This window comes from Bidens hawaiensis, unplaced genomic scaffold (assembly GCF_021521415.1).
Source record: "Bidens hawaiensis isolate Kalapana, Puna unplaced genomic scaffold, B.hawaiensis_p1.1 tig00006387_1, whole genome shotgun sequence".
Taxonomy (NCBI): Eukaryota; Viridiplantae; Streptophyta; class Magnoliopsida; order Asterales; family Asteraceae; genus Bidens; species Bidens hawaiensis.
In genome coordinates, this window is record NW_027491429.1 from 312,682 (window position 1) to 373,629 (window position 60,948).

The 60,948-nt window shown below is 36.7% G+C and overlaps 5 protein-coding genes across 5 annotated transcripts; 2 read left to right on the forward strand and 3 right to left on the reverse strand.

The window, feature by feature from the left end:
* The first annotated feature begins 37,346 nt into the window (after positions 1-37,346).
* On the forward strand, positions 37,347-40,838 carry LOC143632260 (cytochrome P450 734A1-like). The gene is made up of 5 exons (XM_077100823.1): positions 37,347-37,896; positions 38,803-39,026; positions 39,099-39,340; positions 39,428-39,809; positions 39,883-40,838. The coding sequence occupies exons 1-5, from the start codon at positions 37,629-37,631 to the stop codon at positions 40,354-40,356; spliced, it is 1,590 nt and encodes a 529-aa protein (XP_076956938.1). The 5' UTR covers positions 37,347-37,628; the 3' UTR covers positions 40,357-40,838.
* A 3,234-nt stretch (positions 40,839-44,072) lies between these two features.
* LOC143632261 (nuclear/nucleolar GTPase 2-like) lies at positions 44,073-45,681 on the reverse strand. Its single transcript, XM_077100824.1, has 7 exons — positions 45,572-45,681; positions 45,385-45,489; positions 45,164-45,292; positions 44,941-45,081; positions 44,756-44,856; positions 44,600-44,657; positions 44,073-44,498 (listed from the first exon to the last, which is right to left on the reverse strand). The coding sequence occupies exons 1-7, from the start codon at positions 45,590-45,592 to the stop codon at positions 44,226-44,228; spliced, it is 828 nt and encodes a 275-aa protein (XP_076956939.1). The 5' UTR covers positions 45,593-45,681; the 3' UTR covers positions 44,073-44,225.
* A 3,647-nt stretch (positions 45,682-49,328) lies between these two features.
* Positions 49,329-52,743, reverse strand: LOC143632262 (protein arginine N-methyltransferase PRMT10-like). Its single transcript, XM_077100825.1, has 7 exons — positions 52,483-52,743; positions 50,714-50,906; positions 50,522-50,627; positions 50,204-50,393; positions 49,929-50,114; positions 49,766-49,849; positions 49,329-49,683 (listed from the first exon to the last, which is right to left on the reverse strand). Exons 1-7 carry the CDS (start codon positions 52,678-52,680, stop codon positions 49,507-49,509), a joined length of 1,134 nt encoding a protein of 377 aa, XP_076956940.1. The 5' UTR covers positions 52,681-52,743; the 3' UTR covers positions 49,329-49,506.
* Positions 52,744-53,814: 1,071 nt separating this feature from the next.
* LOC143632355 (deSI-like protein At4g17486) lies at positions 53,815-55,983 on the forward strand. The gene is made up of 4 exons (XM_077100897.1): positions 53,815-54,099; positions 55,092-55,379; positions 55,665-55,742; positions 55,862-55,983. Exons 1-4 carry the CDS (start codon positions 53,931-53,933, stop codon positions 55,981-55,983), a joined length of 657 nt encoding a protein of 218 aa, XP_076957012.1. The 5' UTR covers positions 53,815-53,930.
* A 4-nt stretch (positions 55,984-55,987) lies between these two features.
* On the reverse strand, positions 55,988-59,957 carry LOC143632356 (uncharacterized). The gene is made up of 9 exons (XM_077100898.1): positions 59,765-59,957; positions 59,167-59,281; positions 59,057-59,093; positions 58,852-58,921; positions 57,965-58,069; positions 57,663-57,813; positions 56,957-57,018; positions 56,754-56,847; positions 55,988-56,678 (listed from the first exon to the last, which is right to left on the reverse strand). Exons 1-9 carry the CDS (start codon positions 59,874-59,876, stop codon positions 56,594-56,596), a joined length of 831 nt encoding a protein of 276 aa, XP_076957013.1. The 5' UTR covers positions 59,877-59,957; the 3' UTR covers positions 55,988-56,593.
* Positions 59,958-60,948: the final 991 nt, after the last annotated feature.

The following is a 60,948-nucleotide window of genomic DNA, read 5'->3' on the forward strand; positions in this document are numbered from 1 at the left end:
AAGTGTGGGGATGTTTGATGTGTAGTGAAACACACTTACTTTCCTTATGATTTTATCATGGTTTTTATGTTTATTTGTTTATTTTATGAAAGTATTGGGAGCTAAGTGCAATAATTTACAAAGTTTAAATGCTAATTGTAGGTTTGTGAAAGATGGTGAAAAAAGAGTCAATTTGGAAGGTTCTAGAGGACTTGTTGGTCAAGTTTTAAAGCTATAACTCAAGGCCCAACCCAAGCCCACAAGATAGAAGCCTTGTATAATATTATATTAAGATAATTAATTAAGTATTCAGCCATTATCTAAGCAAGAAACCCGAAATACAAAAAACCCTAACCTTGGCAGCCCCTTGCGATCGGAACAGCAGGAAAAGAAAAAAAAAGAAAAAAAAGGAGGCTGTTGGCGGCTGTGACGGCTGGAGATCAAGGAGGATCTTGGTACAGTAGCTAGGCATCAATAACATCCCTAATCTCAGCCAAAAACCCTAAGTAATCATCTTTAATCTTTGGTTATTGTTCAAGAACCCTAACTTTGTTGAATTGATCTTTTGCTTTGGATTGTTTTGCAAGTGATTGATAGTTTGACTTATGATTGATTGTGTTTGAATCTTGAATGAGTTTGATTATGTTTAAGTTGATGTTTGTGATGTTTTTCTTAAGTATACATGGCTGTCCAAAATCAATGTTAGGCTAAACTTGCTTGTTCTGCCTAGGATAGATGATTGTTGAGTAGTTTAGACTTGTTTAATGGATTGTTAATGTTCAAGACTTGAATTATTGATGTAAAGTTTAACTAAACCATAAATTAGATTGTGTGTGATGGCTGTGTTTTATGTTTTATTACTTATAATCCTCTTGCATTAGTTAATTGAATTAGTTTTGATTAATTGATTGCTTGTTAGACTCTTGACTTGGTGTTTAGGGTTTATTTGCGGGGTGTACAACTGTAGGGATAAGTGGGTAATATAAATCATCTAAAATCAGTTAGGATACACCTTCTTTGAGACCGAGAGGTGATAAGAAGTAATATTGTCTCGTTGCTTTTACTTGTTAGAATTAAGACCGCGCGAGAGCGGGTTTTTGTCTTGTCAAGTTTGAGTGTTTATGTGCAATTAGTTGGTTTAATTTGGGTTAAGTTAAATTGTTCCTCTATCCTTGGTGACATAGTATTTGTCTCCATTAGGATAGTGTGTCGATGAGACCGAGAGGAGAGTCGTCATTTGAACACGTTAATAAATGTTTTTCCGTTTTATTCTTTAAAATCAACTAAGATAAGTTAGAGATTGTTAGAGAGACTGAGAGGTAATTTGACTTTCTTAAACAAGTTTTAGTTGTGTCATCTTTTATAACCGGTGTCATGAATATTTCCAATCCGTTATCTTGTTATTTCTGTCAACATGATTCATTCCTAGGTAGACGTCTTTATACATTGAATTTAAACCAAAGTTTTCAAAGTTTTGTCAAAAGTTTTCATTCAGTTAAGTTAAGTAGTTAAAATAAATTCTAAAATAAATTAATTAAATATTTTGGTGAGTCTTGGTTAGAGTTTCGTAATTATAAACGTTTTCACGTGTCTTCGAGTTCGATATCCGGACTTTCCTCATCTGTGCTATACGCGACAGGTACACTTGCCGTTTGTGTGAACTAGGATAGATTGTTTGGTTTTTAAAGCTTAGTTGCGACTTGTGTTTTATTTATATATATATTTTCGCACATCATCCGCATCCATCTTCCACAACTCAACCTCTTAGAATAGTGAAACCCAAACATGTCGTCGTTAAATCTCTGAAGAAGGGAGTTGCTGCCTCTGTGAAACTCCTGGTCTTAAGATCGAGCCTTATAACCGAATACTCATCTGCCTTGTCTTCTTTTAGGAAATAGAGTTTTTCGATCATCGACACATTATGATGAGAAAATCAGCCGGATAGACGATGGATGTCCTCGTTCCACTCAGTCTTTCTCCACAAGTCCATTTTCAAAGGGTATATATACACATTGCAAGAGTTTGTTTCGCGAAGAAGCTTGTAGTCATCTTCGGTAGAGATGTAATACAGCGCGGATGCTCTCGTATGGGTCTCGTAGCATTCTTTACAATCATTGGTTTTAGACAACGTCTTATAGTCACCGGTCAGTGGATTCCATGAGATTAAACGAGTGTATTCATTCTTGATACATTTATCTTTTACGGCAATGCACACGAGCCCATCGATGGATGTTATAACGGATACGATTTGATTAGGGATGTCTAGTTTGAATGGGAAAGGTATAGGGGTGGTTAAACCATGTTCAGGTGCTTCACTATTAGCGGTGGAGAAGATTGTGTTGGATTTAGAGAGTAGTTTGTATTGGTTTTGATGGTGGAAGAGGTGCATGCGGGTAAGCATACGGGTGGTAATGAATGAGTATCATGCTTTGGAAACACACATAAAACGGGTGGCAGATTCGTTGGAACCCTTGGTAGTATGTTGAACAACACTACTTCTTGTGAAAGCTTTGCTGTCATGACTTCGATCTGAGTTTTTGGGGCTCTAATAGGCCACGGTTAGGGTTTCTTTTAACATCTCTTATGGATTTTTCGGGTACGAGTTATTCGGGTTTAGGTTTTTTGAGTTTGGGTTAATCGGGTTTCGGGTATCTAAGAAAACAAAAGGAATAAAATAAAATAAAATAAAAAATTTCTTTTAAAAAAAAGCTACAACGCTAAAAGTAAATCAACATATTTTTCTTTATCCGTTATGTGAATTACCAAATAACAAAGTAACCTAACTAGGTATGTTCAAAGTCGGATATCCGATAGTGGATGTCCCTATCTGAATCCGAAATTTGGGATATCCGAAAATCTGGAAAAAAATTATAAAAAAAAATTTAGGGGCTTCTTTTAAAATTATTCCGGATATCCGATATAACCGAAATATGAGAAAACTATTCGTTGTATCAAAAAACTATCCAAAATATCAAAAAAAAATTATTGGCACGACTGGTATCGGTACCGAACCGATACCGAAATATGTACCGAGTTGGTACCGTCGGTACCAAAGTTTCTGGTTTTCAATACTGGTACCGGTACGGTACCGGGATTTCTTCTGAATTTTACCTTATTACCGGTACCGGGATCCGTCCCGGTACCGAACCAAACATTTTGGTTCTGGTATCGGTAACAAATTTTTGTGATTTTTGGGATCGGGATGTTTGGTACAGGTACCGATCTCATCCCTAGTTAACCGTCAGTTAACCGTCTTATTTTCCATCCAAAGCAAGGGGAATATCGACTTTTCACAAGCACCTCCATCTCCGGCCACCCTTGCATTTCCGATGATGTCTCTCATCGTCGATTCGAGCACCGTTCAAGATAATTATTATACCATTATGCTTGTTTCTATTGTCTAAATCAAAGCCCAAAGGTGTAGGTCCTATGGACGGATCAAACAACACAGCAACTAGTCTACTTGGATCAATCTCAACACTAGCTAGCGGAAATCACTAGTGAGGAACTGAGATCTCGGATCTTGTTTGGTTTGTTATTGGCCGAAGGTAAGAGGAGAGAAAGGAGAATAAGAGAGTTTGTATATGGATAAGGTTAAGACAATTAGCAAAAGGTTCATATGTGCATGAGAGACACACTATCTATAGTGTGTGTTCTCATGCACCATTCTTGTATTATTACGGCCCAATGGGCTTCATATTATATGGTCTCAGACCCAAACATACAAAGAAAAACAATCGGACTAGCTAACTTATATAATCGTTAAAGCACAAATAAATACAAAAGACTAATAACAAAATGGGCTTTACATAAGGTTTTGTTTGAAATATATGTTTGTCAAAATGGAGTTCAATCGTAGCTGGGGTTCCTTGTCGGATTCGCCATCACCGGATTCTGTTTCTTGAAAACCCAAGAGACAAATTGAGAAATGAGAACCAGTGAAATGCCTATATGTAGATAAGATTATGAATTTCAGATGATGAAATCCTAATCATTAACAAAATATACATTGAATTAAAAAAAAGAACAAGAAAATGCATATGTTGTAAAACACAATGGACAACGTAGCATACTAAAACACATCATGAAAAAATGCAATGGACAGCTAACTAAAATACAATTGACCACGACAAATAACATAATTAGAAAACCTAGTTGAGAAACAATGATTAGAACCTATAAATCTATCACACAATGAATAGAAAACTTAGTTGAAAAACACAATATTTAGAACTTTTAACCCAATTTATAAAAATTCCAGTTAAAAAACACAATTAACAAAACCTATAACACAGTGTATTAATTATCCAATAATTTTTATTTTTATTGTTTTGTAGCAATGCCATGCTCTTATTGAAGATATAAAAACGATAGTTATTATGGTGGAATTTTTTTTCTAAAATGTCGTAAAAAAAACTTTATGGGTGTTTTAAAAAATAGGAAAATTGACATGTAACTTTTACGTGGAGAGAAAAAATCAATAAATGTATGTTAATTCTTTTTAAGTTATTTCCCCCCTCATTTCATTCGTTGATTTTCCCCAAACTAATCTCAATCCTCCAAACTCAATATCAATGGACTACAATTCTTCATCTAACTTCTAACTATACTAATAAAAGAAAATAATGAAGATGATGTGGCAATCTCACATTCATTCTTGGTATAATCTCTCTTATCCATGGGTTATGAAGCAAAATCATATTGACAAATGGGTTATAAATTTATAATTTCCTTTTTAGTTCTCTAATCTATCATTTAATTCTACCTAACAATCCATGAATCCATGGTCATAGGTCAAGATAATTTTGGCAAATGGTTATAATTTCATTTCTAATTATCTAATTTCTCATCTTATTTATTCTAACAATCCCTAGGTCATGGGACAAAACAATTTTGAGAAATGGGTTATAATTTTCATTCTAATTTTCTAATTTTCCTTCTCATTCATCATAGTTATCCACGGGTAACTGGTCAAAACAATTTATGCAAATATTGTATATAAAAAATCGAATTTGTAAATTTGAGATTTAGACTTCTTATTGTTTGAACTATATATTTTATTTTTACCTTTAATTTTGTTCATTTCTTTCAAATAATGGATCTTTTTATTTTTATTATTTGACAAATCACGTGTAATACACAGATTCAAAAGCTAGTATATTTATACAAAAATCATACCAAAATCATAAAACGGTTAAAAATGTACGAAATTTCATATAAAAGTTGTTGAGATATATGGAAATCTTTAGTATAGAGTAAATCATTCGTATATAAATTCTAGAATTCTCACAAAAAGTAATGTAAATATAGGTGGCTTAAGAGTCCTTTAAAGCTAACATGAAAACGATTCATGAAAAGAGTTATCTTTTCTTTTTGTTCAGCGTAAAAAAACTACTTTCTCCTTTTTTTTTCCAAAGTCAGAAATGTACATTTCATGTAAAAGTTGTTGAAATGTAAATTTCATGTAAAAGTTGTTGAAGTGTACACTTCATGTAAAAGTTGTTGTCTTGTTGAGATATATGGAAATCTGTATAGAGTAAATAATTGTTCAGACAAAAAGTAACATAAATAAAGGTAGTCTCAAAGTCCTTTAAAGCTAACATGAAAACGAATGTTGGAAAGAGTTATCTTTTCTTTTCTTCACGTAAACTTTTCTTGTTTTCTCCTAATAGCTTATGAAAACGATTCGGGCCAAAAACAGTTTATATCAAAAGGAAGAGGCTTTTTTAACCACTCATCACGAGCAAACTTATATATCTTATTTATGTTAGAATACCAAGTGAAAGAAAAATAATTTATTGAATCAAAAATTTCTCCACTTCAAATATGTTCAGACTGATAAAGAAGCATATTTATGAATCTCCATATAACCCACCGTGTCACGAAACAAACACAATCAATAGTTTTTTTCTACTTAGTCGAGAATGACGAGAAGTCTACTAAATCCATCATAATTTTGGTCGAACTCTAATAAGAACTCCACTTCAAGCCAACCAGGTCTCCAAAACTTTGAGGCAACAAAGCAATCTCAAAACAGGTGATCCATGGTTTTCAGGTTTGAATGACAAATCGGGTAATCAATGGACTCGATATCAATGCCTAATTAACACAAGTTCCATCTAGTTGAGATTCGATCTAGCAGAACACGCCACACACAATTTTTAACCTTTTTTGGGATCAGATTATTACATCTAGTTTGAAGTTGAATACTCGGTAACGTATACCAGTCAATGTGTTTTCGTAAAATCGTGATATATGGATCGCCACATCAAAGGACCAAACCCATCTATCTGGATCGAACAAAAACTAAAATTAATAGTCTTATCCATCAATTCGTGTAGCTGTTGAAGCTCAATGCCACCTCTCAAAGGTCTTCACCAAGCCCAATTCCGACCCTACCCTGACCGTGTTACCGGTCTATGATTAAACAGTTTCTGATAGTTTCAAGACGAAATAGGCGATTAAGTCAAGACTCAAGCATTTTTGTCCACCTCCACACATCCTTCCATAACCGTGTTGAGTCCCCCGCCCCAATTGACTAACAGGATCATATTTTTTGAGTGCAAATCTCCCACTTCTTTTTGAATCTTGATCCATGTCCCCTCATCTTAATCATATAAGGAATGTCGAACGATGATTATGAAGCTCTTTAATAACTTTAACCTGTAAAGACTCCGGACTAGAGTGACGTCTCCACCACCATTTATATAAGAGAGATTTATTCAAAAGCACCAACTCCCACTTATCCACGCCATTTTTCTCGACTTATTATCGAATCAAAAAAAATTTCGACTCCCACTTAGTATGTTGGTGCAGTTTCTCCGAAACACATCAGTTAATTGCTTTTCACATGTCATCGACCTATAACGAGTCAACCATACATCACATGTATGTGTTAGAATCGTCCTTAGAATGGCGATATTCATTTGGCCCTTTTCATTTAGGATGTTCAGATAGTCTTGATCCATCTCGTGAGTTATACTTGAAAGTGGTGCCTCTAGGATTTCTGGATTTGTTTCTTATGTGTTCGACAATGAAACCATATATACATTTAATAGTGATGGGGAGCAGGCCTCACTTCTTATTTTGCCTTGTCTAGCAATTCTCAGGGTCTTTATGTTTAATGGCATGCACATGGGAACACAACAAGAAGAAGGATGCATTATAAATTCCTTAGCTAATGGTAAGAGGATGGTTGTGTGATCAGATTCCATACTGCACCCGTATCAAACACAATACATAAGTGATGAAGGTTTAATTTTACAAAGCAACTTGAATATAAAATGAAACAAGTCTAATTTGTATCATCAAATATTCACACGTTTACTAACCATAACTTATTATCTAAAGAAGGTTAGGAGATAAATTTCACATTACATGTTATAATTCCAAGAATCAGTTACAAATGTTGAAGGTCCAAGAAAGAATTACAATTGTTGATGTTGTTTTGTTCTTGAGTACTAGTGAATGGGTGTAATGATTGAGGATTTCAAAGATCTTGATCGAAATAAATATCAGAGGGTAAGGGTTTATAGATTGTTTAAACAAAGAAAATCAGATAATGATTTTGTTTAGAGAAAATTATGATTTGCTTCATATGTTTTATGGACGGGCGCACTTTGCATATCTAATTCTTTAACAGATCGATTCACACCCTTGTAGTTTTCCGGTGGGCGCACTCTCAGTCTTTCCATCAGTTTTACACGCTAGCAGTAACTTTAGGGGTATTTTTGTCTTTATGCTTCTTTTTTATAATAAAAACTGTTATTATTATAAACTTAGAATTAACGTAAAAACTCTCTTTTAGGGGTGTAACGCTCGTGCGGCACTTGAGATCAGCTCATGAAAACCTCTAAAGAGCGAGCACATATGTTTTTTAAGGTTTAGGTCCGTCTCGTTCTCTTTGTGTTTTGGTCCCAGCCGCTACGAGTTACGAACCACTAACTATATATATTTACAAACATAAAATAATAAGTAATATTGGTTTTAAATAATTCCAATTATACCTCATTGACAAATACAGTCATAACTTAACATTTAGCTGTTGACGGTCCAAACTAAAGATGTATGTGTGAAAATATGTTTTTGCCCGTAGCCATCATTTTTTTGACGGAATAAACTTACGGAATAAACTTACGGGGTTAGATGGCTAGAAGCATAGTGGAAGAGTTTGCAGACGTCAAGGGTGTAGGTGGGTTATTTCTTAAAGCGGGATTATAGTAAGATCTATCTATTCTAATAAAGTAAAATAACTAAGAACACATGTCACTTACGCTCTGTTCCCGAGTTCATTTAAGGATGGAAAAGAAATGAAAATAGAAGGAAAGAAAAAAAAACTGTTGTGTTTCAGAGTTTTTTTTTTTTTTTAAGGAAAAGAGATGAAATGAGAGAAATTATGTACTTGAGCTTCACTAAACAGAGGAAAAGAAAACCAATTGAAGGAAAATAAGGAGAAATAAATAGTAAGTTGAAATTGAAAGAAAATAACTATCATATCAAAAGGGACAACTCCAAACATTCAACTTCTATAATCAATTCATATTATTTTAAAACATACACTAAAAGTCTAAAACATTCAACTTATCTAATCCTCGAAATTTCAATCCTCTCACAACAAGAAACTAGGATCCATTTTGTTAGCGAACACATCCTCAAAGTTAATGCTACACAATTCACGCTGCTGGAGCATAATCATAATCTCCATCATCATCGTCACCGTCTCCCTCTAAGCGAACCAATATAGGCGCATGGTTGTAACCATGATCATGACCATCATTGTTTCCATTAGCATGACCACTGCTGTTTATACACCACCATGGTCCAATTGTCTTGCTAACCTGAGCCATTTGTTGGAGTGGGCTTATGATCAAATTTAGAGTTGTGGTTTTGAGTATGCCAATCAAAAACTTGGAAGACATATTTATGGGTAAGAAAATGAGATCCACGCACCGGATTCCTTGAGAAGATGCCTACGTATGCATCCATGAGTAAATATGTGTAAGAAAAGAATATCCACGCACCGGATTCATTGAGAGGACGCCTATATATATGTATCCATGATTATAAGTGTGGAGTTGTAAGTAAAGTGTGTGTGTGTAACATGTGACAAACAATTTAGGAGACATGTCAGCAGATTAAACACACTCAGCACAGCTGCAAGTACTAGTGATGAAACATGAACAAGTGTGTCTACTTAGTGCATGAGTGGGCCATAAAAGGAAAGTGTAAGGTGAATGAGCATCTCTTTTTCATAAAGGAATATTAATTTGTTTATTGCAACCTCAAATTAACCTCCATGCTCCGTTTATTTATGGTTTCATTCGGGTACAAGACTTAATTACCTAAACCGGTCTCATACCAGAAATACTGTCATCTTTGTCAATATAAGCATATATATTGTATATTCTTGTATCAAGTGCAAAGTAAAGCAAATTACATATTAATTTTAACTTTTTTAAACATAGCTACTAGTCAAATAATCATACACTGCAACTTCATGTTATTTTCATCTCATTTCTTCATTCACCCTGTTTTCAACTTGTTGAGTATGTGGTGGTTCACAATCTGAAATTTGATATATTTTAATAAAAAAATTTGTGTATAACTATTAAACTACGGTTTTGAGAAATGGAAAATAAAACTTGTTAGGTCTAGCTGGTTGGTTTGAACTTTGTTCATTTTTTCTTGAATTACCAAAACGTATAAAAAATTTCGGATAAAAACAGGAAAATTTACACTGTTGCGTAAAAAAACAGGGGCGCGGCCACCACGGGCCCTTAGCAACCTTCGCCAATGCCTGTGATAAGCATGAACAAATATATTTTTCTGCATTTAGAAAGCACTGTTTTTTTTCTGTTAAGCCTTGCTCTTATCACTATTTGCCTCGAACCTACTTGCCACCATGTTCCTGATTAATAAGCAATTGTGTATAGTTACAACCAAACAATCTAGCAGTAGACAGGATAAAAACACATTTTCCCGATCTACTGATCAAGGCACAAGTGCATTTAACGCTATGCTATGATTGACGCGTCCAGGTTGGAGACATTGAGTCATGCTAGTATGCAAAATGACACTTTGTAAACAATTCAAAAGTGACACAACATTATATGGTGGATATATATGGTGTGCATTTATGAGCAAAAATAAAGTAACTGAAAGCAAGAAGCTGATATATAAGAGTTGCAACAGGAAATAAAGAGAAAGGAGTTTGTTATTTCATATATTGATAGGGTGACACCAACGTCTTGATGTACTTCGCTCTGGGAGCGATCGATATCCATATGCTTATCCGTATACTTGTATACTGTAGTGGTATATGACTACAACAACTTGTTCGGCATTTCTGGATTTGTTTTGTAAAGACTTTGGTCGTAAAGCATGAGGCCATCAAATGCAGCGGTTGCATAAACCTATAATATGGAAATGCAACCACCATGACCATGACCGTACAATTTATCGACCAAAAACACAACCAATGGGGTGGGCCGTGGTGGTCCGTAGGTGCAAAAGCCTTTTAAACATCTGAATAATTTTGAGAGGGTGTCTTGTGTTCAGGTGCCACAAACGACAAGGATTAAAAAGATTTCGCCGTTAAAAAAAACTAAAAACACATAATTAGGTAAATTTAATTTCATTATCTTTAAACATCATTCTTCTATCTTATTCCTTGAGAAATTCGTTTTCACCTAATAAGATAGTTTCTTTTTATACGTATTCTTGTATTTAATTTATGTATTAGAGATTATCATGTATTTATAGGTTTTAGGTGGTTAAGATTTTGTTTATTGTAATCTTAAATCTCCAACTATTAGATAGACATTATTATCATATCCCCAGGGTTCGTTGTGGTTTCAACTTCTCATCCTCTTGAGCTCTCTTCGATTCGAAACTCTCAACAAGCTTAAAAGTATTATTGCCATATTCATCATCCATTGTCCGTCAAGTGTTCGATCATGAGCCAGATAAAGACGACACATTTATGTAAGCATTCGCCAGTATGATGAAAGTTTTAGTTTGTATAAATCACCAGTACAAAGATCAATTCGTAGCAAAAGCTAGGTGCAAAAACACGGGATGAACTACAATGAGGTTTTCGGCTTGAGAGTTGAGACAGTATGTCTCCTTATCTCCTAGCAACAAGTGTGGGATGGGATCATGGGACTTGCATCACCTTGATGTTAGTCCGCGTTTTTACATGGAGAATTACTAGAAGTGTTAGTATTACTAAAGTTAATGTTAGACCGCAAAAGTAATACAAAATTAAAAGTTAAAACCACATAATTTAACTTACAACTTTTGAAAATAAGAGCCTAAAAATGTTAAAGAGGATGAAATTAAGAATAATAGATCTTGGATTTTTGAAGGGCGGTAAATATTCTCTATAGATTTATAAAATAAACAAAATCACTCATGGTTCAAAAAGAGTTACTAGAGATGTCGAGAATTGCCCGTAGGGATCAGGACCATCTCGAAAATTTCGAGGGCCTAAGACGATACTAAAAATAGGCCCTTGTATAAAAAAATAATAAAAGTATATAAGATTGGTATAAATTGTGTGAACATTTTTTTTTATTTTTGGTAATTAGATACAGAATTTATTTTTTATTTTTAAAAGAATGGGCCCCTTTTTAAACGGCTCACGTACACCGTTGAGGCGTGTAAGGGCTTTTAATGGGCAGAGTGGAGTTTTTAGAAATTTTATGAAAGGTACAATTGTACAAACATGGTTGGAAATGTGTGAAATTTCTTTAAAAATTGTTAAGAGATATGTGTAATTCTCTAGATTAGTAATATTTGTATAGAAAATTTTCTGAAATTCAGACAAAAGAGTAGTATAAATAGAGAAAATCCTAAAATAATCATTTTAATCACTCTTTTCAACTTTAGTCATCCTTTTTATATGGCACTCAAAGTAGTCACATAAACCGTCGGATTCAACGTTTCTTCATCTGCCGCTCACGGTTTAGCTCGGCCAACCGATGAAACTCATGCCCCTATGAAATCTTGTCACGTATCAACATCGTTGTTGGTCCGACGAAATTGGAGTGGATCAAACGGAAGAAAAGATGGATCCGACGGAATTCTCTCTCTCCTTATTTTCTCTTTAAACTTGAAAACCCACCTTCATCTTCTTCAACCTCCCAAAACATCAACTCAAACTCCCTCTCCTCTTTCTCACTTTGAAAATGAAAACCAAGAAGATGTTGAAGATGAATAAAACATGGCTTTTCATTTTTAGAGAGTTTGAATTGCTGGTCTTGGTAGACAATAAGTTTCAGGAAAGAACCTTAAAACGTAACTACGTGATATTGTGGTATCCTACAACACGGTAAAAAGTAAAGTATTGTGAATACGTTGATTATGTTAAAACTTTAAACATATAAATGAAATACACCCATTTACATTTACAACCAACCGACTCAACCTTTCCAAAAAAAAAACAAATTACAGGGCAGTTATGAACTGGCCAACAACATTCTGTCCGAAATCGACCAGCGATGCTCAGGGCAGTTATGAACCGACATCAATATGTACATTGGACTGAAAATATTCCCTCGAGGATTTCTGGATTTTTTATTTGCATATCTGACAATAATGTCAAACATGTATCTAGCAGTTCAGGTGGAACAGGGTTAAGTGGTTGTGCTGCCCGTGTTGCCCTCTGTAAAATCTCTCTAAGGTCTATTTCTTTTATGGTGTGCACAACGGTACAGAACAAGCAAAATGTTGGATCATAGAATTCTCAAGCCAATGGTTGGAGTATGGCCCTATGGTCACACACCATACTACTCATATAGGAAACACAATGTTTAATATTAATTAATAAACCAACTTGAATATAAAACGAAGCGGTAGACTCGGGAACCGACCATATTTTAATATGACCGGGTCTTGACTATGGTCGGGTCGAGTCTCAGGTCTTGCACATCTAACTTGGTTTCTATTAATCATAACTTGTCATTTAAAGACATGATAAGAGGATTTTCAAATTACATATTATGAAGAATTGGGGTTTAGCAAGCGGGTCGGTATCCTCAAGACCCGGGAACCGACCCTAACCTTGCCTTGTCGTTTCGGCTCGGATTCTACTAATTACCATTACTTATGATGATCAGAGGACTTTTCAAATTACATATTATCAAGAACTGGGGTTTAGAAACGGGTCTACCAACCCGGACCCGGTTTATTGTACCGAATCTTTTGTCGTTTCGGGTTTTGTCGCACGTCTAACTCGGTTTCTACTAATTACCATAACTTATGATGATCAGAGGATTTTCAAATTACATATTATTAAGAATTGGGGTTTAGAAAACGGGTCGGTAAATGGTGATCTCACGATCCGGGAACCGACCCTAATCGGGTTTTGTCGTTCCAGGTCTTGCACGTCTAACTCAGTTCCTTGTTATCTGAAGAAATAAATTAAAAGATCTTCGAATTACCTATTATGAAATTATCTTGAAAGAATGAAGCTTTGTTGTGTTGTAATTCCAAGCAGTAATTACAAATCTTGAAGCTGTTTTGTTCTTGACTAGTGAGTTAAGGGGTTTCAAATGATAAAGGTTTGATCTTGAGTTCTTGATCTTGAAAGATATGATTTATGGAATGTTTAAATGAAGAAGATGAAAGCAATTAAACTAAGTGGGTTTTAAAGAATAATACAAAAAACTGTTAGCTCCCGCCACTTTTGAATAACTATGCCATGATTGGTGATGATCCACATCCACGAGTCAAGTTAATTAGTTTTTACAATCAGTTTTATCTAATCACAAGTGAATTGGAGATTTAAAGAATTGCTTATTCTTTTTCGTTACAAAAAAGCAAATTGAGCCATGAATTAGTATTTTAATGGGCTTTGGGTTATGAGTCTTGGGCCAGGTGATCTAGGTGTTTGGGTATGTTTTGTTGATATAGGTGTAATTAACACAAACTCTCTATTTTTCATTCTTCTTAGGATCACTATCGCATTAGCTAGTCATCTTGGAAACTTTAATTCTCTTATCATCCCGGTCTTCAATAGTCTTTTAACTTCTTCTTTGATGATGTTTCTTTCTAGTGCAAGTTTCTTTCTCTTTTGCTGGACGGACATGAAATCTTTTGTCTATACCCCAAGTTTACGAGTAATAGTATTTTTTGATATACATGTTATATCTTCGTGTTTCCAGGCAAAGGTGGATATCCTACTTTTGAGAAAGTTGATCAATTGATTCTCAGTATCCTTGAAGATATCGGTTCCTATGAACACTTTGATGTCAGGATCCTGGGAGTTTAGTTGTACTTCCTTTACTTCATGTTCGTTTGCCTAAAATAATATTAAAAGAAGTTGGAGCATCCATAACACAAAACTTTTGGATAGAAATTACTCCCTCCACGTAGACAAGAAGTTTAATTTCTCCCACGGTGCTGATGTCAGGATCCGGGTTATTTATTCGTGTTTCGGGTTGTTCGGGTCAGGTTGTTCGGGTTTAAGCTCAAAACAAATTGACCCAAGAACCGACCCAAATAAGTTCGGTTTGTTCGGGTTTCGGGTTAAACGAATTGTGTAAATTCGGGTTGGGTTTCGGGTTTAACAAATTAAAATAATTTATCCACCTTTAACAATATCATAAATTTAAAAAAAAAAACATATTCCAAATCGTTATAAAATCATAATATACGGTCATATTCAACAATAACATATATTATTTATCAAAACATGAAATTTATCATACAGGCATGCATATGGCGGGATGGAATGTTGTATCATGTGGATCAATTCTTATGTAAATTGAAGAAACATGATCTATACATATTGGTTTAATTACTATACTATTTCAGTTTTTGAATAGAAGATGCATTCTCAACATAATTATGGTAATTAATACATTGGGATATCTAATGTGATAGATCCAATATTAATTGGAGTTTTGAGAACAGCCGAACAAGCATACATAAGGTCATCTGGTTGCTTCACCGCTAAGAGCATTTTCATCATATCCTCTAAAATTATATAAGTGAGTTTTGCAAATTATAGGGTGAAGTTTTGAGTGGTTGTAAATTTGGGGAAACAAAGTTTGTCCCTATTTATTTTTTCTTATTTGTTGAATTGGTTGAGTAGATGAGAAAAAAAACTGCAATGATAAAAATATAAAAAAAAATTATTTAATTAAATAGGAGATAGAAATATAATGTTTTTTAGTATAATTATGGAGATAGAGATAATGAATACGTTGAGAATGCTCAAAACTACCCTATAAAAAATAGGGATACATGCATCGATGTATTATACTTCGGGTTATTCGGGTCAACCCGAATTTGGGTATTACAACCCAAATACTGACCCGAATACTTTATCTCGGGTTCGGGTTAGGAGTTTAATCGGTTCGGGTGAATTCAGGTTACTTCGGTTTGGGTTCGTATTTGGGTACGGTTAAAAAAACACTCCTAGTCTGACCCATAATCAAATGGGCTTTTGTATCATGTAATATGCGATTGATCTCTTTAAAACAAGGATGAGTTAGTTAGTAACATGTTGTCTACTATTTTGGGCTAAACGAAACGGGCCTCTTTTTTTTATTGTTTGAATCGGATTAAAAGGTTTGACCTAACAACCTGTTTTGTGCACCACTAACCAACGGTGTTAGAAAAGCATAACTTTATGACTTGTTCATATGCTCACACCTTGATAAACTATCTAAGCCCCCCCCCCCCCCCCCCAAAAAAAAATAAATAAATAAATAAAATAAGGCCACTTACCCAAAACTTTTTTTGTGTGTGATGGCTAATTAAAATTTTTTTATCACTAGTAGACCTGATTTTATGAAGCATATGCCATTCAAAAACTTAGAACCGGAAGGCCCATTTCTTTACATAACCCGTAACATGCATTATGCATACTAAGTAATCTGATCTCCTTCGTGTTTGAACTATTCTTGTTGCGACTTGTGTAACGGGGCAAATCCTTGAAGATTGTATCTAGTCATAAATGTATCTAACTATTTGGGTTGTCCATCACTTTTGCATATCTTTCAGGGAGTGACTTGGTGATTAATTAAAGACATGGGAGTGACTCAGTGATTAATTAAAGACATGTACCATAAGTGCTTGCATCACTTTAATAGCCCCATGATCGGGAGTTTGGGTAATAAGTCATCGCAAGATGAAACCAGAGATCCATGATCATGAGCATTATAAAGAGACTAATATGAGAACTCCCTATGACGCTCTCAGGACAAGTCTGTGACATGTGTCTCGTATGGATGGATTCCACGACTAAAAGTATAATTTACAACAGTTGAAATGAATGTGCGTAAGAAACGGTACAATGATTTGTTAGATGTAGGTCATGGTGTGTGTTCCTTATCCGAACACTTCTTAGTCAAAGGTTTGACATGTGCATAACGGATGGTGGATTGAAACTCTCCGTTTAATGTAGGTCCTAAAAATTTCCCTAGACATGTGAACACACATAAGACAGGAGAGTGGTAGTCGTTTTCAATCGAGAATATAAAGAGTTAATGTAGTATCATATCTCCCAATCCAATATAAAAGTAGAGCATATGATACATCTATTTTGTATATAGTTTTTGTATATGTTTGACATTATGATGTTAATATGATGAAATAAGTGCTTAAGGTTCACATTTATCGTATAGATATGCTTTGGTTACTTGTTATATTAATGAACATTAATAAAACTATAAACTAAAACAAAACATGGATTAAAGAAATAGACATTTGCTTTGACTCCTAGATATCTCTTAGAGGTATTAGAGGGCTCATATACAAGAGTAGCTAAACAATCATAGGGTCAAATTGGGATCATCAATAAGCAAAGTGGTGGCCAACTCATATATAAAGATAAAGATTAGGGGAGAATGTCCAATAGAATAGGGGAAAAGGAACAAGTAATGCATAATCATTTACTATACTATATTAGTTTTTATAAAAACAAATAAGCATTTAGAACATAAAAACAAATGTTAAAAGTTTAAGTAGATAATATGTAAACATATATAGTAATAGGTCGAAATAAAGACGGTTTGTCATGTAATATAAATAATTAAATATAATAGATCAAATGTCATGTTAAGATATAAATATTTATTCGAAAGCAACCCAAGCTTTGCTTAAACAAAGCATTTATATGGACAAATTTAGAAACATGTTATATTCATGTATTAGTAGTGTACGACCAAAATATACATTTCTAAACATGATAATCGTGCAATTGAACTTCGACATGTGAATGATGGTTAAGGCTTGTGAAGTCTTAGATTTGAAACTTGACTTGAACGAAGGTTTTTCCACAGTGGTGAGTTTACTTCTTGATAGTGTTCCTGGGCGAGTTAAGTCTGAAGGGTTGAAATCAATACAAACTATTGATATTCAATCTCAAGAAGCGCACTCGGGTATTTGGGTAATTCCAAATGTTATTAAAAAGTGATAATCATGAAAAATTATACAGTTTGTCAAAACTGTTCTTTAGCATATACTTCAGAGGTTTTACTCACACGATCCAAAATTTGCATGAAAGAAAATCAAATCATAAAGGTTTCTTGTGATTTTCATTGCCATATAGGTTTGTTTCTAATAAATTTATTAAGAAGTTATTTGGTAATCATGTGTTGAGTTAATAAGATATCTTACTGATTAAGAAGTAGCACATGTATCATTCAGCATGTTATTAAAACTTAACCACTAAGAGGCTTCATAACTCATAAGTCATTAAGAGATGTAACAAAACATACTTTACGTCTTACCGATTGAGATACTATTTTAATGAAGTCATTAATGGGCTACAAAAAACCCCTTAATTATTTGTATTTAATTAAATAATCAAGTTGATGCCTTTTGTGTTACAAAACACAAATTATTTCAATGGAAAGACACGTCCTATGGTATTTTCAATTGTGACAAAGATTGAGTGGCCTACTTCAATAACATTTCCAATATATAAATTATAAAATTATAAAACTTGATTCTATAACTCATTTTCCAAACTATTTTAACGACATATATCTCATCACTAGGCACTAATAATTCTACACTAATCATCACATCAGTAGACATAGCACGTGTATACGATGGCTCAATCATATATGGTAACTTTCACTTATCATTTTCCTTCTCATTCACGGTTTATACTTGTCTTGTAACGATACAATAATTGCCACCGGAAAATAAAAGCCGCCACTTTTTTATAGAAAAAACTGTTTGACACGCACACATAAGCCGTTTGATTGTATCTCATACGTGCAATCCATAATAACAAGCTAAAAACCTTGGAAACTAGTGTCGGATTTTGAAAAACCGATCATAAAAGAGATTATTTATTTTGGTTCGACAATGGAGCACTCGTTACTTATGACCAGTTGGGTAATTGTGCTAATAACCTTTCGGTTAATGATACCTATAAACCTCACATGAGAATGGGTGGAACTAAACATAGATGCATTGTAACTACTCTATTACAAATTAAAAAAGCGACAACTGTTGTGAATGGTTTGTAATTTTGTAGGTGGTAAGTTGTAACATCCTAACTTTTTTGTGTTATATCTTAAAAAAAAATTATTTTATACAATAATGATAATAAACATCCACTCAAATTGTGTGCATGGTCTTAATTATTGTTAAAGTTTGACTAAAATAGTAATACGTCAAACTATAATTTCTGAACTTCCATGTTCATTATCATAGGGATTAAGCTGCCAAATAGGTGAACTTAAATGTTGAAACACTTACGTTATCGTTATTGAATTGTTAGCTTTGATAATTTATTTGCTTGAAATCTTATATTAACAAACTGGTAATTATGTAGATCACGTTTAGTTTTGACAATTAATCGAATTAGGTTTTGTGTATCAGCACGACCAAAGTACAATGTCTAGTAATTACTTATCAATCTTAAATGATGATTCATGTCTACGTGTTTATCCAAATAGTCCAAATAGTTTAGCCTTGCCTCTACATGATGAACTCAATTATGTGTTAAATGGATGAAAACATGGATGAATAAATGATTTGGGAGCTCTGAGATAGTGTAAAATCGCCCTCTAAGTCGCCAATGGTCTCTGAAAAGATAGATAGCTCAAATGATGGTTGAAAATTGGTTTTATAAGAATTAGGTTATTTTCCCGTCCCTTGAGCTCCTTTTCGCTTTCTGTCTCCCTCGCGTTGCGCGAGGGAGTGTGATCTAACCCGTCGCGTAGCACAACAAGACTCCTATGCAAGAATTTTTCCCACTTTACTCGTTTAGGCCTTGAAACATGTGCTGGTCACTTTCACTCATCCTGAAAACGTCAATGCAAGCTCGTATCTAGCCTCAATAAGCATCATTATCGTTAACACCCTGAAATAAAAAGCACGTTTGAAATACCACAGTTCACACCAAAAACTTAATAAAACTAAACGTTTAATACACTAAAATACAGGAAATATACCCAACCATCACCAATCAACCACGCATCGTTGAAATATGTTTTTTTATCATAAGCTATACGGGAACCACTGAACCACTGTTATTCTAGCATTTTTTTCCATGGTTTATTATCGTTACCTGAAGAAACACTAATCGGACCCCGGGCAGATTACGGATAATCTGGGGGTTAAATAGATGTTTCCCACGAGGGGTTAGACCCGGCAAAGATGGTTCTTCTGATAACCTGCAAAACAGACACCGTGAGCTCCTCACTGAGAAGGGGGGGGTTCCTCCTTGTGACCACCCTCCGGCGTGAGAATCAGACTAGATTGCTCTTGAATATAAGTATATATTAAGATATTGCTAGAGCAGATATCAGGTATAATATGTAAGATACAAGATAGTATATGATAAGATGAGATGATCATACCATTTGGGGTATTTATAGCCGAAGGTAGGTTTCCAAGAAGGTATAGCCGGCTGAATAGTATTCCTGTTCTACCAACTGTGGCCTACGCACGTGCCATGCTGGTAGTTGGTGGGTAGGCAGCGGCTGACAGTGACCAGGCCTGCTGTGTACTATTCCTTTTCCACCAACTGCCGGCTATGCACGTGGTATGACAGGAGTTGGTGAGTAGGCAGCGGCTAATAGTGACATACAGTACAAGAGCATGCTGCTCGCCATACTGTTGTCAATGAGCTGTCGTATCTCTGGTCAGATCTTTTGCCCATACCTCGTCAGGTACAGTACAAAAGATCTTCCCGTATCGTACGGACTGGCTTATTTGGGCGGGAGTATTCCCCCTCCCGCCTTTGTGCGGGATTGTTCCCGGCTTTGCTCATTCCTTCAGGTGACAACTGAATTATTGAGAGCTAAGTGCCTTGTGCGTGTAGCCTTGCTGCGCGGGTGGCCTTCCCTGATGGCTTGTATCCGCAGCTGCGGGAACAGGCGGAGTACTTCACCATTGGGAGGCATTTCCTGCGGGAACAGCTTGCGTACTGCGCGTAAGGACGTCACGTCTCTGAGCATGGTGGGTCCTGCGGATCCAGTTGGTTTCTGCGCAGACGTCTCTCTTCAAGGTGAGTCCTGCGGGTCCAACTGGGCTCTGCTGGGACCTACCTCTTCAAGTCCCCCCAGTCCAATGTTCTTCTCATGAATGTTTAATAAAGTGAGGTGAACTTTTGGACTTAAGCAAAGGGTTTTGAAAAGGTTTAGTTTTAAGGTTTTCCATGGGGATTCTTCCCTCGGAAGTCCTTTTGTCACTTGCAGAAATTCCCGACTTTCCTGCTTGATCTTTGGGTATGATGCGGGTATGTCTGTAACCTCCTCGCAAGTCAGGAGCGTTGCGTCCCACTTGTGTGGATTCTCCATGAGGTTTTGCTAGTTTTGAACATAGTGATCAATTATGTTAAAACCACCAATTCCATCTTGGAGCTTCAAACAATGTAGTTCTCGACGTTCCCGCTATGCGGGGATGTTATTCCCGTTTCCGCAAGCATTGCCCAGAAGATCCTTCTTGGTTTCAATTCCCTGCGGAGCGCTAGGTATGTGAAGGGTTTTGCCTTGACACTGTACCCGCACTCGTCTTACGGTTACTTTACTTCCAAGGTATTCTTGGCGTCAATTCCCTGCGGGTGCTAAGTATGTGAAGGGTTTTGCCTTGACACTGTACCCGCACCCGTCTTATAGTTACTTGGTCGCCGAGGTATTCTTGGATTCAATTCCCTGCAGGTGCTAAGTAAGTGAAAGGTTTTGCCTTGACACTGTACTCGCACCTGTCTTACAGTTACTTGGTTGCCAAGGTAAGGGGTATTTTCCCGCTTACTTTTGAATCTTTTTGAATTTTTGAAATTCGAAGAGTTGGTGAAAGGATAAGAACAATCCAAACTGTTGAAACGTCGTGCGACGGTTTCTTCTGACTGTGTCAGGACGTGCAGGAAGTTATGGTGACGTGACAGTACCTGGTCATTCCAGACGCTTTTTCAGGCGCGTGGGCGCGATTTTTCGTGCGCGTAGCCGCGAAATTAATGGCACGCGTCCTTTCAACAGCTGTTGCCAGCTTGCTTTTTGCCACGTGTCATAGTTTCATTGCACCTGCGATTTCTCTCTCTTTCGCATTAAATTCATCGCATTAATTGCGATTAATATATAAAGGGGGAGAGGGTCCTTTGTAATCCACACTCACTTTTCTCTTCATCTTCAAAACGATTTCCGGCGAATACTCACCTTTTCAGTCGAGCATTCTCTTGAAATCGTTTTCTTCTTTCATACCTGCAAGATGTCTTCTCATGATCTTGAGGCTACAGCCCAGGAGGCTGGGGTGTACGCCGATGACAAGAGTACTGCTGGCAAGTGCCTGTGTGCTCTGCCTGTCGATCTATATCAGTACATCGTCAGGAAGTTCATGCTCGAGTCTTTCGAGCCTGAGTTTCCTGAACCTCATCAGACGGTGTATGATGCCCCCAGAGGCAAGATCGGGGTATATGCCGCATTCTTTGTCTATGGGAATCTTAGGTTCCCCTTGACAAAGTTTGTGTACCGTGTCCTGGAGAGGCACGGTGTACACCTGACCGAGGTACACCCGATGGCAATCGCGAAGATTCGCCACTTCGAGTGGGTGTGCCGGATTCTGGGCGTTGAGCCCTTCGTCGACCGCCTGATGACCTTCTACTCTTGGAGGTGCATCCAGGGGTGGTATACTCTGATAACCCGGATCAAGGGTTTGAAGATTTGCGCAACCGAGCAGTCTTCGTTCATGGAAGCGAGAGTTCTTTTATATCTCCGCTCGCGCCATCCCCCTTGCCATGAAGTTCAAGAATGGGCAAGCACTCCCCAGCCTTCACGCCTCCAACTACCAGGAAGCGGAATGGTTCTCAAAGATATCCCGGGTCCAATCTCCGGTTTACCGGTTTGCGGAGTCCGGGATGGTGATGCTCGGGATGAGCCGGGTGTGGAAGGATGCGGAGGCGCAAAAGATCCCGATCGTCCTTGAATACGGTTTGAACTCTGTTCCTTACGGTATGCTCTGTCTTCTTTGTTTGTATAGGTTTGTCTTCTAACTGTTTTTCTTTTATTCAGAGGGGAACGACTTGCAGTCGCTCTTGTATCCGCGGGAGGCTGATAGTCCCGCTCAGATGGGTACTCGTGCTCTAGATGAGAACGAGTTGCCCATCCTTGAACAGACGGCGGATCGGTTCGTGGAGGTCTACCCGCCAGGCCACGAGATCCTGAGCGCCAGGCGGCCAGGTAAGGCGTTATTCAACCCTTGACCCCTCAATGCTGAAACCTCTGCTGGAATTCCTCTAATCTTGTGTTCTGATGAGGAATCCGCAGATGGTCCTCCGTTGGTGCGGAAGAAGAAGGCTGCCGGCGGGAAGGGAAAGGCGAAGGCCTCCACTGCCGATCCGGTGCCTCGGTCTGATTCAGAGACCGAGAGCGAGGAGGTGGCGGGGAACCCGGGTGGTGATAGGACTACTGCTCCGGAGGCTGCGACTGTCACCTCCGGAGAGCCCCGGATGACGACGGTGAGCGGCGTAAAGAGGCCGGCTCCATCGGGTTCGTCCCCGCCTGTCCGCACTTTTAGGCTCAAGAAAACCCGTAAGTGCAAACTTCCTTTTTTTTTTTTTTTTTAACTTCGTAGCTTTCCATCATTAATACTTATCTTCTTTGCGCAGGCGTGGATGCTACCGCATTCCAGGGTGGAGCGGGAAGGAGTACCTCCGGACCCATGACGGTAGGCTTGGTCAGCCTACCTGAGGCGACGACCCAGGCGGCTGCGCCTGCTTCCGTTGGTTCAGTTGCTCACCCCGTTGAGCCAACTGTTCCAACTGTGATGACATCACCGCCGGCTGTCAGTGCCATATTTACCGCATCTTTCACTGAGCCGGCGGTTACTTTTTCTGCGCATTCCGCAGCGGCGACCACGGTTGTGAGTTCACCTCCGTTGGTTTCTACCGCGGCGGCCTCCATGCCTCCGACGTCGGCAGCTACAGCCGATCCTTCAGGTATGCTTGGGGCTTCTCGCCAACCTCTGCCTCCTTCCCATCTGCCTGACCTCTTGGATGGATTTCCCTTGGGTTCAGGTGATGGGTTTGGCGGCTATCGGCCTGTTGTTGACCCTACATGTGCGTAGGGTTCTTTTGGCCTTTTTTTTTTATATCATCTTTTCCTAACTACTTTTTGTTTTTTGCAGTGTCGGATTCCAATGAAGTGTATGTTCCACGATGGAACATCCGCCGAGGAACAACCCTTCGCACGCCTGTGGAGTGCGTGGATTGGGCTCGTCACGCAGCTCCCAGTGGTGCGTTGGGGGAAGCCATGGCTAGCTACCAGGAGGGTAGGCTAACCAATGAGCTTCGGGTTCTCCTGGCCCGGATGCAGCCGCGCGTCGAGCTGCTTTGTCGTGAAAACGACAAGTTAAAAGCAGCTCGCATCCAAGAAGTAGCTCAGGCGCGGGCTGTCCGGGAGGAGAATATGAGGCTTACCGCAGTGGCTGCGGAAAAGGAGAAGGCCTTCAAGGCCCTCGAGGTTGAAGTTCAGGCCCGGCTCGAGGCCCGTTCCAAGGCTGCCCAAGCTGTTAACGAACAGCTTCGGCTGGCTAAGGAAACTGCGCGGAACGCAACCGAGAGGGCCACCAAGGCGGAAGCTGTTGCTGAGCCTTTACGCCTCGAGAATGAGGAGCTTAAAGCCAAACTAGAGGCGCTCCAACAGGCTCATGATGCCTTGGCGATGGAAGACGCCAAGAAGCTCCAAGAGATCTTGGACCAGAGTGTAACACCCCGACCAAAGGCGGATTATACATCGGGGCGCCACATATTGTTTCATTACTCGTGACACTATTGGGTGTCAATATTTAATAAATACATTCATTCGCGCACGCGCAGGGTAAACACAAGATAACATAAATCATCATAAATCAATATATTATAAATCATAATATTCGAACAGCAAAAACTTGTCTTGATACATTTTAATCTAGGTCCAAAATAAAGAAAACTTCCTATGTGTCCACAAGCTCCAAAACAGCTACTGCAAACCTGAACATGTGTTAAAATAAACGTCAAACACTTGCGTGTTGGTGAGAAATCAAGTTTAATACAATACATAGATAACAATAAATCTGCGCGCAACATGTGTATGTCTGGTTTTCAACAAGGGTGTAATCTGATCGGGACCAACTCTAAGATTCATAAGACTGCCAGTGCTCACAATTGAGCTCACAAACAAGACAAACTGTGCATGTGTAAACAAAAGAGAAAATCATAAACGATAGTTCTCCCGTGTTCATCTAATGGTACCATGAAAACTGCGGAATAGACCGACAAGACGGTAAATGATCCACACATACAAATAAACAGCCAAGTCTACGTCCTCAACACATGGGATACTGCGCGACTAAAGTTCATAAACAAGTTTAAGACTCTAAGTTTGTATGAACACATGAACATCCCAAAACATTAAAAGCAAAAAGGGATTAGGTACGAGATTACTCACTTGATAAACGATGCGGTGTAAGATAAAGCAAGAACCAACTTTATACAAGCACAAGTTAACCTATAAATAAGATTATTGTTTTAATGATTGGTTTAAGTCTTGATCATAAGTTAGCATAATTAATAAGTAAATTATTATATATATATATTACCGGAAAAGCAGGGCAGAACAGGGAGGAAGACGGAGGCAGAGAGGAAGACGGCAGAGAGAGCAAGGGGCAAGAGAACAGGAGAGATTAAGTGTTTTGTGTGTGTAGTGTTATGAAAATATTACTATTATTTATAGGAAAACCCTAGGAGACATAAATCCAGAAAAAGGGGAAAAGATCTTTAACAGGATCAAGCAAAAGATATCAAAAGATATGGCAGCTGCAGGGGGCAAGATAAAGCTGACAGGGAACAGTAAAAAGGCATGGGCGGGTCAGATAAAGGTACAGGTCAAGCATGGCAAAAGCAGATCTCAAAAGATAATGTCAGTCACTTTTTCTGCCAACCAATGGGGTTGGTGCGCATGCTGCGCCGAAAGTAACTTTTCAGACATAAAGCAGATTAGGTCAACAGCTCAGAAGATAAGACAACACAAAAGCAAACGGCTAGATTAAACAGAAGAAAACTCAAAGGGTTCAGCGCGAGAAGGCTAAGGCGCGAAGGCAGACACAGAAGGTCAAGAGAGCGCGAGCGCGAAGGCAGACAGAAACAACCTTAACGCGTCGCGGAAAGAACTACATTTCTAAGCGCGTCGCGGGAAGAATCACATTTCTTAGCGCGCCGCGGGAGGAACTAGAATTCCTAGCGCGCCGCGGGAAGAACTATAATTCTTCGCGCGTCGAGGGATGAACTACGATTCTTAGCGCGCTGCGAGAAGAACTACAATCCTTAGCGCGTCGCGGGAAGAACTACCGTTCTTAGCGCGCTGCGAGAAGAACTACAATTCTTGGCGCGCTGCGAGAAGAGTTCGTCTCGCGTATCGCTGAAACAGATGGTCTTCACGCAGGCTTCCTTGTAAGGGGTCTGGCGCGTGGAGCTGCGCAGACAACCTTAGGCGGGAAGGAACAAAAGAGTTAGAAGAAAAAGAGGGAAACAAGGCTTAAGGGCGGGACGGCGACAAGAGGGAAAAGAAGGCGGAAAGAGAGAAGGAGAGGGACGGCGGAAAGAAAGAGAGAGAAAGAGGCGGGAAGGAAAAGTATATTATTATTATTTAAAAGTAAAATATAAGTATAAATAAATATTAAATCATAAAAGAAAGAGATCGGGTCAGAGAAACGGGTACCTGGGTCGGGTCGGATCAGGGCAGATGTCACACAGAGGGGGGTGCCTGACCATACTGAGCGGAAGCTAAAGTGCGTTGAAGAAGCTGCGGCTAAAGAAGTGTTGCTTGCCAACCTCAACAAAAGTGAAGCCGAACGCGCCCGTAACCAAGCTCAAGCTGCCCTCCAGGAGGCTCTGGTTGCCAAGGAATGGCTTCTTCGAGAAGCGTTGTCTCAGGTAAGCTTAGCTTCATAATGTTTTCACGCTTTTCTTTGTAAATAGAAAAGGTTTTGATACTTGTATATTTTTTTTTGTAGGTTGTGCATCGAGTCTTCACGGACACATCATACGACGATGCCATGAGCGCAGCCCTCAACGCTTCTCATGAGGATGGGGAAAAGGCCGGCTTCCTGCTTGGTCTAGGGTTCGTTGAGAAAGGCATCCCGCCTTCCAACTTCCCTTTGTATGATGTGGATACTGAAGCTGTTTATGACCAAGCAGTGAATCAGTATGCCGCCTTCCCGCATCCGGTGGTGGAGAAGGTGAACGAAGTTGCTGCTGCTGATGATGGGCTAGCTATCCTTAAAGCTTTCCTTGAACCGCCACGCTCTACTGATGGTGCTGGTCCAAGTGGAAGTGGCCCTGAAGCTTGATCCTGAAGATCCCTTCCCACTGTTAGGATAGGTTTAGCTTGTATAGATTTATATTCTTGTAGGCGGGTAGTTACCCGGCCATTCTTGTAATGAATATTATGAAATATAAATCTTTGTGCGGGTAAGACCGCTACTTTCACTGGATTACTTGCTTTATAAACGTTATATGACTTGCTCATGCATACTTTAGTTTAAATTAGCAATTTTCCAAGTGTTTAGAATAAGTTAACCTTTGAACGTGGTAGATAATAGGTTGAAGTTTTGCTTCCTCTTTCGTGATTGTGCGGGTAGGACCGTCACTTGCACTTAGTAGGATGGCTAAACTTTACCTACATCTGACCTGCGTGGAGGTTTTCCTCATCTTTTTAGAAATTTCTAAAGTATTTTTAATAAGTTAACCGTTCGACGCGCGGTTGTCAATAGGTTCGGTTTCCTCTCATGATTTGTGCGGTTAGGACCGGCACTTTCATTTAGTTGACCAAAGTTTACCTATGACTGACCTGCGTGAAGGTTTGCCGTTTTTTGGGTTTATGCGGGATTTGCCGCCTTCCCCACGCAACGGCTTTCCACGTAATTATGCGGTGAAAACCGGCATCAGTGTTGAGTAAATTAACCGTTCGACGCGCGGTTGTTAATAGGTTAGTGTTTAGTTTCCTCTATCATGATTTGTGCGGATAGACCGGCACTTTCATTTAGTGGGATGACTGAACTTTACCCTTAACTGACCTGCGTGAAGGTTTCCGTTTTTTGGGTTTATGCGGGTTTTGCCGCCTTCCCCACGCAACGACTTTCCACGTAATTATGCGGTGAAAACCGGCATATCCGTGTTGAATAAATTAACCGTTCGACGCGCGGTTGTTAATAGGTTAGTGTTCAGTTTCCTCTATCATGATTCGTGCGGATAGACCGGCACTTTCATCTAGTGGGATGACTGAACTTTACCCTTAACTGACCTGCGTGAAGGTTTCCGTTTTTTGGGTTTATGCGGGTTTTGCCGCCTTCCCCACGCAACGACTTTCACACTTATGTATGCGGTGAAGACTGGCATATCCGTGTGGAAAGTTCATAAGTATAAATGTAAAATCATCAGCGTCGATGTTTTAAGGAGAATCATTTCCATTTGAAGTGGCTCTAGGCCTTTTCTTTACAAATTTGGAATTGATCTACATGCAAACTGTGTAATTGAGCTCCCTTCCATGTTGTTGGGATGGGAGTGCCATCGAGCCGATATGCACCTGGTTCGGGATCTCGTTGTTTACGCAGTATGTAGTCTCCAACATTGAAGCTGCAATTTTATTCGTGTTTTCCCCAGCTGGGGTTCTACAAGCATCAGCCTGCTCAGCGTTCATTGCGCCACGAGGTGCGCGAGCGTCCCATCTCTGACAAATGCTTCGACCATGTCCTTTACGTCTGTGCATTCTTCAGTGTTGTGGCCTTTTGTCCTGTGAAAGTCACAGTATTTGCTCCGATCAGCATTGTGACGATGTCGGATTATCGGAGCCTTTGGCCATGGGAGCTCCTCAGTGGCGAATATCTCGGTGACGCTCTTGGTGAGTGGCGTCCATCTGGAGTTCTGGTTCGACTGTACGTTATCCCTTCCGCCTAACCGATGTTGCAAGCCGGATGAGGTGTCAAAGTTTACCCTTGACTGCCAAATGCCTAGCTTCCGCTTTTTGTTTAGTCGGGCGGTAAGGACGTTGTTTTCCCTTGTTTTCTGGGTGTAGAGGTTTGTGCTCTGGGGGAGATCTCTACCCAGTTGCTTCTCCGTTTCCGCAAAGCGTTTTTCTGCTGTCATGATGGCATCCCATGTGGATGGCATGTCATCTTTACCCGTTAAGGTGCGGATGAGCTCTGGGTCGTTCGCGCCCTGGATGAAAGCAGCGCGAACAAGATCTTCGCTGATATTACCCAGACTTAGCTTCTTTGAGTTGAAGCGAGTGATGAAGTCTGGCAAAGATTCATCTTCCTCTCGAATGCATTTGAGGATTGTCCATTGCTCTTCGGTATACTTTCTTTGTTGGCTGAAGTGTTGGCTAAACTTCTGTTGGAAGTCTGCCCAGTCGTAGATGTGGTTGACCGGTAGACGATCGAACCACGCTCTAGCTGGCCCAACAAGCGTCATTTGGAACATGTAACACCACGTAGGTTCCGTCCAATTACTGACGGTTGCCCCCGCTATGAATCTGTTTAAATGATCGTCTGGATCAGATATACCATCGTAAGTGCCGATGTTGGACATCTGTTTGGCACTTTTCGGGGCGATTGCTTCCGCAATGTCCCTTGCAAATTTGGACGTTCTCGCATTTTCCACAGTTGGTCTGAATGTTTTGGAGAAGTCACGTGGGTTCCCACCCGTATTTTTTGGTTTGAAGGTTTCTCCAAAATTCCTTCTCGTTTGGAAGTCCGTTTCTTTACGCTTCCCTTTCGCCCTATGGCGATGGTTTGCGTCGGTGTCGGATTCCTCCCGATCATCGACCGAGGACTCGCATTCACTGCTCATGTTGAGCTGTTGAGTGCTTCCAAATTCGTCAGCCTGTTGGACGGAACGCAAGCGTTCGTCCAACTCAGCTTGGAATTCCTTCTGACGTGCCTCCGCCCACGCTTTAACTTGTTCAAGTGTTTGGCGGGGGAGTCTTGTCTGTTGTCTTTCCGCCTGGGTATTATTGAATCCCAGGGGATGGTTGTTTACTGCACTTGCCCCAGCTTGGGTAACTGGGGTAGTGTTCGTAAAATTTACTGCACTTGCCCCGGCTTGGGTAACCGGGGTAGTGTTCGTAAAAACTGTGTAGTCGCCGGTATTCCTCCCAGTAGCTGGGGTTGTGGTTACCGGAGTTTCTTTAACCATCTTTCCAGAAGTTTGAAAAAACTGAAAAGAAATGAAGTTCTAGCTTTTATGCACGGATGGCGCCAATGAAGAAACACTAATCGGACCCCGGGCAGATTACGGATAATCTGGGGGTTAAATAGATGTTTCCCACGAGGGGTTAGACCCGGCAAAGATGGTTCTTCTGATAACCTGCAAAACAGACACCGTGAGCTCGTCACTGAGAAGGGGGGGGGGTTCCTCCTTGTGACCACCCTCCGGTGTGAGAATCAGACTAGATTGCTCTTGAATATAAGTATATATTAAGAGATTGCTAGAGCAGATATCAGGTATAATATGTAAGATACAAGATAGTATATGATAAGATGAGATGATCATACCATTTGGGGTATTTATAGCCGAAGATAGGTTTCCAAGAAGGTATAGCCGGCTGAATAGTATTCCTGTTCTACCAACTGTGGCCTACGCACGTGCCATGCTGGTAGTTGGTGGGTAGGCAGCGGCTGACAGTGACCAGGCCTGCTGTGTACTATTCCTTTTCCACCAACTGCCGGCTATGCACGTGGTATGACAGGAGTTGGTGAGTAGGCAGCGGCTAATAGTGACATACAGTACAAGAGCATGCTGCTCGCCATACTGTTGTCAATGAGCTGTCGTATCTCTGGTCAGATCTTTTGCCCATACCTCGTCAGGTACAGTACAAAAGATCTTCCCGTATCGTACGGACTGGCTTATTTGGGCGGGAGTATTCCCCCTCCCGCCTTTGTGCGGGATTGTTCCCGGCTTTGCTCATTCCTTCAGGTGACAACTGAATTATTGAGAGCTAAGTGCCTTGTGCGTGTAGCCTTGCTGCGCGGGTGGCCTTCCCTGATGGCTTGTATCCGCAGCTGCGGGAACAGGCGGAGTACTTCACCATTGGGAGGCATTTCCTGCGGGAACAGCTTGCGTACTGCGCGTAAGGACGTCACGTCTCTGAGCATGGTGGGTCCTGCGGATCCAGTTGGTTTCTGCGAAGACGTCTCTCTTCAAGGTGAGTCCTGCGGGTCCAACTGGGCTCTGCTGGGACCTACCTCTTCATTACCGTTGCGAATCTAATCGGTATCAACCAAATTCGTGTTCCTACCCTGCCGCAACGTGTCAGGTTTTGTTATCTAGTTAAATTCAAAATTTAAAATATGTTTCCTGTAAATAAAAACTATGTTATGTTAATTATTATGATATGTTAAGATGAAACAAAATAAAAATAAAGAGGAAGAAGAAAAAAAACAGGTTGGGGTGTTTTAACTATCCATAGTCCATAAAAGAGATGGCGGGCAGCTTTCCTTGAGGAACAAAATGCCAATAATGATGTGTCCTTCCAACTGTTTACCAGCTTTATTCATCAATATTAATATTGTTTAGTTACAGACCAATAGTGTCATCCACAAACGTCCAAAGCAAAAATAATTAATACTCCAGAATTTATATTATCTATCTTTCTAATAATAGAACATATTTAAGCTTAAAGGATCGATTTTTTTTAGCACCAAAATTTTCTCGTTACCTTATATTTATAAGGGGTTTGAACTCACAATCTCAATCATATTTGTAAGAAAGCATTCATACCACTAGACCAATAATTAATAATAATAGACCAAAAGATCGAGTTAGATTACTGAATTATATGCTTTGCTAATATTTTGCAAATTCACAATATACTATATCAACTAGTTTTCATTTAAACAATTAAAAGTTTCGTCTCGACGCCTCTAATTCAAGTTGAGTTATAGTTATTTTGACCTATATCTATAAGACTCAAGTTCAACTTGTGTATTGTATAAGCTTGAATTTAGCTTGTTGGTATTCAACTGTTAGTTATTTTAGTTATTTGTAGATATATTTTTCATTTAGTGATAACGGAATCAAACACGACGTATGGAAATTTGTCTTGTATTTGTTTATTAATGAGTATCATTCTAGGTTAGAGCTAAACTAAGTCTCATGCAACCAATTTTTTTTGAGAGATTATGAGCGATTTGACTCGTTTACATCGAATAAATAAATACATAAAACTTAAGAAATAAAATAATAAAATGTCTTTTTTTATATATAAATATGTACAAGTTTTTAGAAATATTTGTTTGTTTGCATGCTAACAAGTTCCATCCAGTGAATTGCCAGTGAATTGCCAAACTCGGAATCACATCCATATTGAAATCAGTTAATAATAAAAATCAGAGTAAAAATTATTAATATATCAAATCGTTGTAGTACAAACAAAAGTAGTGAAAACTGTATCAAGAGCACACATTATGTTTATTTCATTTCATATTTTTTGTAGTAGAATACTTTTACTACTGTAAATATGTGTATATTTTACTGTCACTTTTGGCCATAAATCAATTTGTAAAAACTACTTGTGACCAAAAATGATGATTACTAAATTTCTGATTATTTTTTATTTCTTAAAATTCGGCTGTCATGCCCAATTTTACAGTAGGTTTCTAAATGTTTATAGTTTAAAAAAAAGGGCTTCAATGACTAGCGAACTATACATGAAGTAGTATTAATTTTATTTATAATTAAAAATTGTATTGATAAAAATATTTTCTCATACATGTTAAGTTTCTTTCTTTCCTTCTTTCTTTTTTTTGAACTACAAAAATTATAAATAAAGATGTCAATTAAAAAAAAGTCTCGTAGAAGAAAGTGTCTTTTTACCAATCTGTTATTATATTTTTGTTTATTCACACATCATAAAGTGAGTTCATATAATTGTTAGCTAGACAACTAAAGTAAAATGAAAGTTACTATGAATAAAATTAAACAAGTTAATGTTTGCATATACAATCTTTTAAATCATATAAATAAAATAATTTGTTTTTGTTTTATAGATAAAACACTTTAGATGAAATAAACTGGTAAACACGTGCGTGCGTGTACACACAGACACACACACATATATATATATTGATTAATCTATATGAAACAAGTTGGCATTGAATTTTGGGTTGAATATTAGTGCTTACATCGGACTTTAATCATAATATTTCCATTCATATACGTAGAAAAAAATGCAATTTGCACTTGGGATTGTATGAAAGAATGATATCGACTACTAACAAAGTCAAATCTGTTCAAATCAAATAAGATACGTTGTCAGCAATTATCCTACATACTCACTCAGTCACTCTCATACGTATAGTGTTATCATATATCCCTTTAAACATGTTTATCGATGTTCATATATGTCTGGTATATCTATCTTGTGTTTGATTATCGCGAACATAAGGAGCCATATGACATCCCTTTTGGAGTCAGACTCATCTCTCATCTCAGACTTTGTCTTAGACGTCAATATGGGCTCCCTAAAATCCGACCTGATCCCCTCAACATTCTTTGCTTTGTTCCTATAGAGTATGGTCGACAGCCTGACATGGTGTAGAGATGGAGCCCTGAACATAACCATACATCATCAATTTGAAATGAGTCGTTTTCTTTAAAATGTGAGGAAAAAAACCTGGTCGGGTCCTAATCGGGCCAGAGTAACTCTCAACTACTTGTTTGTCCATCTTTATGAACAATTAATGCAACAACTATAAAAGCAAAACATAAAATAAAAACATAAAATGACAACAATCTGAATCTATGAATCATATGACAAATATTTCATCCACTTTATATTACAATATTGTGACTGTCTCACACTTTCTGGATTGTGTTTGATGTAAATAAACAAAAACAAGAATTAGCAATTTAAAAGTATATATTTATTTAAAAAAATAGTGTGGAGGAATGAAGGACACATATCCCAGACATGTTTTGGTATTATTAGAACAATATTAGAGGGCAGTTGCCCTTATGTGGGGTAGTTCTTGTTTGGGTGCACCCAAGCATCTTTCCCTACCCAATGCAAAGGAGCTCTCAAATAGACACCCTTGTTTCCATGTGCATAAATTTAAGAGCAACATTCCAACTTCACAACCCTCTTTGCACCAACCCCTCACCAATAATATTATTTTAATTAATAAGTCTATATCCATCACCAGGTGGGCTTGTCCGGATAAAATTCTACGGGCGGCCCTTCCTTTCATAGGTTTACTCTTAACCATTCAAACTTAAGCTAAGTTTTAATTATTAAGAGATTATAAATCATTAAGAGATAGTCTCTTAATGAGGTAGCCTGTTAGTGAATGTTAAGAACCTACCAAGCAGTCTCTGAACTTGAAGAGGTAGGTCCCAGCAGAGCCCAGTTGGACCCGCAAGACTCACCTTGAAGAGGGACGTCTGCGCAGAAACCAACTGGATCCGCAGGACCAACCATGCTCAGAGACTTGACGTCCTTACGCGCAGTACGCAAGCTGTTCCCGCAGGAAATGCCTCCCAATGGTGAAGGACTCCGCCTGTTCCCGCAGCTTCGGATACAAGCCATCAGGGAAGGCCACCCGCGCAGCAAGGCTACACGCACAAGGCACTTAGCTCTCAATCACTCAGTGTCACCTGAAGGAATGAGCAAAGCCGGGGACAATCCCGCACAAATGTGGGAGGGGGAATACTCCCGCCCATAAGCCAGTCCGTACGATACGGGAAGATCTTCTGTACTGTACCTGACGAGGTATGGGCAAAAGATCTGACTAAAGATACGACAGCTTATTGACAACAGTATGGCGAGCAACATGCTCCTGTACTGTATGTCACTATTAGCCGCTGCCTACTCACCAACTCCTGACATACCACGTGCATAGCCGGCAGTTGGTGGAAAAGGAACAGTACACAGCAGGCCTGGTCACTCTCAGCCGCTGCCTACCCACCAACTACCAGCAGGGCACGTGCGTAGGCCACAGTTGGTAGAACAGGAATACTATTCAGCAGGCCACACCTCATTGGAAACCTACCTTCGGCTATAAATACCCCAAATGGTACGATCATCTCATCTTATCATATCTTACCATATTATCATCATATTGTACCTGATATCTGCTCTAGCAATCTCTTAATATACATTTATATTTAAAGAGCAATCTAGTCTGATTCTCACGCCGGAGGGTGGTCACAAGGAGGAACCCCCCCCCCTTCTCAGTGACAAGCTCACGGTGTCTGTTTTGCAGGTTATCAGAAGAACCATCTTTGCCGGGTCTAACCCCTCGTGGGAAACATCTATCTAACCCCCAGGTTACCCGTAATCTGCCCAGGGGTCCGCTTAGTGTTTCTTCAGAACTTATTTAACTCACCCTTCTTCGTTTTACATCAGACACACCTTCTTCCCCCTTCTAGAACGACCGTAAATTTCTTTCACCGCACCACTGATCGCACAGTATAATATGATTTTGGTTTATGTGTACACGAAGAAAAAAAAAACATTTTATTTGACAATATAGATCGAGAGTTATAACAATAATCGCTAAATTTAGCTAGAAATAATGTTCTTATAGTTTATATCTAATATTTAATAAATAAATAATGTTCTTATAGTTTATATACAATATTTAGCTAGAAATTTGTTTTTATGTGATTAATCATTTCATATGCATTATAAGAAGGTACGATGAAGTACTTTTACTACCCTTTTTCACTAGGGTAAAAGAATATAAAAATTTTTGTTTACAGCTTGAAACCTTATGGGAAATAGTAATAATCCTAGGAGAAACATACATAAGATATGTTTATCGAAAAGACTACTTAAATTTGTTAAGCGAGTTGTATGATAAATAATCGTACTATATGCGTCATGTCACTCAAGTTAATTAACTCGTTATATTTTATTTTGTTAAACATGTCATGGTGTTTTATCATATCGTATTGTGTAACTCACTTATTAAACATGTTCATACTTTTGCTAACATACGTTAAATGTGTCTTGCTGGGTTTGAATTGAATAGTCAGGTTAAACGTGTAGTGTCAGACTCGTAAATTTAACACACCATGACACATTGACCGATTGTAATAAAAAAAATTGATGTGATATAAACACTATCATATAAATATATAAAGAATAATATATAGCATGTTACTGGCATAGCTTTCTTGCATTTATGATCATAACCGATATTAGTTGGAGATTGATCGACATGCATAATTTGATTATGACTTTGCATAAATAATCACTCATGAATCTTAACCGTTTGCTCATGTCTTGCGTAGTCACCCATAATATATTTCCATTATTTAAAGACATTTCAAATAACGGAATCACTACCTTTTTGGCTACAAGTCCTTCATAACAAATAAATAAACTAAAGATAATTCTAAACTCATAGGCCAATCACATATCAACTATAAACATACGCGATTCTTGGTTCATAAGGAATGAACGATCTCTTAAATGATAAACATATTGTAGGCTTAATGCTAGTGGATGCATGAGAGAACTTCACTGGTAATCGTGCAAGATAGAAGTAATATCAAAATAGGTGACCTCCTGAAAAGTTTCCGCTTTGATAGCCAAAAATAAATACGTATGTTCTTCGTCAGCAAAACAGACAATACTGATGGTACGAGAAGACATATGCTACAAAATATTATTAAGTCATATTCAATTAAAGTATTTCAAAATACCACCTTAACTACTTTCACTTTCTTTCGGTTTGGTTTAGAATTGACCTGTGATCTTTCCTGATAACCTGTTTCAGAATTAACTTCCAATATCAAGTACAAATCAGTTATAACTAAAAGGTCGAAATCAAAAATCCGGAAGGATCATACTCCTTTCAATTAACTTATCATGATATTATCTTAACCATTACCAGAATCTTTAATTATGATAGTTTGGTAGACCTTGTACATATTGAACTTTTGATTTAACCATTTAAAAAGAAAATGTTTAATTCTTCTTTTACCCGACATGTTTTCCATTCTCACTTATGAAAAATGTTTTATAACCGACAGTTTTGGTAGCATTAAAAGTGGAACAAACGGAAGATCATGAGAAGCAGCATAAGCCCTGGGAACATCTACTTCGAGTTACAAAAAAGGTGTATGTACTTTAATTTATTACACTTTTAGCACTCACCTATAGAATCTTTTAGCATTTTGTTCTGTTACTCTATAAAAAAATAAAGGAAAAATGAAAAGCATAAAGGGTTTCCTTAAAATTTTATATAATTTTATTTTTATGAGGTTCTCATACATTTGCAAGTGAGATACTGCCGGTTTTTCTTTTAACGGTAAACTAACTTACTACTAAATAGTATTACTATAAATCATCTAGATATGGACCTTACAGAATTTGAATTCTTCATATTTATTATAATAGAGGTAAGACACTTTATCAAATACTCAACACCATGTCCTTGGGGCGAGATATTGCCAAAGTGTGCGTCTTATATACACTCAAACCAATTAATTGATGTTGCGTATATATACATGCCAAGTGTTTAATATTTGATAAGCTTTTATACACATTTAGCGGGTTTAAAGTAGCCAAATCAAGGTCATGCATGCTTGTTGAGCCCGACCATGGTTCGTATATATAATTAGTATTGTTTAAACCCAACTTGTTTGAACTAAACGAGCTCAAGTTTGACTCGTTTAACTTAACATATTTTGATTTGGCTTGTGAGAAAACTTTTAAGCTTGAGCTCAGCTCAGTCTTATCTCGTTGTTATTTAATTTTATATGTATGCATACCTAAAATTTCACATACACATAGTTTATTTTGATCATATTTTTATATAAAGTAATTATATTTATATCAACAATAGACTTTTTTATGTTTGAGTTTAACCGTGCTCAATATATAAAGCTCGGACTATAGCTCTTTTATTAAACGGGTATATTTTTTTCTTTAAGCTCATTTAAGTTTGACTCGATTGTAGCATTTAGTTATACAAACTCAAGTAGCTCATAATCAGTTCCACATATACATATTTTGTTATTAATTAGCTAGTTTGGTATTTATTCAAAAGACAAAAGCTGAATGACTAAAATGTAAGATGTAGAATAGTTGAAGGATGATTACTCAAACATAAAAGACAAAAGCTGCTGCATAAAAGGCCCAAAAGACAAGTATTTTAGATAGAGAGAGATATAGAAAGAGAGAGAGAGAGAAAGAGCAATGAAAGGAGAGATGCTGATGTTAATAATATTATTGATAGGATTACTAGTTTTTGTTGTGAAGATGTTATGGTTGAAACCAAAGAAGATTGAAGATCATTTTGGGAAACAAGGCATAAAGGGACCTCCATATTGTTTCTTCACTGGTAATGCCAAAGAGATTATGAGTTTAATGGAGAAAGCTTCTTCACAGCCCATGCCTATGCCTTTCTCTCACAATATACTCCCTAGGGTTCTATCTTTCTACCATCATTGGAACAAAATATATGGTATACTTTCACTTTTTTTATTGGTTTTTGGCTTAAATTATCATCATCATCTTATAATATATATATATATATATATATATGGGTTCTTGATCATTTGATGCTTTCAATCCCCATGATCATTGATCATGTTAATATATACTTTGTATGTGTTAATTCTGGGTAAGTTCTTATAATATTCTTTATGGTCATTTCTTTTGTGAGGGTTTGTGTTATTTCTTGTGTTTTTCTGGATGGTACATATATATATACACACACACACTTACAAGTTATAACATATATATAGCACATGGGTGTATATGCATATATGAATAAAATATATGATATGGTGTGTTTGTGATGTTTAAACTATCCCCATGATTATGTTAACTGATCATGAGAAGATCAATGAGATTCAAACTGATTATGATTATCTAAATATGTGCTATTGATTTGATGCTTTCAATTAACATGATCATGAATAGTTTGAGTCAGTAGTTTGTTTCTTAGAAAAGTTTTTATGATTTATACTTCTTTTGTTCATCCTTTTTATATGGGTTTATGTTTTTTCTTGTATTTTTCTATTTATGTTTATTGTTTTGAATGGTATATATAGCACATGGGTGTTTGTAAATATGCATATATAGTCCTCATAAAACAACTCTAATTGTGGTATTTAAAGTTAAAACTATGTCCTTCAAGGGGTTATAAATACTCTTTTAAATCATAAACTATTACTATTCAAATACCATCATCATCTATGTGTACTTGTTTTAAGTTTCTTCTACTTAATGATTACTAAATCTAGCTCCAATTTTGGTCTATATACAAATGATTGAACTCCTACATATGACCATTTCATGCAATTTATGTCACTTTATTTTGAAGGTATGTGTAATTGATAGGATTTTGTTGATGCAAATAATGTAGGCCCCATGTTTCTTGTATGGTTTGGACCAATGGCACGTCTAACAGTTTCCGATCCTGATCTCATTCGAGAAGTCTTTTGTTTGAAATCGGAGATGTATGAGAAAAATGAAGCTCACCCCCTTATCAAACAACTTGAAGGTGATGGTCTCCTTAGTCTCAAAGGAGAAAAATGGGCATATCATAGAAAAATCATCACTCCCACATTTCACATGGATAATCTCAAAGTAATATTTTCTACCTCCCAATGTTCTAATTATTACTTTACTTCAAGCATTCAACTTGTTATTTTTTTATAGTTATTGGTACCCGTGTTAACGGGTAACGTGATGAAAATGCTAGACAAATGGTTAGGCATGTCGGACTTTGGGGAGGTGGAAATCGAAGTATCGCAATGGTACCAAAACCTAACCGAAGATACAATGACTAGGGCCGCATTTGGAAACAACTACATAGATGGAAAGCGCATATTTCAACTACAAGCACAACAATTGGTCTTAACGGCTGAAGCATTTAAAGAAATTTTCATTCCAGGTTATAGGTATGCATCCCGGAATTGATCATTGAACACATTTTTTGAAAATGGTTTCTTATTGAAATTTATATTAAAACTTTTTCAAATTTTTAGGTTTTTACCCACAAAAAAGAATATCAAATCTTGGAAATTACACGATGAAATAAAGAAAAGCTTATTTAGGGTAATTGAGAGGAGGAAAAAATGGGGCGACGTGGACAATGTAGATGGGCCTAAGGATTTACTTGGGTTGATGATTGAAGCTAGTACTCCTAGTAGGAAACAATGCCTGCCATTGATCACTACACATGACATTGCGGAGGAGTGCAAGAGTTTTTTCTTTGCCGGTGAACAAACCACCACCAATCTGCTGACGTGGACCACCGTATTGCTAGCAATGCACCCACAATGGCAGGTGATAGCACGTGACGAAGTGCTTAATGTATTCGGACCACGTGACATCCCTACCAAAGATTGTGTTTCCAAGCTTAAGAAGGTAATTTTACTCTCAAATGCATATTGTATCCTAGTTACATGAGTTACAAATGTCAACTAATATTGTTATGCAGTTGAGCATGATACTTAATGAGTCATTAAGGCTATACCCACCAATTGTGGCATCGATTAGACGAGCAAAAGCCGATGTTGAATTAGGAGGGTACAAGATCCCAAGTGGGACTGAGCTTCTTATTCCAGTCTTGGCAATTCATCATGATCAAACTATATGGGGCAATGATGCTAATGAGTTTAATCCAAGTCGGTTCTCAAATGGAGTGGCATGTGCAGCTAAACACCCAATGGCCTTCTTTCCCTTTGGGCTCGGTGTTCGTACGTGCATTGGACAAAATCTTGCAATGCTACAAGCGAAATTGACTATTGCAATGATGTTACAAAGATTCTCTTTTGAGTTATCTCCAAAGTATCAGCATGCGCCAACTGTTCTTATGATGCTTCATCCGCAATATGGTGCACCAATTATTTTCAAACATTTACGACATGATCCTAGTACCGAGGAGACTCGACGGTCATATAAATTGCCCTAGAGTAGTACCCTACTTGTGTGAGTAGACCATTTGCCTTTTAGTGCACATAAAAACGACCATAAAGAGCAGCGTGAAAAAAAAAGGAAGAAACTACTAAAACTATCATAAAAAACCAAATATATTGAGATTGAGATTAAACAGTAAATTATTTTTTCATATCTACTCCATTGTTTCACTATATTATATAAAACTAACCCTTCTCAAGTACCAAGTAATGTATGATTGGTATTAGTGTTTAGATTTTGGGCATGTAGCTAGTTAGAAATCTTTATCTACTCTTCATATGTATTTTATGTAAATCTTGTTTAAATCTAACATCACCTTTTGTAAATATGTGGTCTTACTTTCTTGGTTGATCCTTTGACTTATTTTTTTGTTTTAGCATCTATGTTTGATATAGTAATATTTTTGCCGTATTTTAATGCTTCATATATATAATAAATTGCTCTATCTACAAATATTGCTATGTCACTTACACATGATGGTGTTGAGAAAACCAGACTCGCTTGTAGTTTAAATGGGAGCCATGATCAGTGCGCTACAAATAATAAATCATGCTACAATGTACATGTTGATAATATTGGTTTAGGCGAATCAATTAAAAATGTTAACAAAAACGTCAATGTTTGTCTTCTCCATTGTGAGCCAACTGGTTTTCGAACTTAATTGGTTAACATATTTTTTAAAACATAAGTAAAGGATACTCTTAACTATAGGTACATGTTAACTATTCAATTTACCTATAATAAAATAAAAACCTAAACATATTTTCTCATAAATCCTAAGGCATAGTTCCCAAAAATGGGGAAAAAACTAAGTGTTGTCCTCTCAATTCATGTACAAAGGAAATAAAAAATTGTTAATGGTTTCGTAGCTTTAATTCGTGGTTTAAAGTGTAATGAAAATTTATAAACTCATTATTCATAAGTCTCTCATAGTTATATCTATATGTGTTTAGTACAATTCTCAGCCGTAGCTCCTAGCGCAATAAAGTAAATTATCAACTTAAAATCGTATTGGAATATATATGAAACTCATAAGTTGTTATAGTATGTAACTTAATTATAATCCCTTTACTTCGCCAGGTGGTAGGAAAGTTTGGGTTTTAGAGGAGACTCAAGTTCAATCACCACTTGTGTCACTTTGGATGGATAATAGCAATGAATGATTTGAGCTAGACCATGCGAGACTGTTAGTTCAGATCCCGAGCCCGTTCGGGTTTTCGTCTCACCGTGTGTAACGCCAGAGAATTATGCACTTGTAGCGGAACAACGGCTGTCAACTGGAAACCGACGGTATGCTTTCCTGGATGAACACCCAAACCAAACTCTGATGCTAACGTGGGTCCGGTTAAAACAACATAGTCTGGCCAAAGCAGGGCAAAAAAATGTAACTAAATTATATTAATATGAGATCTGATATACAAATTAGAATATGATGTGTATATACGTGTGTTCTTGTGGCGGAACAACGACGGTTAACTGGCAACCGGCGGTATGGTTTCCTGGTGAAACACCCAAGCCAAACTATGATGCCAACGTGAGCTCGGTTAAAACAACATAGTCTGACCAAAGTAGGAAAAAAAATGTAACTAAATTATAATATGAGATCTAATATACAAATTAGAATATGATGTATATATATGTGTTTATTCATGCATATTAACAATGCATAAAGTTAGTGGTCGGTTTACTTCCTTTATTTTAAATCAAATATATGTTACAACTACTAAAAAAACTTATTTAATATAAAGATATTAAATAATTAACCTTGTGACTTTTTCCCTAAGCATGCTTTTTAATATAAAATCTTGAAGATGTCTCCCACATTGCACTAAACAACAAAATTTACATCCTAAAACTCCATTCAACAAAGTTTCCAAGTACAAAAGTTATTGCAACTTTTAAGGATGTTGTCTTTCAAATAAATGTTTATCTTGATAAGAATATATGTTTGTTATTGACACTTTAACGCTTATTATTTTTTCAACATAACTTGAAAATTGAAATTGCTAGTAAAATGAGACTTAGAATAGACATAACCCATGTTTGAGGTTGACAATGCCACTTTGGAGTTCGTTTGATCCTTAAGAGAGGGAGGGGCGCTTACAGGTAGGGCTACACGGGTATATATAGTACCCTCATGTGGGTACACCGTCGCCTCCTATTTAACTTCAAATTCACCGAGTTCGAGTTATAATACTCCGTCTGTCAATGTCTTATTTTTTGGCCCTTAATCTTATATATCCAATCATCAATCGCCTTTTATAATTTATTTAAATAAATGGTCTTGGCATTTGAGAGGGATGTTGTATTTGATTAATATTCTGAGATAGTTAGAATATAAATGACATGACAGTGTAGTATTGGTGAAACTTGGGATACTTGAGAGGATCAATCATCCCTCCCTAAAGGTGAATTTACCTCTAATAACTTGATTAGAGACTCTAGAACTTTAACACAACGAATATTCCTGTCATAATCCAAAATAAGATTGGAACACGATACAAAAATGTTTAGGGAGAACGGGCATTATTGGGGTACTTGCTAAACAATAAGAGAAGCAGCCCCACCTATTGGAGGTACCCCTTTTGGGAAGTGTAAATATGTAATAAGTAACTAAAATGGGTAATGGGTTTTATTTTGTAAGTGGACCATCAAATAATCGTCCGTCATCTTTATAATTCTTAAAAAAATGGTTTTAGTGTAATTGAGATGGGTGTTTTATGTGATTGAAGTGTTTTATGATAGTTAAAAGTATAAGTGACATTGCAGTTCAAAATTGATAGAGGTTGGAGTATATGAGAGGAGCACCATTTCCTCCCTTTAGGGTTAAGGCTAACTAATTAACATGAATTATTTGTTAAATGGGTTAAACCAATTATGACCATTTAATAAATAGGTTAATTTAAACACGACCCGTTTAGTATTTCTGATTAAATTGTTAGGGGGTGTTTGGTACAGAGAATGGAATTGTAGAGAAATGGAATAGAGAAATGGAATTGCAGAGAAAGGGAATTGGTCTGGAGAATGAGAATTGACTGTTCTGTTTGGTAGTACAGAGATTTCAGTAGAGAAATATAGCTGAGAATCATTTCTCTTGTTTGGTACATAGGAAATAAACAGAGAATTATATCAACTTTATCATTAGCACAAGTATTTTTTTCATAACAAATATTTATTAAAAAATAAAAAACATATAAAAAGATGCATAAATTCCAACCAAAATATGCATTGATTAATATACCAATTACCTTCTTTCATTTTCTCCACAGCAGCAAGCAGTGGTTTGCGGTTCACTTTCTTTAACCACTGGCACGCAGAAGAGCATATTAACTATTATGTCATGAAGATGCTTTCATTTGAGGATAGTGGAGCTTTTAATATAGCGAGACAACGTTGTCATACATTTATTCTATGTTTATTCTATATGTTTTTTATGGGTGAGGCTAGAAGGAACCAACTTTATTATTACCAGGACAAGCAAGGACGAACGCTCATTTACAAGGGAATCATCACGCCCATTTGCATAGAAATACTCAACTTTAAACACCCGTATACAAGTGAAACAACTTATGTGACAGGAAAAACATGTACATTAAACGCCTGTATAGCACAGTCCCTTAATTCCACAAATCCTTCTATAATAATAATTTATAATCAAACTATTCAGGAGCATTTGTTTGTTACAGTTCAATTGAATATAAACTTGTTCTAACACATAAAACAAAATTTTAGTCAAGTATCACTCTCAAAGGTGCATAAATTGGTTACAACAGCCAGTGCATAAATAGCCCAAAAAGTAAAACAGATCATTAAAACCAGATAAAATTACCAAAAAAACCTATGCAAGAAAACCGAAACCTATGATCAAACTTCATTTGCAGCATCCCCCTTTAGCTCATTCTCAGTAAACAGATCCTCTTGAAAAGGAACATCTTTTAGCTGCTGTGAGGAAACAATGTCTTCAATGCTTCTTTTTGCTGCTAAATCTTTGTCCTCGTCAACCACCACATTTTCCTTCGCCACATCAGCTTCTTCTGGTCCGTCTTGCTTTGGAGGTGGAACAAAAAAGGGTATCTTACCCCTCTGCCAATCATGTAAAACCATTTTTGCTGCAGTCATCAAATCAGGTTCACCTCCCTGTATATTCAAACATAAAACATATATCACAATACTCATTTTGAATAAAGCAAATTACTTTCACATGTTTAACCCATTGGAGAATAGAGAGAAAAAGTTACCCTTAGAAGTTTGCCTGTTAATTTGCATAACTGAACCAGAAAGTCATTCTCATCTTCCCTGTGACATAAAATCAGATAAAATTTAAATTGAATTTGCAATTCTAAAAATACTAATACTTCTTTATGAGACAAATATATCAGAAAAATAAGGCATACCACTGTTTTATCTTGTATGCTCTTTCAAGGTGTTCTTTCTTGACACGGTTCAACACTTCACCAATGTGTTCTGTGGCATCATGCAAATTCGTGACTCGAACCTGCAAATATAACACACTAAGCATAAGCAAAATCTTTGAAATGAAAGTGAATTGTTATTATGATAAAAGTTAAAATTCACATACCACGCCCTTTAAAACAATATCAGTTTCTGTATCACTGCTTCCATAAACAACACCAGGACAATCGATCAAGAATATCTTTTTTGTAAGTGTTATATATTGCCAAACTTTCGTCTCTCCAGGAATTGGAGCAACCTTACAGACCTTCATAAAAGAAAACAAAAAAATATAATCAAGTTCGGTTAAGACCTCCACATGCTTAGAAAAAAAGAAATAATGAACTTACATTTTTCGTACGCAACGTGTTAATTACTGACGACTTTCCAACATTTGGGTACCCAACAAATCCAACCGATATAGCTTGCTTGTCACTTTTTAAGCGTGAAAATTGTCTCAACACCGATAGAAGGGAATTCTGTAAGCAATTTAACAAAAGATCATCAAACAGAAACTAAAATGGCAGAAATCATGCATATACATATGAGTAACTAATAACAATTAGCATACCTTGCCATAAGACTTAGTAATGCTGGCATGAAACGCGAGAGTAGGATATTCTTTAGACATTACCCTAAGCCATCCTTTTGTGACCCATGGTGGGGTCAAATCACACTGCACAAATGCGAGTAAAAAATTTAATGATCATGGTTACCTTGTTAAAAAGACCTTAGTTACAGAAATAGATCACAGTTACCTTGTTTAACAGTAAAATCATGTGTTTGTGTTTGCAATGCTCTTTTAAATGCTTCTCAAGATGATAACATCTAGTACCTTGAGGATCCCTAGCATCCAACACCTGTAATCAGAAACATGTGTACCACTTATCAATTCATTCCCTCAAACAGCAAACAAGACCCACAGCCGTCAGTCACGGGGCTTTACATCAGAAACCCTAACCAGGCCACCACACCACCGTCACCTAGGGTTCAGAAATTGAACCCGACAACAGTAGGCAAACAGGGGCGACAAGCGACCATCACATCGCACATAGAGGGAGAGAAAAAGAGCATTTCTGATTATGATTAAGGTTTTGTGGGAAAGCGGTGGGTACACACAGATGGAAGAAAAACCAACTTGATACAGCAAGCACAGACAAACTACACAGAACTCAACATCTCAAAACCCAGTTCGTACGATTAATAATAATAAAGTGAAAAGGAAGCTGATATATATAGATTGAATGCTTATGGATCTGTTAATCGGAAATTTGAACCATACCTTGTTTTGGGTTGCGGTGCTCTGAAGGAGGAAGCTGGTGATAGAAGTGAAAAGGAAGAGAATGGAAGTGAGAAATGAAACCCTAGAGAAATGATTTCTCCGCTTTTTTAGAGAAAAGAAATCAGGGAAATGGAAATGATTTATTTCCATTTCTCACCTCTTTCTTTCGTAAACAAATAAGAGAATTGTTTTCATTTCCATTTCTCACCCCCCAATTCTCTATACCAAACACCCCCTTAAGGGTGCTGCTAAACGCATCCCTACCGCTCATTTTCTTTTTAGTAATAATAATATCTGAATTATCTTTTTAGAAGTGTCCTTTTGTGAGTTAAAAAAACTTGAAAAGTGAGGGTCAGGTGGGAATGACACGTGGACATCTTTGTCCAGTCAGAGAGGGACAAAAGCAGCAATAGCAATCCTTTTTGCCACCCAAATTTCCTTTTTTATATTTTATTTACTTTTTTAATATAACTATTTTCTTTTGAGTTTTGTTAAGCCTCAAAACAAGAATAAAACTCATAATCATTTGGTTGATAGTTATGCATTTTATCATAAAACCAAACTAGTGATTTTACCTTTTTTATTAAACTATTATCTTAGGTAAGTTTTATTAATAAAACATTTTATCTATTTAATATTAATATTTTATTGGAATATAAATAATTTTATCTATTTAAGTTTTATTATAACATATATAATTTTCGAAATAAAATTACATATATTCATTTGATATAAGTTCAAGATTCACCAGGTTTCTTTTTTATGTTGCGTTCATTTTATTTTATGTGTTACAACCAATTTGTATTCAGACAATAAATGTAACCACTTTTATTTTATTTCACTTTTCTATAATATCCTAAAGAAACAATTATAAAACCATCAAGTTTTTTTTAAAGGTAAATTTCTTTGCATTTGCGGGAGTTGAACCCGGCCAGGATCTTTAGATGCTTAAGAGAATTTTGTCTCTGCTACGTAACTTGTCACCAACCCAAAAAAAAATCTCATTGGTGCTTGCTTTCATACTCTACTAATTTTCTTTCAAAATTATACAATCCAAAGGACACCTAAGTTTTATGAGACAAAATCCTTAAAGAGACTAAAGAGAGTGATGCAACACTCAATTAGCCTTTTGAGTCCCACAAGCATAGATCTTAAAGTTAAATCTAACATGCATTGTTATTCTATCTTTAAACCCTTAAAAAACCATATATCCAACGTAAACTGCAATTTAGCTGATCTCATATAACAAGGTATTGATGATATTTTGTGATTTTCATGTAAGATGCTTTTAACATGTTGAAAACACACGAAAACATGTTTTACAAGACACCTAGTCTTTCACTGTGTTGCCAGGTTAAAACGACTAAACCTACGAATTACTCTTTTAAGTCATTTTCTTGAACCAAGACCTAAGCCACATAAATAGGTAATTAGTACAAAAAGGTTATTAACTAAGAATAAATTTTCAGTGATTTAACTGTTCACCAGTTAATTGGTTTTATTGAATTTTCAATGATTCAAATCTACACACATAACAGTTCTCAAAATTTTGAAAATAGAATTGTTGGGCTTGTGCTTATAGAATTTTGTATTGGGCCACAAAAAAGACTTATTATCAATTTATCACTTCAACTTTTCAAGCTGTGTGTTCACATGTAAAATAGATATACTAAACGGCTTCATGTATGTAAATATGTAGGTGACATGGTGCAATCCATAGTGATGATCACATGCTGCTGTGTAGAGGTAGGGTATCAAAAAGACCCAAATACCCTTAAATACTACTCGCGGGTCATAGAGAACCCTCTTATAAACCACCCGGGGGACACTTGGGCCACCCGCATGTTATGAGTAAGGAGGAACGTTCTCATAACACACGCGGAAGCATCCTGGCGTCCTAAAAAGTCATCAGCAAGACATGACGTCTGTCCGCTTAAACAACTGGAGGACAGTGCCAGCAAAACAGCTGTCATCACTCAAATACTCTCTAGAAGAAAGCTTACGATTCTAACTTGGGAAATACATAACATATTAACCAATGAATAAAGGACACCTGGCCAGGTTGTTATAACCGTGCACATGGCCAGGGTTCAATCCGGCCTATCATTTGGTGATGCGTGTCCAGGTTGTTATACCCATGCACATGAGACGTATAGCTCAACCTATCACCAGAGGACACGTGTCCAGACGGTTATGAGAGATCTTCTAGAAGAGGACAGCTGCCCCAATCATCCTTCCTTCATCCTTCGGCTATAAATACCTTGTCAAATGGTATGAGGTATTCATTCACTCACCTATATTCTGACTACATTTAGTCTTTGTACTTCAGTTATTTCTTCATTACGAACGTTACTGATTCTCACGCCGGATGGTGGTTACAGGAAGACCCCCCCCTCTTGTCCTTCCTGTAATGAGACTCACGGTATTTGTTTTGCAAGTTCCGGTCACTGGACTTTAGGAAACCTTACTCATATCGTGGTAGTAGTTGTCGTATTGTACCCTGTGGACTCATTGGATCCAGGACCCATACCCGGGGAGTGGATTCGTGTTTCTTCATGGTGTTTATGGAAGGCGCGTAACGGAAGGATTTTTTAACAAGAGAGTTAGGATCGAGAACAATCTTGAATAGATAAAAGTACTTAGTTTTCTTTAAATTAAAAACAGAGCTATCGATTTTGATAGGTGTAAAATGTTAACGATGTACTTGTGTAGTTGTGTTGTTTAGAGGTGCACAAATCGGGTTTTTTTGGTACCCAGAACCGGGTAGGTAAGGTTAACAAACGTCAAAATCAGGTTAGGTATAAACCGGTTCCTGGTATAGTCAGGTATTTAACCGGGTTTTTCGTTTTTTTCCAGGTTTTGGGTAGGGTCAGGTCGGGTTTTGACCGGGTATTCCGGTTCCGGATCCGACCCGGCCTGTAAAAATAAATGATTTTAAAAAACCATATCATATCAATCAATCATTTTAAAATCACTCATTACATTAAAATGTACTACATATCAAATTAAGGTTTGAGTTTGATCAAGAATCATGCTAACGACTGGAGGTTAGGTGCGCTCTGGCAGCGATAGGTGGTGAAAAGACAAAAATACCCTCATAAAATGTGCTACCGACAAAATTAAGTTTCGAGTTCCATAAAGAATCAGTTTATCGATTGGTAGTCAAGTGCTCTGGCGGTGATAGGTGGTGAAAAGAAAAAAAATACCCTCATATGACATTTAAGGTTTACAACGAACTCGGACTTTTACATCAGGCAAAAGTATCGAAAACAAAAATACCTGATATCATACAACATAACTTACATGAAAAAATAACATTTTTCATGTTGGTTTCATTCATAAATTAATTCAGTCTTTTAAAGTATAATCTCATAACCAACCTCTGAAATGTTGTAGTCGTTTTGTTCCGCTTCATTCTATATAGAACTTGTTTCTGACAGGTGGCTGCGTCTTACCAGACGACAACTTGATTTCATAGCTGAGATCAACGTTCATTAACCGATGATTTTCTTCAGACCGAGTCATTGAAAAGTCAACAAGAATCTCATTCCCCTCGGTTACTCGAACAGGAGGATGCAAAAGGAAGACCTGCACGAAACGAACAAACCTATATTATTTAAAAAATTCAAAATATTAAAGACTGGAAAAATTAATAATTTTATTGTCTAACCTGTTGACCCCAATGTGTACCGTCATCGACGCTCGGAGCCGTGGTCAACTCAACTACACACTCAGCAGGATTCTCCTTTCTTCCCTATAATCATAAATCAAAAATATTAGTTAAATAAAAGAAATCGGTGATTGATCGTTGAAGACGAATGAAAAAAACTCACTTTAAAATGAACATCAAACCAGCCACCAAAACCGCATAACCTCGTATCCTCTTTAATAATCGTTGACGAAACGCTAGCTTCAACTTTAAGGATGTCTTCAACGGTAACCGTTAAACAATCAATCTCCTTTAAAATTGAAGTGGTTCCGACTACTTGATTTGGATGAAGGTTATTCCACACTGAATTCTACACCATCAAAATCATTTTTAAAAAATGTTTAAAAATTATTTAATTAAACAAATTTTTTTAAAAAAATAAAAGTTCCAGTTTCCAACCTGCAAGTAGTACTTTTTTTGCTCTTCAGAAAATGGTTTTGTTAAAACACTCATATCAACGCCGTAATCAGATTTGGTTTCGGTAACGAAACTGCGCCAATCGTCCATACTTCCTTCATAATCACTCATTTTATGATCCGCTAATCCGGACCTAATCGGTGCCAACCACATACGAGCATGGCTTGGATACCTGCAAATAAAAACCAATCCTTAACCAAAAAATTCATGTTCAAATGGTTAGCCCAAAACCGACCCATGCATACCCTAACGACAATATCTAACAATTCATAAAATATAAAAATTTGTAAAATTACTTACATAACTCCAGTTGGTTTCAGCCATCGATCACGGGCACAAATAACCGAATCGAACATGGATTCCCGCAGAAGAAAATACCCCATCCACTCAGATATTATTACATCAACTGTTCATTAATCATAATTCATAACTATTCAATATTATAAAATGAAAAAAAAAATAAAAAAATATATATAATTATTTGATATTAACCTTTTTCAGGCAAAGTTATGTCTTCAATCAAACCCTCGATCACTTCAACGACATCATGAAGGTTATTTGCTTTCACGAGCTCACGCGCGTGGTCAGCCATTTTAGTAGCTTCAACTGCATATACCTTCTTTGCCCCTGCTTGAGCTGACCAAATTGCTAAAATGCCACTACCTGTTCCTACATCCAACACGGTCTTCACCATGGAATAATAACCAATTTAGTTCCAGTTTCAAAGACTCAACATAGATTTAAACGCGTTATTAGAGTTTGAACTTTGAAAACACATTATTTTAAAAAATCAAAGCTAGAATAAAGTTAGCATCATAAAACCACGAGAACCGCATAAAACGAGTGCATAGCGCTTCAACAAGAAAAAAATGTGCAGAGCTAAACAAACCACTGATGTGTCATACAGGTCGTGTGAGATGAAGAAAATGGTCATATGGGTCATATGACAGGGAGAAAATGGCAACATGCGCGGGTCACATGACGTGAAAAAGATAGTCATATGGGCCGTATGATAGGGATTAAATGACCACACCAATCGTATGAGTGGCAAATCATACAGCTCGTATGATGTTACCAACTAACAAAATATAATTGATGTGACCATTGACAAAGTCATATGACCAATATGACCATTTCGCCCTATCATATAGCCTGTATGACGTAACATGCTTTGGTGTGCAGACTTGATTTGACTTCATACAAAACGTAAGATGTCGAGACTCGAGTGGTGTTTGTATAAGACCCTAAAAATAGTAAAAGTTGAAAAACAATTGTTTTATTTCTCAATAGGGGTGTAAAAAGTTTCCTCCTTTGTCCACGTTCAAAAAAATAAATAAAAATAAAAACTCAAGAAATCTCAACCCATTCCAACATTTTCCTTCCTTTAGTTTGACCCATTCTGACTTAAGCAGTTAATGCAGAAAAATATCGGATATCGGTCAAGGACCAATATCAGATATGTCGGTTATCACGGTGAGATATCGGTAATTTTAATATCATGTAAAATTCATATATATATAGCAATTTAACACAAATAATTCAGTATACTCTCATACTATTAACAAATATCCTTTTACAACTTACAAAACACTAACAATTGTAGCAAGTAGGAACTAATTAAGACTCAAAACACTAACATTAAACACTAAAAGTTGGAAATTAAGACTTAAAACACTGATATCGAGAATATCGCCGATATTATCAGTACCGATATCTGACCGATATTTCACACGAGGACCGATAACCGAGCGATATTGACTGCATAGATTCTGACTAGGTGTGCAAACAAGCCAAGCTACTCGAGATCGACCCGCGAATAAGCTTGATCGAGCCCGAGCCCGAGCTTAACTTATTGAGATCGAGCCGGCTCGTGAGCCTAAACGAGCCCGTCATCAATATAACTTTTAAAATATTTATTTATATATTTAATCATTTTAAAGTAATCTATACTATGTTATGAAAAACTAAAATAACTACATAATATATATTATATTATATATAAAACTATAATCGCGAAAGAAATATAAAAAAATAATTATAGATATATAAAAATTACTTAAGAAATACTAAACGAGTCGGGCTCATATCAACCTTAACGGGTCACATTTCCCACCCCTAGACGACTCATTATTAATGTGGTTCTAGCGGTTCTCAACACTATATTATTAATGTCTCTAAAAGGGTCCTCCTAGAATAATAATAAGCTCAACAATATATGCCCATAAGCAGATATGATGAAAAGAATGAGTAAAGATACATACTTTACCAATGAAGTGATGTTTATTGTTGAAGACAGAGTCGTAATAAGCGTCCATTCGGACACGGTCAGAGAGCATCTCTTTCTGGTGGTAAAGAAAGGCATAGGTGCAGAAATAGTTTGCAAAGTCAACGCCTTTGTCAACGCCATTGCTGCTGCTGCTGTTGTTGCCGCCGTTGTTGTTGTTAATTCTGCTGCCCATTTGAGTGATTGCGATTGATAATAATAATAATATTATTATGGAGGGAGATGGTGTTTGGAAGAATGAGGTGGGAAGAAAGAGGGAAGATTTATATGTGTGTATATCTTTAAATTTAGGGCACAAGGGGTACGTAAGCAAGAGTATTTTAGTCATTTTAAAAAAACTAACAAGGTTCTTTAGTCGTTGGGTACTTGTAAGATATCGTGCATGTTCACGGGTATGTATCTTAAAAAGAAATACCTCCTTAGAATTTGTATGTACATATTCTTTCTTTCAGTTCTAACTTTTATGTAACTTTATATTTTTAAAAACGACAAATTAAAATATGATAAATTATATACATTAGTCATCACTAAACAAAACAAATGAAATACCTAAACTATGTAAATTTTATATTGATATGAGTTCAAAAATATTTTTGTACTTTGTATCATGCACATATAATAGAGCTAATATAATAAAGGATTAATTGACAAGATATAAGGAAAAAAAATTAAATATTTGGGTATATAATTCAGAGAAATTAGTATATGGTTTAGGGTAATCGATCATGTATCGACTAATCCCATACCATCTCATACTTGTGAAATATTTTTCTTTCATCACATACTTGTCCTGGATGTTTTATGTTTCATGTATTTCCATCGGGCCGAGTATGATTTGCCATCGTCATTCATAAACCATTGAAACTAATCGAGTCATTCAAATTGAAGCAAGTAGGTTGATTGAGCCGGTTCGAGATCCAAAAAAGTTTGGTTCACGGTTCAGTTTTGGCCGTTTTAAATGTTCTGTCTAGTTTGAAACTTGAAACTGACCGTTTAATCTTTGTTATTTATCTACTTTAGAATACGTTGTTACGTATATGCAATGTAGTCATCATGAACCATTAGCATCATCTTAAAACTTTTAATACATACCAATGGTTAGGTTATGTGGATTTATAAGTGAAATATTATCTCTTCAAAATAGAATAATGGTCTCATCAAAAGCCATTTTTCATTTTTGGTATTAATTTTATGAGCCATAAAAAAAGTTGATCAAAGTTGCATGCCTCCATGCAGGAGTACGTCTGGCTTAACCCTCCTTTAGATTTTTAACTCCGGTGGCCAGAGAGAGGATCGGCATGTGTTTGCGGCAAATGTTAACATTATGCAACCCAAGAACAATCCATTCCTTCAATAAAAGGGTTTTTTTTGTTCTTCATTTAAACCGAAAAAGAATAATAATTTGTGTTTGATCTTTGATATATAATGGAGGGTAGCACCTTATCAACAACATCATCATCATTATCAAATTGTGCAACAATTGTTGATGATGGATTCGTGGATAAAGAGGTGTTCTTGAATGTATATGATCTCACACCTTTCAATTCTTATAGCATTTGGTTTGGATTTGGTATTTTCCATACAGGTATTGAAGGTATAATTCATTTATAATCTATTTCAAATTTATGTGTATAGCTAGCTTATCAAATTTGAAATTAGAATTTAAGATTTTAGTTCAATCTTATTAATGTCAAATGATATTTGTTCAAAGATTATTTGATGAAATGTCTTAATGACTTAAAATTGATTATGACCATTTGTGTATTGATTTTTTGTTACGTTTATGAATCTTGAGGTTTATTGAAATGATTCATATGGATAAATAGGGTTTCTTTTGATAGTTTTTAATTTGAGTGTTTTATAACAGACATTTTGTATAGCTAAATAGCACCACTAATATACTATTTAGAGATCATTGATGTATCATACGAGTCGTACGATATGAAGAAAATGATCACATGGGCCCTATGACACAGGCAAAATGGGCATATGGGTTGTGTGAGTGGCAATCATAACGCATGCATGATGTTTTGACTAACAAATAAATGACTGATGACTATTCGCAAAGTCATACGTCTAGTATGCCCATTTTTCACTTTATCATACAACCGTGATGACATGAAGAAAATGATCACATGGGCTCTATGACATAGACAAAATGAGCATATGGGCTATGTGAGTGGTAATCATACCGCCTGCATGACGTTTTGACTAACAAATAAATGATTGATGACCATTCGCAAAGTCAAGCGTCTAGTATAATCATTTTTCACTCTATCATACAACCGTATGTTGTGACATACCATGGTCCCTAGAGTTTGATTTGACAGCATATGGTCCGTGTGATATGATATGCACATCTAATGGTAGTGTTTCTAGAGCAACCCCCCCCCCCTTTTTTAAGTTTCGACTACTACAATTTGCAAGGTAAAAGCTAAATAAAGTGACAACCATTTTAATAGAAAAATTAGTTAAACGGGTGAATAGACCCCTCTAGTTCAGACTTCTTATATGTTTTCATGTGGATGTTGTTTTCTGTTATATATTATAATACATGAAAAAATGATCAATAAAAGCTTGTTGTAGTGTATGGCATGGAATACGGGTTTGGAGCCCATGACTATTCGATTAGTGGAGTTTTTGAAGTTGAACCAAGAAGTTGCCCGGGTTTTATCTATAGGTGTTCGATTTCTTTAGGCCATACAGACATGTCGGCTTCTGAATTTAGAGAATTCATCGAGAGCATTGCTTCTGAATACCACGGGGACACATATCACTTAATTTCCAAGAATTGCAATAACTTCACGGATGATATTTCTCATAGACTCAACTGCAAAGGGATTCCTGGGTGGGTAAATCGATTGGCAAAGATTGGTAAGTATTTTAACATGTTTATTTGTAAAAATGTTAAAATGTGTACATATACACAGTGGCAGATCTAGAAGAAAGATTCACTGGTATCTCAAAATTTGACATAGGGGTATCAGTATCATAATATTTGCTTAAGGATATCTGAATACATAAAACGTAGAAGAAATAATAACTTTTTGCACTGATTTTGTACTTCGTCGTGAAAACTAACCTCCCTATATCCGCCCTGTCTATATATACATATTTATCTATGTTACAAGTGTCAAATAAAAAATGTTTGTTTTTCAGGTAGTCTATGTAGTTGTTTGCTTCCAGATAGCCTTGAATCAACTACTGTCAAACAGTTGCCTGAGTACTATGCATATGGTATGTATCAAATTATTCAACAATAAAAAAACTCTTTTGTAAGTTATACTTTTGTTATTTGATATAATATTTTATTTAAAAATGTTATATACAATATAAAGTGTTTTTTGATATTACAGAAGATGAGGAGAGTGACTCCGGATCAACTTCGAGCAGTGAAAGCGAAGAGGCCGACCCAAAAGTCTTCCTTTCACAAACGTCGCAGACTGAAGTAGGTTTCATTAAAGAGGTTGCAAAGTAATAGTTGTGTTTTTATATGATCTTAGGCAACAATGGTTGTGTAACTGACCGATAAAACATGCTCGCCTTCACACTCATGTTCCTCTCTTTCTTCGAGTATGGATTTTTTGGTAGTCCGTTTATTTTTTTAGAAATGTATTGTAATTATCGTATGTACTATGATACGATCGTTGTTGTAATGACATATGTTGTGTTACAAGGTTTTTTCTATTTGGTTATGCTTAATATACTCTTAGAAGTTAGATCTCACGTGCATGACATGTGATGGGTATTTTAGTCATTTCTCGCTTCATTTATGACTAAAATATCCCAGACTGATCTTGTTATACAACCAAGTACGGGATTGGTATATAACAGGATCAATCTTATTTTCCGACTCTTGAAAACTGAATTACGGAAGACCAAAAAACATAAAACAAAACAACATGACCACACAACATACAATATCATGATTTAAGATTTGGTCCTAGGTAGCAATGTACCATGTAACCGTTTACAAACTCGTAATATACATCAAAGGTTCATAGGTTGGTTGAGGCAGCCCCCTATAGTTATCGGTATGTATAATTTACATATCTACATGTGTTAGTTGTTTTGTTGAATGGACCGAACTACGACTTACCCTCGAGCTCTAGTTTTGAAGTTAGCCATGACGCGACCTCAGCCATTTCTTCAGGAGTTATGTAATGACCGAGCCTGCACCGTCAAGAATACTCTTACCGACACAAGCAATATAAAAAAAGACGGTGTAACACGAAGGAAGTCGCATACGAGTTAAACGGCTTGAAGGTCAAGTTTTCGAAGCCGGCTGAAGTTAGTTTCTTGGCCAACTTCTCACCGTAGTGAAACCGAACCACCTCATCACCTGCCATAATATTATTGCATAAAAGAATTTCAAAACTGATAACAAAGATTTTTTTTTTTTTTTTGTTATTTTTAAATTTTGACCAAATAATTCTTCAACTTTTGCTTACCTTTGCCATGACAAAGCAATATAGGCAACGAAGCTCGACCTTCAACCTCGTCGCTTAGAGCCCTAGCAAAGTAAATGAAGATTATTACGATAATAATATTGTTTAATAATCATAACTAGCCCGTTAACCATCTAACATTTTGTTTAGAATCTGACAAAAAGTTTTAGAACTATATAGTTTTAAAAGGGGATTACTCTATAAAACAGTAACCAAGATTTTGAAATTGTTCCGGTCAGGGCACTCATAAATTCCTTTGTTCCGATCAGGTCACTAAAATTTCTTTTTTATTCTAATCGTATATATTTTACCTAGATAGCAGGTTTTGTAGGTTTTTTTATTTTAAAATATTTTGACATTGCAAAATATTTTGAAAAAAAATACCTTTTAAATTGCAAAAAATATATATATATAATCAGTAAAATTGTAAAAAAAAATCTTGAAAATTGGCATAAAAAAAAAAAACTTAAAAATTGCAAAAAAAAAATATTTTTTTTTTTGCAATTTTTCAGTTTTTTTTTTGACACAATCTAAATTTTTTTCTCAAAAACTATTAAAAAAAACAAAAACCCTACATAACCTACTATCTAGGTAAAATATCTAGGATTATAACAAAAAAGAAACTTTAGTGACCTGATTGGAACAATTTCAAAACCTAGTTACTAATTTATAGAGTAATCCCTAATTTTCAACCGAAGCCTGTTCTGACCTTGCACATGGAAGCCAACCGCTAAGGGCAACAACTGCGTCCAAACGGGCAGGACAAGCGATCCCATTTCCAAGTTTTCGACACGCAAAGCAACTTGCAGAGTATATTGCAGCGGCTGCACCCATACTAAATCCACCTACACCAAGTTTGACTGCAAAGTCAAACATAATGACATGAGAAAGAAACCAATATAGTGAATAATATAAGTAGAGGTGGTTCAACTTCAACCTGTTTCTTTGTTAGTTAATTTTTTTTTATCTTAACCGTTTGACCGGTTAAGGATAAAAATAACAGAAATTTACTGTTTGGAGGCTCGGTAGAGAGCAAGCTCAAAACATATGCTGCTGATGCATCCATTCCTTGAACATCCGGACTTGCATCTTCCGAGACGCCAACAACATCAAACCCAAACATTCATGACACCGAGTTTTAAAAATTTTACTAAATCTTGAAACTCTGTTTTCTAATAAATAACTAATCAATACAACGTTTGGTTCGGTGACAAACCCGAGTATGCACCCCAAGAATGCATATTGTTTAATATCTAAAATATAACTCAATGAACCTAAAATAATATATAGCAATAATAACTTTCTGAAAAGAGTAAACTGCAGTTTTCGTCCATGTGGCTTGTCTAAATATGCGGTTTTAGTCCAGTAGTTTTGAATTTGCGATGTCTGTCCCCGTGTTTTCATTTCACTTGCAATTAAACCCGAATTCATTAACCTCGTTAAGTCTGGTAGTTAAACTCATCAGCACGCCCCTCACGTGAAGGGCAATTTTGTCCTTTTTCTTCCCAAATAAACCCCAGTCTTAATTCGCAAGCCCCCTCAAGTGAGAAGCTGGGGTGTATTTGGTGAAAAAAATGACAAAACAACCCCTCACGTGAAGAGCACGCTGATGGGTTTCACGACCATACTTAACGGGATTAGTAAATTCGGGTTTATTTGCAAGTGAAATGAAACCACTGGGACGATAATCGCAAATTTGAAACTACTGGACTAAAACCGCATATTTAGACAAACCACAGGGAGAAAACCGCAGTTAACTCTTCAGAAAATAACTGATGGCAAAGAGGTAATTTTGGATTAAACTACGCCAAGGAAATAAACGTTGCATTCACTTTCGAACGGAAGAAGTAGTACTAGTAAGAGTAATAGGTAACGATGAACACAGTATAATTAGTTACATGCAGTTGTAGAAATCCCGCCAAATATAGTTAACGGTTGAACAGGAGAAGTAGGACATATCCATTTGATCTGCAATGTATCAAACCTATTAATGGCATCAAATAAACTTTACAAAGAATTCATACCTATTTAGGCCGATTGTCGATGGTATTAACATAATGAAAACGATATATATAATGGCCTAGACGATAAACTTGTGCTCACATTTGGAAGAGGAAGAGTCTCCAAGACCTGAGACCAGCTGCAAAGAGAGAACGGATGAATAAAACGAGAGCAAAGGCGTGCGCGTCGAATATATGTATAACTAGTCATACCTTAAACCATCATCACCAAGACCATGCAACCACACAATGGTTGCTTGGTGTTTCCCTTTAGGTTGCACCACATAAGTTGACCCAAACTTTACTGCCTTGCTTGCAGATGTACCGCCTTTCATTTCATACGAAAATATCAGTTTTGTCGTTACAAATCACTAGGCCTGTAAACAAACCGAACGTTTGGCGGGAAGTTCGTTCATTTAATAGATGAACGAACATGAAAATTTGTTTAATTAAATGAACGAAGATGAACACATGTTTCGTACTTTTAGTTATGTTCGTGGACGTTCGTTTATCTATGTAACCCTTACTCTATTTGTATTATAAAATTATATCACCATGATACCTAATATATATCTAACTAAATATTATTTGTTCGTTTGTGTTCATTTATGTTTTTTCGTGTTTCTTCGAATATGATCATTTATGTTCATGAACTGTTCGATTAGATTTTAAACAAACGAGCATGAACATGTATATTTGTTCATGTACATGTTCGTATAGAGTTAAATAAACGAACATGAACATGTGATTGTTCGTGTTCGTTCGGGTTGTTTACAGGCCTACAAATCACCACAAATTCACACAAACTAACCAGTATCCGAAGGAGCATCGGTATAATTCATGTTCATGATCACAGAGATGCAACCCGTTATCGCGGCAACAAAAAAGAAAACATGTAATGAAGAAATCCCACACTTCAACATTGACTTCTACTTTATCTATGAATTAAACCAAACCAATATTTACATAAATTTACGATTGAAAACATCAAATTATTCAAAAGCTCAGCTTGTGAGTCGTTTTTTCAAACTCAAGCTCGGGTAGTTAGTTATTTATTAAGTCATCTATATAACTAATTATATTTATCTTTACTTTTTGCGAAAAACCTTAATGAGCCTAATCTTGGCTCGAGCTCGTCTATGTAGTGTTAAATTAATACATACAAGTCAACAAGAGTTAAAACTTAAAATCACATTAGGCTCGTTAATTCGTTATAAGGCTCAATGAGCAGTGTCGTTCTGAGAATCGTTAAAAAATTTTGAACCAAGAGGCGAGGACAATAAAAAAATTGGGCCCTAAATGAAAGAACTTTTCTTATAATTTAGGTTGTGCAATCTTTTATTAATAATGGGCTTCAAAAAACGTGATAACTGGGTTTAAACATTAATAATACATAATTATTTTTATAAAAATATGTATATATATATATAAAACTTTCGGGCCTACCAGGATGGTCACCCTCCCCGCCTCTCCCTAGGACCGTCAACAAGCCTAAAGGATTTTCCAATATGATAGGCTCGAGCTTAGGCTTCATAAATAAACAAACTTTATTTGAGACTCGGGATCGGTATATAAGGCTCGGATCATTTCAAGTTTTTTTTATCGATCCTTTCTCAAGTAGCGTGCTGTCAGACAACACAACACTTGTTGGTTTGTTTACCTTTTTCTTAATGTGATTTGACAGTTTTGAGTTGTGAAATATTGTATATAGTGGAATCCATTAGAATAATCAATATTATTCTCATGAAGAAGAAATACAAATATGTGTCTTATGAACAATTGGACGTTAATAAATATATGTTTTGCATATAGGGTATATATTACAATTATGCACACATGGATAGTTTTATGTACATACACCTGTTGCATGCATGCTACGTGCCAAGTGATTGATTGTATGCCCAAAAATAACATACGTGCAACTAAAAAGTACCATGTAATGTATAGTCTTTGATTTTTTAATTTTTTTTACATGAATGATAATGGATAATAAAG

Bases quoted from the DNA above. Each gene is read 5' to 3' on its own strand.
- LOC143632355 (XM_077100897.1), top strand. From the start codon at position 53,931: ATGGAGGGTAGCACCTTATCAACAACATCATCATCATTATCAAATTGT. The intron at 55,380-55,664 runs GTAAGTATTTTA...TTTGTTTTTCAG, and splicing joins AAATCGATTGGCAAAGATTG to GTAGTCTATGTAGTTGTTTG. The intron at 55,743-55,861 runs GTATGTATCAAA...TTGATATTACAG, and splicing joins GCCTGAGTACTATGCATATG to AAGATGAGGAGAGTGACTCC.
- LOC143632356 (XM_077100898.1), bottom strand. From the start codon at position 59,876: ATGTTGAAGTGTGGGATTTCTTCATTACATGTTTTCTTTTTTGTTGCC. The intron at 57,019-57,662 runs GTCAGAACAGGC...TTACTTTGCTAG, and splicing joins GGTTGGCTTCCATGTGCAAG to GGCTCTAAGCGACGAGGTTG. The intron at 56,679-56,753 runs GTATGCGACTTC...TTGACGGTGCAG, and splicing joins ACCTTCAAGCCGTTTAACTC to GCTCGGTCATTACATAACTC.
- LOC143632260 (XM_077100823.1), top strand. From the start codon at position 37,629: ATGAAAGGAGAGATGCTGATGTTAATAATATTATTGATAGGATTACTA. The intron at 39,027-39,098 runs GTAATATTTTCT...ATTTTTTTATAG, and splicing joins TTCACATGGATAATCTCAAA to TTATTGGTACCCGTGTTAAC. The intron at 39,341-39,427 runs GTATGCATCCCG...TCAAATTTTTAG, and splicing joins ATTTTCATTCCAGGTTATAG to GTTTTTACCCACAAAAAAGA.
- LOC143632262 (XM_077100825.1), bottom strand. From the start codon at position 52,680: ATGGGCAGCAGAATTAACAACAACAACGGCGGCAACAACAGCAGCAGC. The intron at 50,907-52,482 runs GTATGTATCTTT...TCCATGGTGAAG, and splicing joins AACATCACTTCATTGGTAAA to ACCGTGTTGGATGTAGGAAC. The intron at 50,394-50,521 runs GTAAGTAATTTT...TTTTATTTGCAG, and splicing joins CTGAAACCAACTGGAGTTAT to GTATCCAAGCCATGCTCGTA.
- LOC143632261 (XM_077100824.1), bottom strand. From the start codon at position 45,592: ATGATTTTACTGTTAAACAAG. The intron at 45,490-45,571 runs GTAACTGTGATC...GCATTTGTGCAG, and splicing joins TGATTTTACTGTTAAACAAG to TGTGATTTGACCCCACCATG. The intron at 45,082-45,163 runs GTAAGTTCATTA...TCTTTTATGAAG, and splicing joins ACACGTTGCGTACGAAAAAT to GTCTGTAAGGTTGCTCCAAT.